The sequence below is a fragment of the Rhamphochromis longiceps genome, linkage group LG4, assembly GCF_057381845.1.
Source record: "Rhamphochromis longiceps isolate RC_006_pf linkage group LG4, R_longiceps_female_GT1.1, whole genome shotgun sequence".
Taxonomy (NCBI): domain Eukaryota; kingdom Metazoa; phylum Chordata; class Actinopteri; order Cichliformes; family Cichlidae; genus Rhamphochromis; species Rhamphochromis longiceps.
The window spans coordinates 29,206,908-29,268,422 of record NC_140560.1 but is presented as its reverse complement, the minus strand read 5'-3'; the positions used below and the strand labels follow the sequence as shown (position 1 = coordinate 29,268,422).

The following is a 61,515-nucleotide window of genomic DNA, read 5'->3' as shown; positions in this document are numbered from 1 at the left end:
TCATAACTAAGATTATTGGAATATAATATGAGGCTACCTGTCTGAAAAGTGAATCAGAAAGGGACATTTCAACAAGGCAATAATTAACCTTCAGTCCACCCTGGAATAACTCAAAAGGAAGAACTGTAAGGTGATTGAATGTCCTTAAAGCCCAGAGTTCAAAAAGGATTTGATAGAGGAACTGCTGTTTGAAAACCCTCCTGCCTAAGGTCATCTGGCAACTGAAGGAATTTTGCATAGAGGAGTGGTTAAAAAATTTCAACCAGCCAGTGCCAGATAGTAAGCAATTATGTAAAAACTCTTAAAAAAGGTCATTTCTGCTAAAGGGGGCAAAAAAGCACCTGCATCCCTCCACAGAAGAATATTTAATCTTCATATTTTAGTAGAATAGCTGATTGACCTGCATCTCATTCCAGACCTTTGGCTGCGGTGTTTTTGAAAGCGAAATGCAGTTCTTTTATTAAGCTTAAAAGCAGCCAAAGTTTTGCTTGGGTTTAATTTTTTTCAATTAATTTTCACAAAGGATGAAAGTAATTAAACGCATGATGTGAATCAAATGAAGTGATGAGAGCTATCTTGTCTCTTAATTCAGAATAAAGCGCTTAAAACTCACAGTTCAAATGCAATGCTTGCCTTTTTGTCCTCCGACTTCACAAGGGAACACAAAGGAGACTAAAAAATGAAGGTTAAATGGGAAAGAAGAGGGGTATTTTTTTCAAGCTCGACCAGTCTAAAGCTGTAGTGAGGAACAGTGTGCAGAAATAATGATGACTATGATTATGAGATGGCAAAATATCTGCAGACTCTGGCACAAGTGATGATGAAAAAGCTTTGCAAGGCACTGACTGAAACCCATTAAGCCAATGCCAGTAACTATGCTTAAAATGATTCACGGTTTTGCAGCATTTGATAAAGTTAGAGTGATGACATCTGCTGGCCATTTCTTCATCTTTCACTTGGGATTTTAGAAAAAGACCTAATCAAAAAGCTGAGTCAAAGTATAAAACATTGCTGTTATTCTCATATTTTTCTCCAATAGAAAAAGATTTTGGAGATTCTATTGAAAAAAGTGACATATTTAAATATAAATATACTTAAATACTGTAGAGAGTAGTAAAATATTATTTCTGTCTCTTTATGTGACACTGATTTCAACTTAATTTTACCATAAACTATTTCAATTAACACATATTTATTTTTCACAAAATTACTGATGTTAACATCAGTAATTTTGATACAAAAACATTTTTATCAACACATTCTTGTTTATTTTTATTTTCATGTTATTAACACTAAAGGGAGAAGAAAAATGTGTGAATCTTTAGCGCCCCCAATTGGTAATATCGCGTAATTACTTCGCTTAAAAAAAAAAAGAAAAAAAAGAAAAAAAAAGTTTTTTTTTATTTTGGAGGTGACCGGAAGATGTTTTAAATTAAGTATTGACCAATGACAGTACACACAAATATACACGTTCGTCTGCTGTGATGGTGCAAACCCTGTGGTGTACAGCACGTTTCCTTTAACGTGTATTACATTAGCATAGATAGTACTGTGACAGCATTATACACACATTATCTATGCTATATCAACAGTAAATGGAAACAGTTATGTATTATGAATCTATAATGTCGTTATTTTGTATAAGGACGCCCTCTGACGATCACCGCTGGCTCGTCAGCTTACAGGAACAATGACATAATACGACTTCCGGTTAAAAAAAACTTGTTACAAAGTTTTAAACAAAGTTATAGGAGAAGATTTGTCATGTCTACCAAGGCAGATGTGATTAAATGATACGTTTTTCCCCGCAAATAAAACTGGCTAAACATATATAGTTTTTATTATTAGATTTTTAACTTTTTTTACATATTGTAAACCACGTCTACTGGTACTGAAGCTGGGGAATAAAATCATAAAACTGTGATGGCGCAGTTCTGTCGTAAATATTACAGATGAGGGTTAAAGATAAAAATACCACCATGATTGGAAGAGTTAACCATTTTAATCTGTAAAAGTAATTACACACAAATGTTTGCTGCATAGACATTTAAGGATACGACGAACTATTTTACTTTGAACTGATTGGAAATGCCTTAATAATAAAAAGTTGAGAGAAGAGAGCAAGTTCGTATAACGGAGGTGACGCTCAAAGTAGATGTACATGATCCTCCCTGGCGCTTGGTGGCGCTTGTTACTTGTTACTTGTTGGTATTATCGAGTAATTTCAGTCGAGAAAAAGAAGCCACCACGGCTCTGTCTGTCTGATAGCTTTGAGGCGGTGAATGACTTTTTTGTGTGAAGTATATCGTCCAGGTATCATATCAGTATGACTTTTATTGAGCATATTAATTAAACGAATTACGGTTGATTTAAATTAAATGAAACCTAACGCCTGTTAGTTGTCAGTGTTAACGTTTAACGTCGTGCTAGTAGTCATACTAGCCATAGTTTTCGTTGTTAGCCTAGCATTTTTTGTCTTGTGTGTTGTAAACATGTAATTAATAACCTTTATAGTGCTAAGCGGCATTGAACGCATCCTTCTTGCTAGTCTTCTTATGCTTTGATTTACTAGCTGTAGAGATTTAGAGCGATTTAAACTGCTATTTATTACTGGTTTTTAACTTTTCTGTTGTTACTAACCTCATGTTTATTTATTGTTTTGTTTTACACAGGCTACACATATGACACATACATGTCTCCCGCTCTACTTTGATTGTAATTGTGCCTACCAGTAAATATGAATCGTCCAAAGCCTACAACTCTTAGGCGCCCCAGTGCAGCGAAACCATCAGGTCGGACTACTTGTGCAACCAAATCCAATCTTAGCTGTGTGTTCCATGTTGAATAGCACCTAGGCACGAGAAACTAAAATTGTAACATCTGCATTTTTGCAGGCCATCCCCCTACAGGAGATTTTATTGCTCTGGGCTCTAAGAGCCAGGGAGGAGAGCCAAAAGCCCCTGCTGTCCTCCTGAAGGCAACCTCTACAAATTTACCTGCTGACCGCAAGAGAGAGACTTCCTCCACTCTGCCATCCTCATCAGGGCTAGCCAACCTAACTAAGCGGCCCAAACTATCCACCACCCCTCCTGTCAGTGCCCTTGGACGTCTCGCTGATGTTGCTGCAGTGGACAAGAGGGCTATATCGCCCTCAATAAAGGAGCCATCAGTAGTACCTATTGAAGGTAACTTTGAAGCCTGTGCATTTCTGAAGTGTTGTAAAATTTGAGATAGGAATGTCAGAAAATCTTCAGGTGACAACTGACAAGGAAAGTAAAAAAATATGTTTCTCTGTGGCAGTTTCTCCAGCAGTGCTGTTGGACGAGATTGAAGCTGCTGAATCAGAAGGAAATGACGATCGCATTGAGGGATTGCTGTGTGGAGCAGTGAAACAGCTCAAGATGAACAGAGCCAAGCCCGACATCACACTCTACCTTAGCCTCATGTTTCTGGCCAAAATCAAGCCCAATGTTTTTGCAACTGAGGGAATTATTGAGGTAATTATTTTAACACAGTTATTCTTCAGTACATATACACAGATGAATAATGTATATCAGCATTGCAATATTTCGCCAAGTGAACCTCACTGATTTGACAAAATCTTTGTTACTTTCCATGTGTTACACTTGTGTCACTAGGCCTTGTGCAGCCTCCTGCGTAGGGATGCTTCTATCAACTTTAAAGCAAAAGGCAACAGCCTGGTCTCTGTTCTGGCATGCAATCTGCTGATGGCAGCATACGAGGAGGATGAGAACTGGCCAGAGATATTTGTCAAAGTGAGAACACCCACAAAATTCAAACACATTTCTGTCATGCATGAGCTCTTCTTATAATTTGTCCTTCTGACATATACTTTCAGGTTTACATTGAGGACTCTCTGGGTGAAAGAATCTGGGTGGACAGCTCTCACTGTAAGAATTTTGTTGACAACATTCAGACTGCTTTTGGAACAAAAATGCCCCCAAAGAGTATGCTGCTCCAGGCTGATACGGGCCGCTCTGCTGGAGATCTGAGTGCAGGTATGGTACATTCAGGTTTCTGTAAGTCAGGACTACTGATGTCAGAAACAAGTGCTGATTGGTCATGCTGCTTTTGATCTTTAGGTAGCAGCCCTCATCCATCAACCCCAGATGAGGATGACAGCCAGACTGAGTTGCTGATAGCTGAGGAGAAACTCAGCCCTGAGGATGAAGGGCAGGTTATGCCAAGGTATGAAAGCTACCAACATAAATGTGACGGCCATAGCGTACAGTCTGTGTGTTCAGATTTACAGCATATATAGGTAACGCGGTTAAATTTTCACAATTGAACAATGAAAAATGATTGAAACAATGCACTGAGCTCCTTGATCATTTTGTGTTTATTGTTCTTATTCACTGGAAACCTGTAGGTATGACGAACTTGCAGAGAGTGTGGAGGACTATGTGCTTGATGTCCTCAGGGATCAGTTGAACCGCAGGCAGCCGATGGACAATGTGTCCCGAAATCTGTTGCGTCTGCTCACAGCCACATGTGGCTACAAAGAGGCAAGACTCATGGCGGTGCAAAGGCTGGAGATGTGGCTCCAGAACCCAAAGGTGAAACCCTTGATACTGACAGCTGTGTTAAATAAATCCATAGTGTTATATAGTTGTACTAATAATATGTTGCAGGATTTGTGTAAATAAAAGGTGAAATGTGGCCTCTAAAGATACAGCTATTGCAATACATTAAAAGTAGGCGACTAAGCATTAGCTTACGTTTTTCTGTGGTTGCAGTTGACTCGCCCAGCTCAGGACCTCCTGATGTCTTTGTGCATGAACTGCAACACCCACGGAGCAGATGACATGGAGGTTATCTCCAACCTGATCAAGATCCGACTCAAACCCAAAGTTCTTCTTAATCATTACATGCTGTGTGTCAGGTCTGTAAAGTTGTTCTTATTGTCACACATCTATTTTGTCATCACAGTCAGTAATTCGCACTAACCGGAGCTTTGGGTATATCTTTGCAGGGAGCTACTAAATGCACACAGAGACAACCTGGGAACTATGGTGAAGCTCGTCATCTTTAATGAGCTGTCCAATGCCCGGAATCCCAACAACATGCAAGTCCTCCATACAGTGCTGCAGCACAGCCCAGAGCAAGCTCCAAAGGTAAAACTAGATCGTTTGGAAAAATTTCAACAGAAATGAAATTATTTTTTAATAAACTCTGCATTTAATTTTATCTTTGTCTCGGCAGTTCTTGGCAATGGTGTTCCAGGACCTGTTAACCAATAAAGATGATTACCTTCGTGCCTCAAGAGCTTTGCTCAGAGAAATCATCAAACAGACTAAGCATGAGATCAACTTTCAGTCCTTTTGCTTTGGTTTGATGCAGGAGAGAAAAGAGGCCAGCTATGTTGACATGGAGTTTAAAGTCAGTGGATATGAAAATTCAGCAGGCCTACTTTGTTGAAGCTGTTTCGTTCATGCATTTAAACTTGGTTATTTCTCCCATAGGAGCGATTTGTCATCCAGGTGACAGATTTACTCACTGTTTCTATGATGTTGGGCATCACCGCTCAGGTCAAGGAAGCAGGCATTGCATGGGACAAAGGAGAGAAGAAGAGTGCGTTCTGTCTATTTGTCCTTCTGCTGTATTTAAAGTAGCTCGACTTGGCTTGGGTTAAACATGTGTCTGGTTTGTTTCAGATCTTGAGGTCCTGAGGTCCTTTCAGAATCAGATTGCTGCCATCCAGAGAGATGCTGTGTGGTGGCTTCACACTGTTGTTCCTACCATCAGCAAACTTGGTGCAAAAGACTACGTTCACTGGTCAGTATCCGTAGCAGATGTGTCGATTGTCCACGTGGAAATATTTTTGCTGCTTTATAAATCATTTATCTGCTTCATGTCTGCAGCCTTCACAAAGTGCTTTTCACAGAGCAGCCTGAGACATATTACAAGTGGGACAACTGGCCTCCGGAGAGCGACAGAAAGTGAGCAACCCTGAAATAGTTGCACATAATTTGCTTTTTGTTATTTCTTAATTTTTTTTAGCTTCTGTAACTTTATGGACTTTTTCTTTTCATTCCTCAGTTTCTTCCTTCGCCTTTGTTCTGAAGTTCCTCTTTTGGAGGACACTCTGATGCGTATTCTGGTGATCGGGCTGTCACGTGATTTGCCTCTGGGCCCGGCAGACGCAATGGAGCTTGCTGATCACCTGGTTAAGAGAGCTGCCGGAGTTCAGTCAGATGGTTTGTGGAAGATCCATTTTGGTTGTAAATGTTTATGACTGCTGTTAAAGTTATTTATGATAAACTCTAGTCGAATGTTTGTAGATTTGTTAAACACTTGTGCCTCTCTTTAATGAGCTGCCATAAATATTTCAAGGGGCAACTTTTATGTTTTTTACGTCTGCTAAGTAATGTTAGGAACAAAGGAAAGACTATTTTCATTGTTATAGTTTTCTTGGCACGATGCGTGCTGCTGAGTTGTCTGCCTGTTTCTTGTTAAGCAGATCTCGAGGTCCTGAGAGTGGAGAGGATCCAGCTCATTGATGCTGTTCTGAATCTGTGTACATACCACCACCCAGAGAACATTCAACTGCCTGCTGGGTATGTCACTTATCCTTAATGGCTTTTAAGAACACATATAGGTCATACTGTTTACAGACTTAAGTAACAAATGACTACTCTTGTTTAAGGTACCAACCACCAAATTTGGCAATATCCACACTCTATTGGAAGGCATGGCTATTGTTGCTTGTTGTGGCTGCATTTAACCCTCAGAAGATAGGTACAGCAGTCATATTTACATACATCTTCATATAAGATAAATTGTTATAGGTATCTGTTGACAGATATGGTGTCTGATATCTTTTTTTCTTTTAGGTTTGGCTGCCTGGGATGGATATCCCACCCTAAAAATGCTTATGGAGATGGTTATGACAAAGTAAGTAAAGGTTATCAGTAACAGTTAAATTATTTAAATGTAATAATTCTGATTGGCTAACACTTTTGTCTCTGTGGTTTTATAGTAACTATACATACCCTCCTTGTACCATTGCGGATGAGGACACAAAAACAGAGATGATCAACAGAGAGTTACAGATCTCCCAGAGAGAGAAACAAGAGATTTTAGCCTTTGAGAGCCACTTGGCTGCAGCTTCAACCAAACAGACCATCACGGAGAGCAACAGCTTGCTCTTGTCTCAGCTTACCAGTCTGGACCCACAGTAAGATACCAAGACAGTTATTTGAGAGTGGACACCCATACTAGAATGAAACATTTTTGCTCATATATTAGGACATTTGAAATCCCCTATTTTACTGAAAAAAATTATATAAGCTTAATATCTTTGCATCACAATGTGAATGAAGTCATAACAAATAATCTTAGCTTTTATTTGCTGGTCAGAATCATAGCTGGTGTTTGTGTTTAGGGGACCTCCTCGTAGACCTCCCCCTCAGGTCCAGGAGCAGGTTAAAAGTCTCAACCAGTCTCTGCGTCTCGGTCACCTCCTTTGCCGCAGTCGCAACCCCGACTTTCTTCTCAACATCATCCAGAGACAGGTAATGACCATTTCAATAACTCTCCCAAACTCTGCATCCCCCCCCCATCTCCATAAAATAACCCGTTTTTTTCCCCCTTTTCAGTTTTTTTGTTGTAGTCCCGACAGTTCAGCCACAGTACTGAAAAAGAGCAGTAGTTTATGTTATTAATCAGTGAGTTTTGTCTGTTGCGACTGAAATTTTTTTCAAACTCATCTTCAGTAATTGCCAAACAATGACCAAATTCAAGGCATTACATGGAACATATCGTTTTAAAATGTCCAAAATGACCTGGTCATTGTTGTATTATATTGACTTCAGTACTTATCTAATGTTTCCAAGAACATGTAATATTAGATTATAATTATATTAGATATAAAAGATTAGATTATGCCTCAACAAACATATGATGTGCATATTAGCTATATTAGCTTGGCTTGGGGCTTAGGCTGTACCACCCTGAGTGTGCCCGATTCTCATCTGATCTCAAGAGCTAAGCAGGGTTTGACCTGGTTTGTATTTGAATGGGAAACCACATGAGTGCTGTAAGCTTTAGCATGGTTGAGTTGTTGTTAGTACCATTGCTTCTGGGTTCAAATCCTCTTGCTGTCTTTGGCCTTTCTGAGTAGAGTTTACATATTTATCCCTGTACCTGTGTGGATTCTCCCCAGAAGTGCATGTTCTTGTACTTTACTTGGTGTTTCTAAGTTGTTAGTGTGAGTGGTTGTCTCTCTCTTTGTGTAACCCCTGCAAACTGTTCTGGGTGTACCCTACCTCTCACATCCAGACTGATTGGTTGAATGGGACTGACTTGGAAGAAAATATAAATTGTGTTGCTGTTGTAATGTCAGTGTTAAAATGTATATTTTCAATCCCTTACAGGCTTCTTCTCAGTCCATGCCATGGTTGGCTGATTTGGTCCAGTCCAGTGAGGGATCCTTGGATGTGCTCCCAGTGCAATGCCTGTGTGAATTCCTTCTTCACGATGCTGCAGATGACAGCTTGCTCATAGACGATGATGAAGAAGGAGAAAGCAAAGAGCAGAAAGCCAAGAAGAGACAAGTATTTTAATTAGTTTAACATTATTTCTTAATTACACGGCTTCATCCCAAATTCATACCCTCCATACAAAATGTATACATGTGCTTGATAATAGAAATTTGCATCTGGGTACAAAATAAGACTTAATGACTAATCCTATGATTTCTAATCTTTATTCCTGTCAGAGACAACAAAAGCAGAGGCAATTACTTGGGCGCCTCCAGGATCTTTTGTTAGGTCCCAAGGCTGATGAGCAGACAACATGTGAAGTACTGGATTACTTCCTGCGCCGTCTCAGCTCTTCTCAAGTGGCATCAAGAGTCTTAGCCATGAAGGTACCGTCCTGAAAGGATAAAAAATGTTTCATGGTGTTGTGTTGTACGTAAATCATTATTTAAAATATACATTGCATATTTGTGTGCAGGGTTTGTCTTTGGTGCTGACTGAAGGAGGCCTGAAAGATGGGGAGGAGCGAGACCAGCCCATGGAAGAAGACTCTGCAGATGCTGAGCTCTTGCCAGGTTACCAGTGGCTGCTACAGGACCTCCCCAAGCTCCCTTTGTTTGACAGTGTCAGGGGCATGACATCCACTGCCCTGCAGCAGGTCAGTTTTTCTCAACAGTGAACTGGAAATAAGTGTAAAACTTTAATGAAGATTAATAAGAGTTTTGATGTCTGTTAACTTTCTAAAGGCCATTCACATGGAGACAGATCCACAGACGATCAGTGCCTATCTCATCTATCTATCCCAGCATGCACCAGTGGAGGAGCAGGCTTCTCATAATGACCTGGCTTTGGTAATCACAGCGAGTTGCTTGAGTTTCCACATGTCACTTTATTTTAAACCGTTCTTTTTGTCAATGAGCAGCGCTGACATGGGTCTGGTCTCCCTTTTGCTCTCTGCAGGACATTGCCCGGCTCATCGTCGAGCGTTCAACCATCATGAACAACCTCTTTTCCAAACACTCCAGCAGACCTGAGTCTGATGCTGTGCTCTATGCTTTCCTCTCCATCTTCTCTACGTATATTAAGAGGATGAGGAAGACCAAGGAGGGCGAGGATCTTTACAGCTGGGTGAGCACTGGCGATGAATGCTGCTCTCTTGATCTTCTCACTAGCCCACAGCAATTTAAACTTTTCCTCATTTTTAGTCATATAACTACTGTTACAATGTTGGATTCTCTATTAAAGATTTCAAATAATTGTCTAAAAGTAATCCCTGTGATCCAAAAGCTCAGGCTTTAGACTCCACCCTCCTTCTTTAAGGGAGGGTGGTCTTAAAGGGAGATAAAACTGCCCAATGCTGCGTTTAAGATAAATAAGGGTTATTTTAAACCTAGCAAAGCTAGTCTAGTTAAGTGATAAGAAAGTTAACAGAAATTTTTAAAATAGCTCCTCTTTTAAATAAATGTTAAGATTTTAGGCCTTGTAAACTAATAATTTTTCTGTTTTCATTGAACAGTTTTGAGTTAAAGAAAAAAAATTCTAGTACTGAATAGCCAAGTACAGAAAATATTGAACTTCCACCTGAGAGTCATTCTAAATCGAAGAGTAATTTCTGTTCTTAAACTGGGGACATACACCAGGGAAAGATGCATTTATTTTGTAACTTCATGCTTTATTTTGTGTTTTACAGTCAGAATCTCAAGACCAGGTGTTTCTACGCTGGACTACAGGGGAGACTGCTACAATGCACATTCTTGTAGTCCATGCTATTGTTATCTTGCTAACTCTGGGACCACCCAAAGGTAGCCCTGTTTGCTTTAAAGTACATTGTCAGCACTGCTAAAGGGCTGTAAGAACAAGTTTAGCACTGTGTATCATTACAGGAGAGAGTGATTTCCACATGCTTTTGGACATTTGGTTTCCTGACAAGAAACCTCTACCCACTGCCTTCCTGGTTGACACCTCAGAGGAAGCCCTGCTGCTTCCCGATTGGTTGAAATTGAGGATGATTCGTTCTGAGGTCTCACGACTGGTCGATGCAGGTACAACTTGTCATGTGGATAAAAATCTTTGTTTTTCATCAAATAATTCATTTTTTACTTTTTAATGAATGTGTGTGTACCCTTTTATCAGCTTTACAAGACCTCGAGGCTCAGCAGCTGCTGCTTTTTGTTCAATCTTTTGGGATTCCAGTCTCCAGTATGAGTAAACTTTTGCAGTACTTGGATCAGGCTGTGTCCCATGATCCACAGGCTTTAGAGCAAAACATCATGGACAAGCGTAAGATTTTCTTTTCTTCTGTGTTCTACCTGTTTTTTTGTTTTTGTTTTTTTACTTTTTGGGGGATTTTTTAAAATTGTTTAACATTGATCTTACTGTGTATATCCTCTGTCACAGACTACATGGCCCATTTGGTTGAAGTGCAGCATGAGCGAGGGGCCACTGGGGGGCATACTTTCCATTCTTTACTCAGTTCCTCTCTTCCTCCACACAGAGGTCAGTGTCTTTATCCTGTAAAACATTCAGTGTTGGGAAGGTTACTTTTAAAATGTATTCCATTACAGAATACATGCCCCAAAATGTATTCTGTAACCTATTCCGTTACGTTACTCAATGACAGTAACGTATTCTGAATACTTTGGATTACTTAATATATTGTGGCGAGTTCAGACAAGGAGGAGACGGAGGTATCGTTTGGTCTTGCTTCCCGTGAGCTAGCCAGGGAGCAAAGCCGTTTATTACATTTGCAGAAGAACACACTGCCACTAGCTAACTGCTCAGCGCGGCAACCACAACACACATAGGGCGCCCTCTGACCCCGAAAGGACACACCGTCGCAGCGAGAGGGCGTCACCATGGCAACATACACAAAACATAACTGTACAAGCAGAACCCCGAACAGCCCTGACCCGCTACAATATTATCATGCTTTTTACAACAACGTGAATGTACTATTGCTGTGTGATTTATTACTATTACTGAAGGTCCGCGACTCCGAACTGTAGTAAAGGGACCTCTGACTAATGCTGGGCTCACACTGTGTGATTTTTGGCCCATTTTGAGCCGATTTTTGAGTCGTGCGATCGTTTTGGCGATCGGCCCGATTTTGGCCTTCATCGTGCGTCGTGCATCGTGTAGTATACGTGGGGTAACGAGAAGCGATTGACACCTCACGACCAGCTCCCGATCATCAATCGCTTGGTCGTGAGGGTGTCACCGCAGTTTGCCACACTGCGCACGCGCAAACACAAATGTCAGCGAAAAAGACGGCGTAGCACGGCAGTGCAGCGTGTGATCTGGACACAAGCGATGGAGGCACAACCTGTAGAACCATCCGAGCCCTTTCGATGTGGCCTCACAAAATTACCACGATCACAACAACCGTGAAAATAGTTGGATCGACACTGCTGCTCAATCACAGCTGCCTGACCAATGTTTTTCATTAGCAATTTAGCAAAGTTGATGGTGGTGGTGTGTCTGTGTGAGTGAAAGATGGAGAGGGAGAGCGAGCGACAGAATTTCTGTTATAACCTTCATTTTTATGGACGCACAGTGTGAGCACTCAGGTCGCATCAGAGCATCGGGCCGTATAGTGTGAGACCCTGCATCGTGACCTATGAACTTCTAACCCCTGCGAGTCAATCGTACAGTTTGAGCAGGAGCTGAATCGCGCGACTGAAAAAATCGCACAGTGTAAGCCCAGCATAATACGGCGGGGTCCCTGTCGGCTGGTAGCCGAAAAATAGCTCTACTTTGTTGTGTGGGTCAACTTTTCTTGCGACAGACAGAGAGAGGCGTTGAAAGGCTGCTCCAACGGAACTTGTTGTTTTCGGAGGAAAACACGAACACAGTGTACAGTCGAGTCTTAATAGCTTACTTACAACTGGGCTCGTCAGGCACTCTTCTTGGCTGCAGTGGTTATTATTATATTTACATGCTTCCAGCTCCCGTTTTTGCTCGATGACTGCTCGTACCTTTCCACTCCCCTTTTTCTCCCTCCTCGCGCTCACAGACACATAACGTGTATGGCAGTCCATTCTCCCTGCAACACGGACTACACTGAACATGATGCTACATTCTTTAGAGCTATGCTTGTAGCATTCTGCCTGTTAGCTTAGCACAACAACAACAACAACGAAAAGGCGCTCTCTCACCCAGGAAACACACAGTCGCAGAGAGAGAGAGCGTCGCCCTGTAACCATGGCAACCGTAACGCTGCCGCCTGGAACAACAGATCGTAGCTGTCAAACAAAACCCAAACAGTCCTGACCCGCGACAAAATGAAACAGGAAAGTACCCCAGTGTATTCCATTTATTTCAACAAAGTAACTGTATTCTGAATACCACCTTTTTAAACGGTAACTGTAACGGAATACAGTTACTCATATTTTGTATTCTAAATACGTAACGGCGGTACATGTATTCCGTTACTCCCCAACACTGAAAACATTTAAGTAAACATTAAAATCACTGGATAGATTAAATGTTTATCCACATATTATGCTTTGATTTCTAACAGTACACGGCCCTGGGCTTTAATTTGAAGTAGATTGCAAAGTTACACCTCAGAATTTATTGCATTTTCAACATTATTTAATGTTCTTATTGCACTGTTCCCGGCAGATTCATCTGAAACAAGTAAGGCCAAAGTTACAGTGGAAACTCCTCACAGCTCTGTGAAGATGAGAGCAGCCACTCAGCTTCCTGTAGTCGGGCCTGACGATGATCTCACTGGCATGTTGCTTCAGGTAGGATGTACTGGCCATTTATTTCTCCACTCTTTCTGGCATTATTTAAACTATTAGCTCACTTAGTAGACAAGTTACAATTTCCTTTGGGCTGAATTTTATTATTTATTTGAGTTTTAAATCCAAATAAAAAGTAGTTTATTTCTTTTGAGACTGATGTTGGGTAACTTCTCCTACTTTTTTTTTTCTCTTAATCTTTATAGATTTTCCCCTTGAAAGTGGACCCCCGCTGGCATGGCCCTCCTCCCAGTCAGGTCTCCCTGGCCCTCCAACAGGCCTTAGCTAAAGAGTTAATGCGAGCTAAGCAGGGCCAGATTCAGCAGGGTGGTTTGGCATTTCGACTCCTGCAGGCCATTGCAGCCTTGCTCGCTTCTGCTCATGCAGGGCCAATAGTAATATCAATGCATCGGAGTCACTCTCTGTCCTGCCCTCTTATGCGCCAGCTTCATCTCTATCAGGTGGAACACACATACACAAGCAGAGTCAGTTCATATTTCTATGTATTTTTATAAAGCTTCTAAATACAGTATTCCCATCTTTTGCTTTCTGCATGTTCTTTGCAGCGTCTCGTTTCCCAGGACATTGCTTTCTCATCACTGTTTCTCAAAGTCATTGTTGAGATGTTAATCTGGTTAGACAACCCAACTGTAGAGGCAGGACCACTAAAGACTCTGCTCAGATCTTTTGCTGGACAGAACTCTCACAAGCACAGGCTCAGTGATGGTGAGTATGCCAGTAATTTCTTTGCAGATGCTGCTTTATTCATTTTCTATAAACTGCGAGTAATGTGTTTCTCTGCTTTGCAGTACGTACAGGTTTCCTTCACCTGGCTGAGGCGTTGGCATATCGCAGAGATACTGAAGTTCCACTGAGAGCCATCATAGCAATGCTGAAAACTGGAGAGAAATGTAATGCAGAACCTGAACTTGTTGGCAAAGGTAATAATGAAGTCACTGGATTGTTTAGGAGAGAGAGAGAGAGAGAGAGATAGATAGATAGATAGATAGATAGATAGATAGATAGAAACAGCAGCTTGAATTAGGAACTATCACTCCCATACTCCCATTTATTGTGTTTAAACAATATAAAGGTGGTCCAAAGCCTATGATAAATACACTACTTATTAATATTTTTCAGTGCTACAAGGGCTGATGGAGGTGAAGTCGCCATATTTGGAGGAGCTACTGTCTCTGCTGATGACTGTTGGTACACAGAATGGGACAGCGGGCTCTGTTGCTATGGTGATTTCTTTGCTCCTTCAGGAAAGTGAGGAGCGAGCTGTGAAAAAGGAAGTGGATTCTAATAAGTGAGCGCTACAATTCTATTTCCCTCACAAGTCATGCAAGAAACATTTATATTTGACAGGACTAGATGGCAAACATGCCTGCCTGGGACAAATAGCAGAACAGCGCCTGCTGCCTGTGGCCTTATACTTTAAACTCCATTTGGATTTTAACGTTGAATTAGCTTTTCAGCTTTGTGGTGGCTTTTCAGATGCACGTGCTATTGACATCAAAGACATCTGTAATCAGTTCTGCCACTGAGAAGTTGCTTACTGTGTTATATATTTTCTGATAGGAGTACAAGTAGAGGGAGTAATAGCACTATTGGATGCTCTCTGTAAATTGTCAGAAAAGGGATGTAGCTCTAAAAGCTTTGTTGTCATTATTGAGGCTAAAATGATAATTAAAGGTGACAAAGACAGGTTCCATGTAACAACTTCAAAATTGGTTTGTTGTTTCTAATTGACCAGTACAACTTTGTTAACACTAAATATTATTATTGATGTGCCTTAGCTCTCCTGTTAGTAGTTAACAGATGCTGAGTTACATTTGTATAAACTAATCCTTTGGTTTGATCTTTGGCAGTGGCTCAGAGGTGACAAAGTCAGGACTTAGCTCTGGGCTTCTGGTTGATTGGCTGGAGCGTCTTGACCCTGAGGTTACTTCAGTGTGTCCAGACCTTCAACAGAAGCTGCTGTTTGCCCTCAACAAGGTAAGATAAGGCTTGTGTGCAGATAGTGTTCTTGGCTTATCACACCAGAGAAGGTGTTTGCTTGGCATTAGCGATGCATCCTTTCTTACTGTTTATCTGTTTCAGGCACGAGGGACCCCAGCTTACAGACCTTATCTTTTGGCCTTGCTTACACATCAGTCAAACTGGTCCACTCTGCTGCAGTGTATCAGTGCTCTTCTCAGCAAGCGCAGAGACTACAAGTATGTAGTTTTATCACAACCTTTGTCTGCCACAGTCTTGAGGTTTTATTGAGGATTATCCTATGTGTAGAGAATTCAAAATTTCACTTTGCTGCTTTTATTAGACTGGACCCATCCTCTGCTCTGGATTTCTTGTGGGCGTGCAGCCACATTCCTCGTATCTGGCAAGGACGTGACCAGAAGATCCCTCAAGTAGGATCAAAAGCTTTCATAGTTACCACCTTTTTTTTCTTATTTCTTTTCTGCTGATGTTGGTGACTGGTGCTCTCCTTTTGGTCTTTTTAGAAGAAAACCGAAAAGTTTGTTCTCCGGCTCAGTTCAGAGGAGCTCATTAGCCTGATGGACCTGATATTGTCAGAATCAGAGCTTAACAGCCACGACACACTCCAGGATGACAAAAACAGTGTGGACCAGGCCCCCTGCTCCCTCATCCAATCCAGACTGCCCCTCCTTCACTCGTACTGTAATGGAAATTTAGAAGACATCAAGAAAGTATCAGAGTACCTCATCAACTGCTCAAAAAAATGGGAGGACAGGTAAGGTTTATATTATTTAAAAATTTGCTGTATTTATCGGCAACGCCTCCTCTGTTTCTTCATCTTTTTGGGGTTTTTTTTTTCAGATTGATTTTTTCTTTATCCATTCTTAGTTGGTAACACATATGTTTATTGCATTTAGTTGTGGATATTTTACCATAGTAGTCAATTAATCTTATTGTGACACATTGTATTGATCACACTAATTGGCCCCAATACTGAAAGTCATTTTTTCCTTCTTATGCTGTGCTGATAAACTTGGGGTAAATCGCACCAGATTTTCCTTCTCAGTGCAGATGAACTTTTCAGACTTCCTCTGTCAGCCACAATGCTGTGGACCAGGGAAAACTTGATAATTAGGTCTATTGGTGTGAAATTAAAACCAGCAGAAGTCGTCTGTACTGTGATCTCTTTAAAAGCTCAGTGTATTATAATGAAGGCAAGAGGATTAAGGCTGAAGCTCTAAACTTGCCTGTGTTGTGAATTCCTGCACTGACTTAGCTGTCAGAGATCAGGGTGCAACTCTTTGTGGAGGCAAACCCTCCTTTCATGAATATGTCTCTGGTTATTAAACCACTTTAATGAGGAAACTTTGGCCAAGGTCAAGGAAAATTAGCTTCAGAATTACAGTAATTTAAGTGCAGTTAAGCTGTTTGGTGAAATGGTTGCTAGTGAAAATATGGCGGGATAAAAACATGTTGAAAGTAGAGGGTTTCGGCCTTGTGTCGAGTAAATACTTGATTGTATGTTAAGCATTCTTCTTGCGAGAGCTTGCTGACAGATAAGCTGGTGTTTATTCCAATTACACAGAAACTATTGAACAGTGAGCCGATGTTTTACTCTTGGTCAAGGTCGCTCTGATTTGCTTAATGCATAGCTGTAATAAACTGCTCATTTAGTAGAAGTGCATCATTTGAGCCTGACAAGAGCCTTAGCAAGTAAGAGGATTTTATAAAACTGCATTGACTCGAAGGTGAATACCTCTGAATTGCATCAAGCTATTCATGTCAATAGCTTGTGTTAATATATGTTAATTGTTGTTGCCTACAGACATAAATAATAGGGAACTACTATATCGTGTTCCTTAAACTGGTGTCACGTCAGCTCGGTGTATAATCACTTGCAAAAAGATTAGTTTGGGTGAATTTGATAAAAGTTACATTATAAAGTCAGTGGGACTCTTGCTCGCTTGAGCAGAAAAGCTGTGACAAGTGTTCTGTGACTGCACAAAAAGTAAGCGTCCATTTACTGTCAAATAAAAAGGTCCAAGTGACACAACTCCATAACATGAGGGATTAAACTCTTGATTATTTTCTCGCTAAGTTTGGAGCTTTAGGATGGACAACTGAACTGTTCTAAGCCAATAATGCATTAATGGTGTCTTCCCCCCGCCTCCCAAAGAAACTTTTCATGGTGGAACCATAACATATAGCATACTTAGTGTTTTGTTTATTTTGGCTTTCAGTGCAATGAGTAAGAGGTGCCAGAACCTGCTGCTACAGATCTATCTGCACTTCCCTGAGGTCATCCAGCACGTTGCCCTGCCTGAAAGCACGTTCAGCAGCGGCGGGGCAGCAGATGGCAGCAGCTGCAAGGTAAAGATGTCTTCCCTCTGTTATAGAACTTCTTGCCTAATCTTGTGTAGGCTCCTCGTGTATTTTTTTGTATCCAACGACGTAAAGGTGGACTATAAGTATAAACAACATCAACATGCCAGGATCCAATAATGATCCAGCTTTGCAACAAGATGTTACTGTAGACTGAATGGTATAGTTCTTACTAAATACAAGTAATTGAGTGATTTGATTGTGTCTTTAAATGTAATTATTCTTATTTCCCTTTATTCAGTGCTACAATTAGTTATAGCAATATCATGATGTTGTGTATTAGAAACGGGTCACACATCGTAACTTGCAGCTTTGCTTAATGGTTAAACCATCTCTGATGTCCCCACTAAAAGTTCTCATAATGCTGAATTGTGTTTTTGTAAAATATTTTGTCTCTGTCTACCTAATAAATAATGTTTTCTGAATTCTTAAAATCACAATTTCACTACTACATACCACTTACTGCCAAATGTTATGTTTCTCAGCTTGATGTCCTGGTGCATCGCCTGGTCACACTGCTTGCTGATATAGGAGACTCAAAGTCTGCCGAGAGCCGCGTGTCTGATGCCAACCTCGCTTGCAGGAAGTTGGCTGTATCGCACCCTGTACTGTTACTCAGGTGAAAAAGAAAGACTAAACTATGATGCCGTTTTTTGTTGCATGAGCTTGTAAATTATCCACCACTATAGATGTGTGTGTTGTGTTTAAGCTGATTACTGATGCGCTTTTGTTTCTTTTGACCTTCCAGACACCTGCCCATGATTGCAGGCCTCCTACACGGTCGCATGCACCTAAACATGCAGGAGTTTCGCCAGCAAAACCACATGACATTCTTCAGCAATGTACTCGCTATTCTGGAGCTTCTGCAGCCACTTGTTTTCCACAGTGATCACCAGAGGGCGCTTCAAGACTGCCTTCTGTCTTTTATGAAGGTCCTTCAGGTGGGTAGCTCCACGTTTCCAAATCTTCTTTAGGGGATTTAGTATCGGGATCCTACCAAAAGGAGCTACAAATAAGATTTTAATAGTGTCTTTTTTATGTTTGTGCCTCTCTCTTGCCTTGTAGAATTTCCAGAGGACACGTTCGCCGTTGGTCTTCATTAACAAGTTTCTTCAGTTTACACAGAAGTACATTACACACGACGGAGCAGCAGCCATTCCTTATCTACAGAAGCACTCTGACATCTTACAGTAAGTGGCAGCAGTAACTTTAGAAAGCATTCCTGATGGGTAAACACCTTAAAAAAAAGTCTGCAGAAAGACTTGGCAAATTTTTCTGTTCTCGTTTCAGGAGTTTGTGTGCAGAAAATCCAGATTTGGTCCAGCTGAAATCTCTCCTAGCTGGACTCACTTTGCCTGTAAAAAGCTCTTCTGCAGAGGTATCTACAGAAGAGAGAGATGGTAAGAGTTGCTGTTGTCCACATTTGATCCTCATGTGTAATTACACTAAAGCTACAAGTGATCACCTTGTGCCTGCTGGCATACTGTATATCTGAATACATTGCTACGTTTTCAGTGATACACTTTGAGAGCATCTTTTGTAATTTCTCTATGCAAACTGTGGTTTCCACAAAAGCGTGAATTCTTTAATCTCATTTTTTTTCTCTTTACCAGACGACTTGGCTGCAGGTTCTCTGCCCTTAGTCAACATATCGGCCTCATTTTTACTGAGCGCTGCAGACATGACAATGTACTTGAAAAAGATGTCAAAGGGAGAGGCAGTCGAGGGTAACTTCTCTCCTCTATGTCCTACAACATACTGAGTAATGTAGTGTTTTAATACCTATAGTGAGTAATACACTCATTTTTTTCTCTCCCCCTTAACTGCTATAGATGTGTTGGAGGTGTTGACAGAGGTGGATGAGAAGTCAAGGAGGAGCCCAGAGATCATACAGTACTTCATTGTGAGTCACAGAAAATGGACACAAAAAAGGTCAAGTGCAGTGTCTCAGTGTGAAACACGTCAATCACCACCTTGTGTTTCTGTTGGTAGAATGATCTGCAGAGGCTCATGACTTCGCCTGAGGAGTTGTGTCGGAACATGGCCTTCAGTCTCGCCCTACGCTGCATTCAGAATAATCCATGGTAGGTTCAAAGCATTTCAGGACAAACCACTCAAAGGAAAACATGCTGATAGCAAAAGAAAATGTGTGGCAATAACTGAGAGGAGGAAAAAGGCCAATAGTCATGAAAAAATATGTTGATCTCTATCTGTCATTGTTCTTTAGTTCATATATTTATATAATTTCTGATTGCTTACATAAGAGTGTGTGTTTCTTGTGTTGTAGCCTGGCAACAGACTTCCTGCCAACTTTCATGTATTGCATGGGTAGTGGCAACTTTGACGTGGTGCAGACTGCTTTAAGGAATCTTCCGGAATATGTGCTTCTCTGTCAAGGTAAGAAGACACTTCTGTGAGTCCTGCGCTGGTATTCTGGTCAAACGAACCACATATTAAACATTTTGTAAATTGTGTATTTTTAAATATTTTAAGTGATTTAACCTCCTAGGACTTGGCGTCCACATATGTGGACATCGCATTTTGGGTTATTTAGACCAAAATACTCAATTTTACTCCACAAGGGCCTGATAACCATTTACGAGGACATCATACTGCTACTGTTCTATCAAAATTTTAAACGAATATCCTCATATGTGGCTCTCATTTTTTATAAAAACAAAAATAAGGTAAAAAAAAAAATAATAATAAGGTAATTCTTTGTTTTTACATTCATCGGGCCCCAATATGCCCAAATATCAAAGAGAAATTAAAAATGCATGCCGTGGAAGAGTTTGGGTCTTAGGTTAACAAAGGTCTTTGTCGCACATTTGTAGCTGAATGATGCCGTGTTCTCTTTTCCCCCCTCCCTCTCCAGAACATGCAGACATCTTGCTCTACAAGGCATTTTTGGTGGGTATCTACGGACAAATCGACACCAGTTCAATGATCTCAGAGTCCATGAAAGTCCTTCACATGGAAGCAACAACCTAACGATAAAGTGTTTGACTCCACGTCTGACTAAAAATGCTGTCAGTCATTCTTTGCGTTCCACACCTTGATATTATGTTTTTTCAATCCCTTAAGTTCAGTTCAGTAATTTCAGGATAATTTATTAACTTCAAGAAATGCATAAAAAATCCCATTGAATAAAATGAAAATAATATAATTAAAATGGTAAAATCAGCGTAATTGTAATAATGGAACAGGTATTACTGTGCTACATTTGAATAGATATGGATTATTTAACTTGGTTCGATTACTTCAACAATAAAGTTAAATGGAACATCAAAAGGTCATATTATTATATAGGAATATTAGTTGGAGACAGCAGAGCGGATAACGTTGAAGAAATTCTCAACAGAAGATAATGAAAAATAAATATAATATAGGAATTCATATTTCATAATTTGGGGTGTAATTTGGAGAGAAACTTTTGCATTTCTGAAGTTATTAAATTATTTACAGATGCACTATTTCAACGCTTCATGAAAAAAAAAAAAGGGTTTTTTGGCTTCACACTTTTAATAGTTTTGAAAATGAAGTCCTTCTTTGAATTTTTGAATTTCCAGAATTTGAAATTAAGAGTTTAACTTATTTTCTTGACTGTATTAGTTGGTTTCAAGAAGAGCTTTCATTTATTAACTAGTTATTAAAATGTTCGAAGAGCTTGTGAATCATTAAAACTAAGAAACGAAAAAGTGTAACTGTTTAAACAGTGCTGTGAATTCCTTTCAAACCTGCGCACCATTTGGAAGCAACCTTATTGTGAACTTAATAAAATAACTTTTGGAAAATGCCACTTTTTTATTTTTCATTCAACTCAACCTGACAGGATGTGAGGAGTGTAATATTTCAGTAGTTTGGAAGCTCAGTGGAGACACTTTGATGGAACTTAATATGGAAAGCAGTTTAAAGTTCAAAATGTAGCAACAGAAATTTCACAAGAACCCATTATTAGCTTTCAAAATAATATTTTAGCACCTCAAAAAAAAAGATTGAACTGAGGAAAAATTCATGCTGTAAGGATTCATTTCATTCCAATATTTCTTGGATCCTGATAAAACTGGAAACAGCTGTCACATGTACGCTTGCTCTTCACTGGGGTGTAACAGACAAATTAAAGGCGTGATGCACATGCTGTGATGGAAACCATTTTGCCATGAAAGTGTGAGTTGTTTTGCCCAGTGCCAGTGACTTCATCTGGAAACCTCTTGATGGAGTCAAAGGGATAAGTTAAACAATGTGCAGGCATGCCGGTAAACTAGCAAAGTGGACGTCCACATTTATGGTAAATTAACCATGGTGGTAATTGTTCAATCACACAGACCAAAGGCTTCTTTGAAGATGTGATGTGGGTAGGCCGTTTTACAACGTAGAGTGCTCCTGGTGTTTTGTTACATAGGAGGACGTGGAGATGCAGTCGCAGCACGGTTGAGGATCATCAGTGATGGTAAGACATGCCCACACTGGTGGGTCAGTGGAATCTGTCATTCAGAAATGTTCAGTCACCCATTGAGATATATGGGCCTGGCAGCTGGAAGCAGGTTTTCTTCAGATCAAAATAATGTGTTTTTTCTTATAAAAAAAAAAAAACAACAATAACAAAACTGTTGGACAAAGTGCTATAAAAACGTATTGGGGGACTGTCACAGGGTGACTTGTGACAACAATGATGTTCATAATTCAAATTTTAAACGTTTTGAAAATATATATCGTGCACCATACTTGCTGTGTGATATGTTAATTGCACCTGTAAGGTGTCCTGTAACTCGCCAAAAATTCTGTTTATGGTTATCAGTCAACAGACTACACAATTCCAAGCAGCTTGGGCTCTTGGTCCGGCGCCAGCATCCCATTGGCTGGACAGCAGTGAGGCGGAACAGAGATGAGTGACAGCGAACGAGGAAGTGGTGGGAGGGAGAGCGGGGGGCCAAGCCTATTGCTGAATAGCCTGATGGACCACTGACAAGTTAACAACCTCTGTCTTTATTCATCATACCAATCCAGATCCACTCAAAGGCAGCTGCAGAGAGCTAAATGTTTGCGTGATCACAGTTAACATTTTGCTTCATGGTAAAATAAAGAATCCTTTCAAAAAACCAAATCTACTGCAGAAAGTAATTATGCACTAAATGTATTTTGGCACCGGCTTTAACTGCTGATTTAAGGGTAAAGAGTTCAGAATAAAAGTAAATGTTATTCTTATTTAATGCCGTGAACGTCAACTCTGGCTCGTAGTCATGACCACTTGCAAAACAACAGTGGCTAGTTGGTGCTCCTTATCACATTTCAGATTTCTCCCTGGTTATTTGCAGCTCCAACACCGAGGCTTCTCATATGGTCTCCAGCCCCCAAAACACACACTCTTGTGTTAAGGCCGTGACCTTGGTGGGGGTGGGGGTGGACTAATCTACCAAACGGTTTAAGTTGTGGTTAAAACATTTCAGCTCCATCTCAACCTGCGGTACACTTTTCTTTTTTTAACAGCAGTCACTTGTGCATAACGAGTGCTTGGAGTTTTCATTTTTACAGAACATTTTGCTGTAATTGTTTGGTACTATACAATTTGAATGCTATAATTGGTTTGCTCAATGTAAGATCACTTTAATTTGAATACACAGTCTTAATATTTCTTCCAGCACCAACCATGCAAGTGTTGGAAAAATCACCGATTTTCCCCGTCCATGTCAAAGTGGACAGTAAATGAGCGGCAAGCAGGAATGCCGACCACTGGAGGCCTTTTGGTCTTTCTCTCAGCTGCAGGAGGGGCCCTGATGTGCCACTACCTGCCCATGCACATCTGTCTGCTCTCCGTCTTCCTCTCAATGGCACCCTCGTCTTAGATCATCTCCTTTTACTCCACGCTTGAGTTGCACTTGGCTTGCATGGAAAAAATGTGGACCGTCTCTCGCCTCTCTTCTCCCTGGCACTTTGATGTCTCAAGTGTGATTGCTTTTGGATTGTGGCCGCTTTCCCTTGAAGGTTTTGACATGAAAAGCAGGCTGGGCTCTCAGGTTTATCCCATGGCCAGTGATCCAGGACTAAAACAATCAACCAGTTCGCTGTGGGATACTGTTACCAGCGAGAGTGAGGCACCAACCATGGGGGCTTCCTCAGTCATCATACTTTTTCTCCCCTCTAAACTAAAATGTTTTAGGTGTGTTGATTGAATTATACAAATCCAAGCTCCCATTAATAGATTTTAGACTTAAGTTTGTGCTGACAGTTGACACTAAAATATATAGAAGCTAGAGAATACATTACAATACATTCCCAATGTGTTTGCAGAGGTGGACAACTGAAATGATCCAACATTTTTAATGAATTAAAAAGAAATGAGGCTAGTAATTGCAGTTAAAATTGACCCAATCAGATAAGTATGATAATGTGACACGTCATTAACAGCAGAGGCATAAGTGACAACCCTTAAGCTTCACTTATACTTTCATTAAATATTGAATCTGTGCTCATTGCTGTTCCAGCCTGCAAATTACACCAGATAGATAAATTCCCATGACAGTGGAGCTGACGATAATCATCCATCTTCGCATGACATTTGGCAGAACTCTTGTTTTATGAGCTAAAGTGCCACTGGAGTGGATCAGAAAAAATAATAATGCACAGTGTTCACGATCTCTATTAGAGCAGATGGTATCTTATGACAACGAGGGCAGAGCGTGACAGTTAATCCACTTCAGCCATGTCTGTCAAGGAAAAAAGTGGGTAAATAGCCTGAGTGATTTAATTTAAATTTCAGCTTAGTGAAAGTGTTTTTTTTGTGCAACAAATTTAAAGATATAAAAAGTTTCATCAGTAAAAAAGTCTTGTTAATAGCTTTAAATAGAGTTATCATGTCTTCAGTAGGTTATTTTATACATAGGTTTGTTTGGAGGTATTGAGATTATTATTTTCCCCCACTAATATTTATATACTTGAAAACTGAACCTACAGATAATTATCAGCTCCTGTGTCACGCAGCTCTTGTAATGTTGTTTTTGGCTGCGGCCAGAAGCTGTTTTAGGTTACAAAGTTAAAGAAAAAACAAATTGCAGACAGACTCACTCTGCAACTTCCTGATGTGCTTGCTATAGACACTTTAAGTATTTTCTTGGAGGAGTTGTAGGCGACCAAAACTGACTAATTCAAGAGCATTAATTATAGACAAAGATTTATCAGGAATCTGGATATTCAATTCAGACTTCCCTTATGCTTATTTTTAACTGGATCTACTGAAAAGCAGCTGTTTGATAAAATGTTTGCCATCTCAACCCGAAAGTGATAAAGTCATGGTAAAAAGGAGATGCACCTTCTGCCAGTTCTAAGGGTTTACATATCAGGACATAATGAAAGGTTATCTAGTTCTTAACAGGTCTTAAAATTAGATAAGTACAACTCCAGGTGAACAACAAAACAAGTCTTATTACAATGTGTCATTATGTATTTGGCAAACATTAGGTCAAACTGCAGAAGACGTATCTGAAAACTGGTTCCATTGGAAGGTAAGTAGCAGCCAGGTGCTGATAATCAATTGCAAGAGATTAATTGACCATTAGCAAGTGTGAGCACTTCTATAAAAGCAGGATTTTGCAGATATGGAACATTTAGGTGTATGTTAACACAATGCTAAGGGGGTGGTATATTAGCAATGATCTTAAAGAAGCACTTTAAGCAAATCAGCACAAACACCTCAATCCAGCTGTCAAGCACGGTGGTGGAGGGGTCATGAACACAACTCCTCTGTATACTAAAGTATTCTAGAGTGAAATTTGAGGCTGTCTGTCCAATAGATGACTTTTGTACCAAATTGGGTGGATTGAACTGCTTTGGTGGGAACTTAAAAGAGCTGTGAGTGCCCACGTATCTTTATGAACTCAAGCATCGCTGTAAATGAGAGTTGACAATGATGCAAGAGACCGATTCGGTCATACACGAAATAATTACTTAACGTTGTTGCTGCCAGAAGTGCTTTTGTAAACTGTTGACTCATGAGTTGTACTGTAGTTTTCACACACTGCTTCTGTATTTTGACTTTGTTAAATAGTGACATGGCATAATATGTCAAGCGTTGTTCGTCTGGGATTGTATTTACCTAATTTAAGACCTAGTAAGGTTTACATAATTTTATATTATGTCCTGATATGTGAAACTTTGAAGAGACAGCCGGTGGACTTTGTTTGTACCATGACTGTATATCCATGTTGTGTTCATAATTTATATACACTGCTGCCAGATGGCTATATAACAGTCACACTGGCTTTCAGGTGTAAACAAATTTCAAATCTGAATAATGATTTTTGTCTAATAGTACTTTTCTGCTTCTTTATTTCAGATAGAGTTGATGATTGGTTTTAAATTCAAGTGTGACTGAAGTGGAAGAAACAAAACACTTTACTTCACTTTGAGACCGAAAAACTGATTTTACTTTTTTTTTTTTTTTTTACTTTCACAATGAATAATTTCAAGCTCAAACATGCCAATTTCAAGCTAAAGACACGTGAAGAGCATCCCACTGGTGACTTACTAAAATCTCAGATAATGTGTAGTCCGTCCCTTCACTTGAAGGTCTGCTAATAATACAATGATTGCCACTTTAGCTGTGGATCTCCAGTGTTGTCATTCAAGAAGCTGGAACTCCAATACAGGCTGGCATTAGCCATTACTATTGTTGTCTTAATGCCTCCTTCAATTATCCACTATCAGGCTTTTTGAGCAACTACTGTCAGAACCTCCCCCGCTGGTTTTTCACCAATCTTGTCCCTGATTATCTGGATCAATGGGCATTAAAGGACCCCGGCACAGACAAACAGAAGTAGTTTGAGGGTGGGAAAAGGGGTCTACTTTCAGACAATCCAGAAATCCCTGTAACTATCTGTGTGCCAGGGACAAACAGAATGGCTATTCAGTCGTCAGTCCCGCCACACACAGTGTTTATTTAGCCACAGCTCAAACCAGACACTTCTAATCTATTTTCCTTTTCCCTGCAAACGCAAGAAATTATTTCTCTCAATCGCCGTCTGTCCTTTCCCATCCCTACATGCATACGCTTCCACATGAGTAGAAAGTAGTGCTAAGACCTGTTAATTGTTGAGTTGGCTCACTTAAAACGATAGATCATTCATACTGATTAATAGTGCAGTTAGAAGTGCTGTTTTCTTGGGTTGGGGTGATTTGATTGCTAAAGAGATGCTAAAATGCTTTATTAGCTGACATTTCCTTGTTGTTAGGTTTTTGTTATGGAATCATAATGTAGGGAAAACGAGCAATTTTTATCTGCAATTCAAGACAAGACACTCCACCTAAATACTGGCTTTCAGGTACAACTCAGGCTGTAAAGACATCCGAATTGCTCAACCCCTAATCCTGCCTCCTAATTTAGTGTTTGAACAGGTGCAGATGAAAGGGCCACACAGGTGATGGATTTGCAGTCCTCACAGCACGTATAGGAATGACCATCCTGTGACTCACCTTAGCTCAGACCAGCTGCCTCTTGCAGAGATCCCAGGCTGATCAAAGCCACCTCAGCCCGCCAGCTCTGTGGTGACAACACTGACAGCGGAGTGTTTTCACCACCGTTTGAGCTGACGAGCAGTTAGAAAGAGATGTTGTTAGGTGATGTGTAACTTTGGATTAATTGACACACCTGGGTTTAATTCTCACAGACAGTGCTGGAGATCATCTCATCAGAGAGCCATCACCACTAAGCTACAGCTGTCTTGCTTTAAAAAAAAAAGTGTTAATAATCTTCGTGCCTTGGCTGTTAATGTGTTGATGTGTTAGCTTTGATCTGAGATGGAAGAATCCCATCAGGGCTTGACTACTGACTACATACTTTACAGCTGTGGAAGTAAGATTATCATTACCAAACACATGATATGATAAAACTATTTTGCTGTAACTACAGAACATTTTTAGATTTTATGTCTCTCTAGTTCGCTTCTAACGTGGGTTTTTATAGGGGATAAGTGACAGAATACAAATACACAAAAATAGAAAATTGCCTTTTTAAAGATTTGCTATCAAGGACATATCCTTCTGATGCAATGTTTTTTAAAAGATATATTTGACAATTTGGTTCCTCTTTAAAACTTGTATTTTATCAGATGTGAGAAAAGTGGCATTTTTGATTCTGGTTTAGTGAACAAGTGACAGTGTTGTTATTATGAGGGAAACCTACCCTTGCATGTAGATACCCTTTGTTATGGACGCTTGGTTACTTCCTTAAGCAAGTAACCCTAACACAGTGAGTTAGCAGTTAGAGTACTTATGATTGCCATTTAAAGTGTGCTAGAATTTCAAACATCCACAGGAGACCATTCATTTAAAGAAGTGTTATAAAATTTATTCCAATTCATGCAGCTGTTGATGATGTGCTTTTAAAAGTTGTAAACCTTTAAGTTTATCATCTTAAATGTTAACTAACCTATATAGATAACATGCTAAAATGTACCTATGTACCATTTTTTTCAAACACTGGCTCTGTATGATATCAGCGAGAGTCGATATACCTACTATGGTCATTTTAGGCAGGGAAATCCCACCCACCTGTGGATGAAACCTGCAGTCTGCTAACAGAAAGCCAAATGGAAGATGGGCTATACAACAAAGCAGTATTGTGAACTATAAATGCAAGAAACATCAGTAGAGTGCAAGAATAAAGGTTTGAAAAATTACCTTAATAGGCTTCTTCTAGCATTTTTTTAAAACTCAGAAGAATACAAAGTACAGCAAACACAGGTGAGACAAGTTATTATTTTTGATCTTTAGTCATCTACAGGAAACTGAGATTATTACATTAGATTTTCAGGAGTTATAATGGGAGTCTGCCAAAATTGTAAATTAGTAAATTAGTTGTAAACAAACAAACAAAAAAAACACTGTCCGGGACCAAATTTTGCAAAAGAAGATGTCTAAGATATAGAGTATAGAATATGTATAGGATAAAGCAAAATGCACACAATAAAAATACTTTATGTTTTTATTGGGGTTTTTTTAGACATTTTAACTAACTTTGTTTATCTATTTGAATATTTAAATAGTTTATTTTATCATGTAAAAGTAATTTGTGCTGCACTTCTGCTACTGTGTAAGATGAGTGGTATGATGTACAGCTATCCTTGCTGTTGTTAAAAAAACATAACAGCATTCATTTACTAAGAACAATAAACTCAAACCAGCATGGAGGCATCTGATCCACCGTGGTGAGCCCTGAAAGGGAACAGCCAAAAAAAAGAAGAAGAAAATCAAAAACAATAACACTGAGACCTGCTATTCAGGTTCAGCTACCGTTGTATTTACTTCCATTCCACAAAACTGAACAACTGCTTTTATTATGTCTCCTGTACAGTAATTTGTTGCTATTATATCTGACAACCGTTGAACTAGTTGTCTGAAGCGTATGCGCCTAAGTGAACATAAACATCTCTGCTACTTACTGAGCTGCCATTCGTCTCACTCACTGAAATTTCAGGAGCCAAAGATGTTGCAACTTGTCCCTGAAAGGCAGAGAGAGCGAGAGAGAGTGAGAGGAGGTTTGGGGCATGTCTGAAAAAGACCGCAGGATGTATGTGGTTGGAGAAGAGATGACAAATACAGTAAATAGTGATGGGGTGATACTATTAATCCTGTGAGAAACAAATCATAGGTTTTTTGTTTTTTTAGGCCATAAACCTACATCTGTTTAGATGTCATGTGACTGGGAAAAGAGGGGAAGATGATTGGAGGGGAAGGGAAGAAAGCTAAGGTGAGCCCACCTCCACCGCTCAAGTCTTACCTTTCCTCTTCAGGCAACACCTTGTACCTGGGCTGAGCACCTCAGCAGCAAACAGCAGCTCTGACAACCAAGTGGATGCATCTGCTGGACAATCGTAGCTCTTTAATTTTCTCTTCTATTTGTACCCTGGACCTTGGAATGCATTTTACATTTCTACCAGCAAACCTCTAGAAGTCAACCAGACCCTTTTCAGTGGACTGACGTTAAATATTGGACTTGGACATGTTTGGCACAGGGCAGCTGGTATCCTCTCTCCTTCCTGCAGTTTTCCATTCACCTGCAGCTCATTTTTTTCCTGCCTTCCCAGCCAGACTGGGCTCTCAACCTCAGTTCCTGATCCCGGGGCCTTTTATCAGCTACGAATCCCTGAGGAATTATCTGCAGCCAGAGCTATGCAAGGAAGCTTTGCTAATGGCCACACAGGCGGTCAGGATTGGGCCACTCACAGAGAGCATAGGTGAGTTCAAGCCACAGCTGCTGTAGCCAAAATGGGACTGATTGTATCATATTGGACTTGTTCAGATAGAGCGTAGCCAAACTGGCACAGTATGACCAGTCTCAAAGACAGTCTGTGAGCACCATCTGATTGCAGTGTAAATGTTTACAAAAGACTGACTAACAGCTCGTAACTAACAATCAATTATCAAGCAGTGTTAAATTGGGCCTAATGATTGCTGTGCTAATTATCCAATCTAGAGCCATTAGTTCCTTGTCACCCATTGGCGATTGTGTAATTGGTGCTTGTGGTGTGCTTTCCAGATGAACAGAGGCCAGTGAAGCAGCGTCGTGCACGGGCCAACTACAGCAGCTGGCAGCTGGAGGAGCTGGAGAAGGCGTTCGAGACCACCCACTACCCGGACATCTTCATGAGGGAAGCCCTGGCCCTCAGACTGGACCTTATTGAGGCCAGAGTCCAGGTGATTGGCACGACGAACTCCTGCTGGAGTTGTTAACTTTGTACTCATTTAGCTGATATTAATTTTTACGCACAGTGTGCAAATTTGCCTTTAGCCCTACTGTTTATTTTCCATCATAGGCATGTTTGACAATACTTACAATAATTCACAGTGAAATCATCTTGCACACCAAATAAAGGAAAATGCCTGGAGAAAAAATAGTATTTTATTCTATATGAATACAATAACTTGACTAGATTAATCTGTAATTTTTTGCTATCCATATGGTCAAGATTCCTTTCTGTCCCAACAGAAATGTAATCACAGTTTCAGCTGATACCAGTATGAAAGTAATTCTTGACTACAGATACATCAGAGCCTGTTTAGTGCAGTTACATTTCAACTATTGTTTTTTAACTATATAATCTCCATGTTATTTACATTCATATATTATATCTCTTTCATTTATTCCAAGGTTTGGTTTCAAAACCGCCGTGCAAAAATGAGACGGCAACTGAAACTCCAGGGCCAGTGTCCAGGGCCTTATGTGAAAAGGGACAACGATGAAACATCTCCAAAAGCGAGCAAGAGTTTAAAACACGCAGAGAGATCGGACGGTGAGCACTGGGAGAAACAACAGGAAGCTGAAGGTTATCCATGGACAACCCAGAAGTTGGGGAAGTGGGAGAGGCCGGAGGGGCCGAGCTCAGAGGAGCTCCGCTCCTGCAGCATTGCTAAGCTGCGGGCCAAAGCCAGAGAGCACGAGGCTGAGATCCAAGGCAATGTAAGCATGTCAGGAGGCACCAAACAGTCACAAACACAGGAAACTGATGCCACGCACAATGACTGATCATTTTCAATCTTCCTGTTTATACATGAGTTGGAACTTTTGGGGGAAGTGGAACTTAAATATTTAGCCGTCATTAGCTGAATATATGTATGTCTATATATTCTGTAAGATTTTATATTGAAAAATAAAATTTACATAATGTCAAAGTTTAAGGTTTTGGCTTTACTGTGCATTCCAACTGACTTTTAACTTTCTTTATGTTTTCTTGAGTATATATATATATATATGTATATGTATATATATGTATGTATATATATGTATATGTATATATGTATATATGTATATATGTATATGTGTATATATATATATATATGTGTGTATATATATATATATATATATATATATATATATATATATATATATATATATATATATATATATATATATATGTATATATGTGTGTATATATATATATGTATATATATATATATATATATATGTGTGTGTGTGTGTATATATATGCAAATGATCATGTCTTTTTATATGCTGAATACAGTTTTAGATACACCTCAGATATGTGCAGTGGCATCCACTCCCAATGAATGGTAGATGCTTCATGGTGGGGCCTCAACATGTAACAATGACAAATGATAAATGTGGACGTCTTATTGTGTCAGCCTATCAGGGCAAAACTGAAATGGGATACACTCAATCTGTAAATGATTTCAGCATGACAACCATCCCTGACCTCTTGGGTTACCTCCACACACAGGCAGGATGTCTACATGCAGCCACACGTCCTCACAGGAAACAACGCAAATAGCTAAAAAATGAAATCATGAAGACTAACTGCAGTATTTACGCTCATTTATTAGACATTTAATACTAACTAATACAACATTTCTGTTACAAAATCTACATTTATTCATTTCTGATGTCGGGTCAAAACTTTACCTCATGTTTAATATTGAGGTTAAAGGAGATAGAAGTGGTCTACAATACATTTAAAAAAAAGATATTTCTCATATTTGCATAGTAGCACTTGTGAGAGGGGTGGTTTGGTTCTCTTTGGAACCTTCAGGTGTTTTTGGATCAACAAACCCTGTTGTTTATACTAATTCCTCTGTACTATAATTACAGCCTATTTATTTAGTATTAGGAAATTGTGCTCTGATGTGCTGAATCACACACAGAAGTGCGGAAAGATATATGGTTGATGATATGTGCTCTGTGCCTCTTGAATTGTTCCTGCTTCACCTAAACTTCTAGATTTTAAAGATACTAATTATGTTATGTGTGCCTTGTTTATAGAGTTGACCACAGGTTGAAAGCGGTATGATAACAGTGTGACACTGCCCCCTTCTGGGCTTCAATACGTCTTTAGACAGGACAAGGCGACAAATATTGTTTGTCTTTTTTTTTTGTTTTTGTTTTTTTACATGTACCGACTGAATGCGGTTTTTTATTTGTATTTTATTGTAACGTATTGAAACTTTTTTTTTAAATTGTTGTCTGCAATAGTTTTAGACTTTGCTTTCATATTCTGAGTCACCCTGTGTCAATTAATAAGCAATTCATGTCTTACAGTAATTGTGACATGTATCGATGATGAGGTCAGTGTGGGTTGCTCCCAGTTCAAAGACTCAATTTCAGCTCTGGTCTCACACTAATTACATTCTCTGTGTCAGAGGTTTGAATACTCATGGATGAGGTCTGGGTCAAATTTGATTAGGGACTACTTTTCAAAACGGACCAGGGAAGCACACAGACTTATTTTGTTCCCAGTTAAGGTGAAATCACTCTGCAAGCTGTCTTTGCAAATCAAATGTCTAAGTATTCAGTTTACTACATAGAAAAATTGCCCAGAAATTAACATGTAACTTTTCCCTAAGATTTAATGGGACATGGCGACATGGGTTAATTGGGTCAGAATCTTTAGATGAGGCTTGCTGGCCTCAATTAGTCCCCAATTAGGCCGCACACAAAGAACAATAAGGTTAAAGAATGCATGTAGAAGAGCATTAACTATCCTTATGTACACTGTCTGAGGTAGCAATACTGGGGTTTTATACTCTAGATATCCCAGAGCACACTTGTTCTTCAAAGCTTAGCTCGAAGGATATTTTTATTTAGCATTAAAATAATATATTATGGCCATAAAACTTCTGTCCTCAAAAAGTTGCAGCTGTCGTTTAGTTATGTCTCTTATGTCTGTTTAACTATAACTGTCATGTCATTATGTTCAATTAATATCTTTTATTTAATTTGATCTTTTTAATTGCATCTTTAAAGATATAACTGAAAACTCAATTTCGTAACTGGCTCACGTGCATATAAGTCCAACACCGTGTTTTACCAGCAAAATAAAATCAAGAAGCGCTTATTCCACGATCATCGTTTTGGCTGTCATACCAGGGTCAATAAATGCAATAAAGACTATTAGAGAAGATGGTTCAAATGTGCCATAATTGTGGGGAAAAAAGAAGGTCAGGTGAGACAAGCACGAGGATCTAAAAACACTAAATAACAACATGTGCTGTCTGATAACAGATTACACTAACCTACCTACTAACTGGATTTAACCTTCATTTGGTTTTCTAAACATCATTTAACTCAATAATCACACCCCAGGGAAAATAAATAAATAATAGGTCAGCATGATCCACTTCCTGGGATTAAAACGTGCATGAATTATGAACATCAGACTTAGCCAACTATTTCCTTAGCCGAATGAGCTTTTCTTCAACTGTCGTGAATGACGAATCGGCAGTGGCGTCAATTAGTGAAATGAGCCGAGAAACACACACCAGCAGCAGCAAGCAGCACTTCGCAGAGTCTGTGAGTCAGACAAGCAGGTGAAAGAAGGAAACAGGACGCAGCTGCAGTTCGCAGATCACGGTCAAAGCCAGCACAGAGACACGCTGTTTTATATCTGTCTTTCCTCTCACTCCGTCACACCTCCTGCCTGTTGCACACTTTGTCTGCAGTAGTGGTTCTGTCGCGCTACAAGCATGGCTGCCATCAAGGCTTTGGAGCAGTGGTGTAAAATGCAATGTGAGGGCTACAGAGATGTGGCCATCACCAACATGACCACTTCATTCAGGAACGGGTTGGCTTTTTGTGCGCTAATACACAAGTACAGACCGGACCTGATGTAAGTATTGAAAACTTTTTCTTTTCTCCCAAAACTTTACTTTACTTTGGTTTGGTCAAGTTCTTTAATAATTGTAATACATATAGACAGCCTGCCTCCTCCAATAATTTACCCTTATTTTGTTTTTAATATGTTAGTTGTATAAGTACTAACTTAAGTGATCCCTATTCTTATTTCTGTGTTTTATTAATACATTGTCATTTGTCCAGTTTCACAGTGCTGTTTTTTTCTTCTTCTTCTTTTAAACATATATTTTTTTCTACATGCTGTAAAAGAGCTATTCTGGGTAGTTGAGGTAACTTCTCTGTGTTCATTGTATTCCTGTTTTCCCAGAGACTATGACTCACTCAGAAAGGAGGATGTGTTTGAGAACAACAGACTGGTAAGATGTCAAGATGTTCAGCCTTCGTCCTACTGAGAGGAGCAGACTTCATACACAAACTGCAAAATCTGATGTAGCAGAAAACATCCACTTCATTAACCCCAGACATGACGGGCCACGCAGCAACACGCTGTTTGTTCTTGCCTTGGCATCTATGCAGCAGATTGGACAAATATTTAGCTGTTTCAATTTTCACAGCACAGCAGATTAAGCAAAAGCCATATCTCTCTACTAATTTTAGACTCCTGTCAAACTCAACCTTTCTCAATCTTTGCTCTTGCTCTGTCTGTTTGAACTCATCTATTCGGTTAACCCCTGCGTGACATGAGCAGCACAGCTGGGACCTCTCCATTATTTAGTTTTCTAACCTCTTGTCGGCTTCCTCTGAGGGTTACAGGCCCTGCAGTAAGTGTGCTACAGTACGCGCTCCGTACGACTTCCTTGTTGTTTTCGATCATCTTGGCTGTGTCAGCAGCAAACCTGACCTCAGGGGAGAGGCTCTCAAGTCTATTCATTTTGAATGAGGCTTTACTGTTGTCTGCCACTCGGTCCTTATGGTGACTGTTCTCTTGAAGACACTGCTGATGCATACATCTTGAATGGTATATGAGAACAAAACGATTTGTGGGCAAAGAGCTGTGTGTTTGGTCAAGGTTAAGTTTGATACACTGCTGAAGATGCTCCCTCTACTGAAACATGAGAGAGCACCTGGTAATTCACACCCTTTCTATATTTCATGAATGGTGTCACGCTTCTTACAGGTAGGGCTGGATGATAAATTGGATTTTAATTTCAGGTACAATCTAGTATGAAATTGCTTCTTAGAATTCATTTTCACCATAAAGCTCTAATTTTGTTTTGTGTTAGAAATAAAGCACACCCCTTTACCTGACAGTGGTGTGATTTTACACTCTAAAAGCCTAAGCTATTTAGTTCAGCTCAAGCCACGTGGACAGAAAGCAAGCCTTTTGTTCAACAAGACCTATCGAGAGAAGTAATTGAAGGAAGGATTCTGTAGGAGAACATGGTCATTGGAAACCGTTTTTTTTTTTTTTTTTTTTTTTTTTTTTTTTTTTTTTTTATCCCAGCTGCCTTTATTTCCAGGGTCTTTAACATGGTCTGCAATGGAGGAGTTGGCCTATGCTCCTCCTCCTGTTGCCAGCAGCGGAGGTCTTCTGATGTTTATGAGTTCCCTGGGCCTCTTGTTGCCCTTATCTGAACCCACAGACGTCTCACAGTGGAGGCCAGCAGAGCAACCGGTTGCTTCATAGTCAAAAACATCCACTATTCTGTACCTATGGGCCCAACTCCTGATTGAACACCCATTTTCCCTATCTCCGATACTCTGTTATTTATTTTTATATTACTGGAGGTTTAGGAAAATCCACCATGTACAGGGATAGGGGGTGGTGGTGGGGTTAAAGGTGAGTAAATTCTATATATTTTAATTTAATAAATAACCATGTTAGACTTTTTTTTTTCCTCCCCATGAGCTGAAATTTGTGGTTTTGTCCACTTAAACTCCTCAGTATCCCCTTCTTTTTATATATGCCCACTTGCTATTCCGTAAGGCTTTTCTTTAAATTTAATGAGCATATCCAGGCTGATCCTAAACAATGCACTGATATCCTGCTCTTCCCATCCTCTTTCTTATCCCTACAAGCTCACAGGAAGTGTGCCATTCATTATAGAGCCCTTTCCAAACCTCCTAGGGTTGTGCCACAGAATACCGCCAGTCTATTTAAAGTAAATTGTATTGTGTGACATATTTACACATGCTGTAACTGTAGGAGGTAGCCCAGCCAATGCCATGCTTTTACATGGAAAAAGTGCTTTGGATATGCCTACTTTGTTTGGCATATTTAGTTGGAGTTGGGGGCTGTTGGTTAAACTTTGATTTATTTTTTTCTCTTAAGGCTTTTCAGATCGCAGAGGAGAAGCTGGGGATCCCAGCTTTGTTAGATGCAGAGGACATGGTGGCTTTAAGGATCCCAGACAGGCTGAGCATTCTTACCTACGTCTCCCAGTACTACAACTACTTCAAAGGACGGCCTCCCAGTGAGAATATGTCTGCTTTAAAAATCCCTAGCAACTGCATTTGAGTAGTTCATCCTCTTTAATTCTGAGCTTTTTCCTTATATATTTCTTTTTTATGTACAGGCTGAGGTATTTTTTTCCCCCAACTCTTTGACATTAATGATGTTTTACTGTCTTCAGTGGGAGGTGTAAAAAGGCCAGCAGAGGGCTCCAAGGAGGAGCCATCGGAGAAAAAAAACCTCCCAGTGGTTGCCAAAAGCTTTGTATCTAAAACTGCCACTGAGAGTTGTTTACCTTCCACTCACACAGCTCAGACCTCACCCAAATTGGCAAGAGCTTCTACTCAGGTCAGTAGTCATGTCAAACGGCACGTCATCAGTCAGCTAAAATTAAGGCTGTGTGTTAAAACGTCTTTCTTTTACACACCTTTGCTTTTTAAAGGAATAATATTTAGGATTAAACATAGCATTTATTTTCAGTGGGTCACCAAAGGAATCCTAGGGGAAATGGGATACCTTTCTGGATAAATGTTTTCTCACTTTTGATTCTTTTTCACAGAAGGTAGTTTTGGCTGAAAACCCCAACAAAAACGGGACTCTCAATAGCAAATGTGTTTCATGCAAGGGCCATGTTCATCTTGTTCAGAGGCACTTTGTGGAAGGCAAGCTCTATCACAGAAGCTGTTTCAAGTAAGAATTTAATCTATATTCATAGATGCTTTTTCCCCCTGCACAGGGGCTTATTCCATTAATAATTTAATATTAATAAACTTCCACCACCAGGTGTGGCGAGTGCGCCAGCGTACTCCATGTAGGCGGTTACAAACCTGGGACGGATCCAGACACTTTTATCTGTAACTCCCACCAGAACACTTCCAAGACTTCCTCCTCTGAGGCTCTGATCAAAAATGGTCTCACCAGTTCAGCTGCGCGACCACTAAATGATGCCAGCCTAAAACGGCCTTCACCACACCCCCCTTCGGTGTTGTCAGCCCCACTGAATAATGTTTTGAAACCAGTTGCTCCTACTCCAACCTCCCAGTCCTGGACGGCCTCAGCCCAGAAGACACAGGCTGCCCGGCAGAAGTTTTTCCAGACTGTGCCACAAGTTACTGAAATCTCCAAAGTCAACAACAGGAAGCCAACAGAGCAATCAAGTGTTCAAGTAAGGCCAAAGGTCCCGACTGATGATGATGATGATGATCGAAAGAGCCAGTCGAGGGTAATGGTTGGAAAAAAACTAGCAGAGCAAAACTACAACAATAATAACAAACGCCCATTTACAATCCGATCGGCGGATGAGAGATGGTGAGCATTGCATTAATATACAATCTTTAGCCATGAATGCACTGTCCTTCTGAAGGAAACTTTCCCACAGTCTTTTTTTTTTAAAGCTGATGGTGAGGGCTTTCTCTGTCCCCAGGTTTGGTGATGAGCCAAGTTTAGCTGACAGCTCTGCTTTGAAAAAGGATAAATGCAGCCAAGCCTCAGCAGGAAACTACGCAGGACAGCCCTCCACCACTCAGGCAAACAATAAGGAATTGCCATGTCTAAAGGCCATCAATAAAGACAACACAGGGCCAACAACTGTACACAAAACCACCAAAGGCAAGCTCCACTAAATTCATTTTACTTGTGTCTGATCCATTATTTGACATCCAGCCAGCATCCACCCACCCCCACCATTCAGTCTGTCTCTCACATTCCTAGAAAACAAAGCCCTTTTGTCATTTTTGCCCTATTTATAAAACCAGTGCATCTCGCATGCTGATAGCTGACATTTTAATTCCTGTCTCACACTAATGAACTTTCATAGTTGAACTGTCATTCTCCTGGGATGGATGTGCATGCACGGGTGTCACATTCTGACTGTCGGTGGGTTTGTAGACAGAAATACAATTACTGGTGGGTCTATTGAGAATGGTTTTTCAGTCACTTTTACTTTTAGCATTGATGGAAGTTTTCCAGACATGGAAATGAAGTCTGTTTCTTACTAATATTAACCATATGTTGACTGGACATTACGCCAAGGTCAGTGATTAAAGCATCATTTTGTTCTTGTGTGCAGACGAGAATGTGGAGCGCAATCATTTTATTGGAGTGCTGTGAATACCGGTACCTAGATAATGAAACCAGTAACTGTGCGCTTGACAGCTGTTTAGACGAGTGTGACACACGAGTCGAGGGAAGTTTTTTTTTTTTTTTTTTTTTTTTTTTTTTTTTGTTTTGTTTATTGTGTACAATAACTTGGAAGTGCCGCGAGTGTGCACGTCACTGACAAAGCAGATGTCTCATAAGCTGCAATGCGCCATCTTCTCTCGTTCTAAAAGTTTTAAAACGGTAGTTACACAAGATTATAAGGTGAAGTGTAATGACGGATTTACCATTGTGCTTTTTATTCGCCAAGGTTAATGCAGAGTTAGACGTTTGTGATCATTGCGATTCGTGTTATTGTTGTCAGCAAGATTATGAAAAAGACTGCCAAGTGAGATGCTGGGAAACTTGGTGGCGATGTCGATCACAGGCACAAGAACCACCTCTGAAATTTTGAAACGCTTTCTTTGAGTTGAGGAAAGTATCATTGATCTTTGTGGAGGAATGCCCTTCTGCTTCAGCAAGAAAAAATGAATCGTTGGAATCAACATCATTTTAATCACGGTTGTTTCAGCTGTTTATCAAGCAAGTCCTTTCTTAAATGCAGTGATATGCCGTTATAGTTTTCCCATCTAAGTATTCATGGTCTTTGGAGACTAGCAATAATGATCTTATTTTTCATTTTTGATTTTACTTTCTGTCGTTTCTCTGCAGATCCAGTATACCATGAGTGGCAAAGAAAACCTGTTAAAACCGAACTCGGGCTAAAGTAAGTATTTGCAGTTACTCGGCTGAAAGTTGAAAAGCTGCACAAGTGGACCAGAATGTCTTGAAAGACTTGCCTTGAAATACATCTGACCTATCAGATTATTTACTCTCCAGAACGCAGAATCATCTTCGTCCATCTCTTTTATTGCTGACTGGCTCAAAGTGGAGCCGCTAGTTCTATCCCCCATCTTAACAAGTCCCGAGGAGTGCAAGGCCTGAACTCCTGCTTTCCTACTCCTTAACACTAGATTTTCTCATTTCTAACCCCTGCTGATGATTCCTCAACTGCTTTCATCACCTTTTTAACATTTCAAAATTTAAGGTGAGGTTGTTACTCGTCTGACCTATTAGTACATTTCACCTGTGTCAGATTAATGCCTCTGTATTAAAATAATAAGTTCATTTCTTTGTTTATATCTTACAGAGATGCTGAACCTGAAGCTTTTACTGAAAATCATAAAGCTGAATTCATGTCCACACCTCCATCTAATGTCTCAATTAGTCCAACAAGGCTTCCTCTGGCTCAAACACCTGCAGCACCAGGAGTTAGCTTTGCTCTGTTTGATCCTGCGTGCTTTAGGGAAGTCAGTCCCCAGAAACCTCAGCCTGCCTCTGAAATCCTAGGTGAGAGGCTTCTTTGCATTATAATGAGAGACATTTGTCTGCTGATATATTAAATGAATTGAGTGTTTGATGTCAAAGTGAACCAGAACTAGCTTGCAAGGAACCTCTCTGTAAAGGTTTTGGTGACTCAAGCTGTTTTGTCTTGGCCATTTTCATGTTTAAATAACAAAGTTCAGTCATGTGTTAATGGAATCAATTAATACACACTGAGAGCAGCAATACCCAAGTAAAGCAAATGTATGTGTATTTTATTTTATTTATTTGGCTAACTTATTCAAGCTCTTGAAGAATCTAAAGCGACATAATGAAACTATGAAGTTGGTGGAAAATTTGCACTTTCATCTATTAAGATGGTAAAATAGATGTACTTTGAATTTGGGGGTAGGGTGATTGGGTTCTAACCAAAAATATTATCTATAATCTAGACTGTATGAGAAGTCGAGAGCATCAACACAAAGAATGAAATACATTCTTGGTGGTTTGTGTAAATTTTATGCCAGTTTTAGTTGGCTTATTTTAATGAAAACTATAAATGTGAACCTCATGGTTTTGCTTGAGGAAATGCTAAATGACTCACTCTAGCCAATGGGACCCATCCTGTGTATGTTCTGAACGTCCACAAAATTATACACACCCTATTGTATTAGTTCCCATATTAAACAAACAAAATGAAAACAAAATTTTGTGAACTCTGCACTTCTGCAGTGTTTAAGGCCTCTTCTCTTTATTTTAGATTTTAAATTTGGGAGTTGCTTGCCTGTGAAATCCTCACCCAGACTGCCAGCTGTGAAATCTATTAGCTCTTCAACTACTTTTCCAGCCAATCATGGAAATCCATCAGGTTGTTTCCCATCTTTTTAATAGCTATCAAAGCCAAATATACATGATTTCAGATTTCTTGTTGATTTCATATGAAAAGTGTATAAATACATTTAAAAAAAATTTATTTTACTGAAAACAGGTTAAGTCATATGTGACAATACTTTTCTAAAAAGCTGCCATGAAAGAACTATCTAATCCTATTTTATCTACCTCTTAGCTGCTAAAAAGGGAAAGTATTTGTCACCCACCAACGCCTCCAGGACTGAAATGAGGTCACCCTCTGTAAGTTCCCTCCATTAAGTCTCTTAAGAGATTAATTAACAGCTCTACAAATATGCTTTCATTACATTCCCAGCAAAAAATGGATGACCTTCTTTACATTAAAGTGGCCAAAGTCAGAATTTTCAAATTACGATAATCTTTACTTGACAGTGACTCTTAAATTCTCTGTTTTGCACCAGGTAAGGTCTTATCATATCCCAATGGAGCAGATTGAAAGGCAGCTGAATGATATTGAGACAAACTTGGCTCATTTGGAGAAGGAGGGTGTGGAGCTGGAACAGAAGCTTCGAAGCTGTGAGGAAGGTACGTTTTATGTCTTCCACTTCTCCTTTTTACTTGTAAAAACATACAAATATTAAACAATGCAATCAATAGTCCACTTTCAGACATGGTTCATGAGACATTTAGTAGCTGGCTTTTCACTCTTAACTCTGCAGCGTAGTTCCATATTATTTCTGAACAAGTGAGAGCAGTAGTGTGGTAATAAGCTGGATATGATAAGTTAAAGATATGGAAATGGCAAGTTACCACATCTTGATTACAAATGAATATCATGTGATATCTTACATTACTAATTACTTTAGTAATATTACACTGAAATTTTATAAGGGGCCAAAATCTAGGGGCAATACAATGAAAACATAGATGCCTTTGAGGCAAACCCAATTAATCATACAGTATATTGGTAATGATATCATAACTTGTTAGGAATACATATACGTTGCATCTGTGCATTTACATTTTTCATACAGTGATTTTTTTTTTTTTTTTTTTTAAGTGGTAGTAACCTCATAATCACAAGGTTATTTTGGGTGATGCTTTACCATATCAGGATAGTATTATCATACTATGATGATGGGATTATGGGATCTAGAATTTCCCCTTATTCACAAGGTCACAATGCAAATATTATCTTTTTTTCCTTCAATAATAATAATAATTATTATTTGTAAATATTATGTTTAATGTTGTGGCATATTGTCTATTGTAGTTTCTTATTTCTATGGTAATATAAAAACCAGGAATCAGGGTTTCAAAATACTGATTTGTATCTAATTCCATGTTAATAACCTCTTAAAGCAAAAGCTACTACATCTTTCCATACAATCATCACATTGCTTGAAGTATGATTATCTGGAAACGTGAAGGATTTTCTGTGTAATAACAAGAAGTTTGAGCTGCAAGATGTTTATACTAAATTTTATTGCGGCATCTCCTTTTTTATTTTATTTTATCCTATCCCATCTGTAACATCTATATCGCTGCATATGACCAATTGTGACATCTGTATATGTGGATCGGACTAAGCTAGGTAATATTTAATACCTGGCCATTTCTGAACAAGAGGGGGGTTGGTAGACCCTTCACCGCTATGTTGGTTTGAATGAGGTAATATTCTAAAGCAAAATGTGTCTTGCAATAACCTTAAACTAAAATTTGACATCATATTTTTGTTTGAACTGCTGAATCACTCTGCTGCATTGGTGAGTTGTATCTTGGGTGCTTCACACATGTGCTCACCATCAGCTGAAGGTGTGTGTGTGTGTGAGTGAGAGAGTGTGAGAGAGTGTGAGAGTGTGTGAGGTGCATGCCATTTCTATTAGTGTTTCTGCAGTCAAATGAGGTGAGAGGCACAGCTAGCCCACAGGGATGTTGCGTCTCCTTTGAGGTAGTAGGAGTAGGGGGCCTTATTGCTTTGCTCAAGGTCAACATGACTTGGATATAGTAATAAATTTTTATATATATATTTATATGTGTGTATTCTGGTCGATTGCTTTTTTTTTTTTCTTTCTACATGCCACCCAGGAAGCCTGAGCATGTCAGTTGGCCAGAATTTAACATCATTTCCACACTACCTAGGAGATCATCTACTTCTCAACTGGAATTTGTTGGCATAAAAACTAAACCCTGGCACTCAGGTTCAGTTCAGAATCAAATCATGTTTGTTCTGGTAATGACAGGATGTGTGGGGCTCTGTCCTCTGTCTCTGCAGCTCGCTCTCTGTTGTAAATGTGACTTGACTGATTGGTCGCTAATTAGGATTAGCAAAATATTCAGCCTAAAATCAATTGATCCACCTACTCGGGTATGACTCGGTGAAGCAGCAAATTTAAGCACTGTTTCAGTGCATGTCGGAGTACTGTGGTGGACCAATACTGAAAAGTATACACCGTATCCTGAAAACCTTAAATATTGAATCATCTTTGATGGTAAATTGCATTGTTCCCTGCATCATGTATCCATAATTCATCCATTCTCACATTTTCTTTAAAATCTGGGTAATAATATAACTTCTCAGGGCTGAAAATGAAATTTTAAAATGCTTCTTTGTATATGTGTGGCCACCAGTTTAACCCCACATAATGAAAGCTTTGGAAAAATATAAGCAGTATTGTTGTGAATGATTTAATTAGTAATTCATTAATTTTTTTTTTTTTTACTGGATTGGTTTTTGAGTAAATTGCAAAAAGATGTTTGTCAACAAAACATTGTATTATATTCTAAAGTCGATGCCACAGGAATGATGACTGACAAACTATAAAGTGTCTATAGACAGGTTTTTTGTAACATCATGTTCTGTGACATACATTTTGATATTATTAAAAAAAAATAGATTCGGGTTTGGCAGGCTAAGCTCCATTTTAAGATTGTTGGCTGTGACATAGTGTCTTAATAAAGGTGACAGCGTGGTTCCAGGATGTGAGTCACTTCTTCTCTTAATAAAAATTGAGAACCACCTACCTGCATATGAGCCAAAATATCCTAACCCCCCCCCTTAATTTCTACTTAATGTTTTTCTTGCAAACAGTGAGGTTGAGTCTGCTCAAGTGGGGTATTTATTTATTTATTTATTTATTTATTTATTTATTTTAATTTTTATCTTTTTTAAGTTTGCTCTTGGAGTATATCAGTTAACATCAGAACAGCACAAAATATTTGGCTTACGTGAAATGATAAATGTTATGAGCTTGTTAAATAAACATCTAGTCAGTGATTATAATTGCTTGATTTACTACAATATATACACATCAGTGATTATAAAACTTTTTATTTTATCTTTTGAATAAATTCAGCTGAGTGCTACTAACTTGTTTTGCAGATGGAGAAGGTGACATCTTGATGGACCCACTGATGGTCGACTGGTTTAACCTCATTCGAAAAAAACAAATGTTCATTAGGAAAGAATCAGAGCTCATTTACATGTGAGTATTATTGAAGGATCGATGTAGATTGAGAATATTAAATGACCCTTTCTCCATTATTCAGGGAATTATTACTCATTTGGATAATATTTGTTTACACTAGAAAAGGCTTTTGAACAATATTCTTACTTTGACTTGAAAGTTGGATTTCTCTTTATATAATAATAATAATAATGGATACTTTATTGATCCCCATGGGGAAATTACTTGTTTTTCTCTGCATTTGACCCATTTACTCAGTGAAGCAGTGGGCAGCCCACTAAGCAGGCGCCCGGGGAGCAGTGTGTAGGGACGGTACCTTGCTCAGGGGTACCTCAGGGTAGCCGTTAAGTGGATTCGAACCGCCGACCTTCCGATCATGGGGCGACCACTTTACCTACTGAGCTATCCCTGCCCCAATTTGATTATATTAATTCCAAACCTTGTTTATTTTACCTGATACTTTCTTTAAAGATTTTTCCCTCATTGCTTGTACTTTTACTTGCATTTAACATTAGGACAAAAATCAAACTTAACTGAGAAACTCAAAATTTTTAGGATTGTTTAGAAGTTTTAGATATAATGTGAGTTTTGAATTAGTATTTGATGTTAAAACTCAGAGCCAGGACTCAAGAGCTGGAGCAGCAGCAGCCAGGTGTTGAGGGGGAACTTCGCAGGCTGCTCGAGAAGCCAGGTAAGCGCTCGGTCTCTTTGCCTGTCAGCATCTGTCTTACTTCTTTTTCCGACATGCGGTTGTTAACATTGTCACAGATCATTTAAAGTCCAGAGAGGAACAACGGCAGGAGAAGAAACTAATGCAGAAATTGATGGAGATCGTGGATGGCAGAAACGCAATTGTGGATGGTCTCGACGAGGACAGGCTGAGGTAACATTATCAATCTTCTAATTAATTCTTAAGTACAATGCAGTTAATCTTAAAGATTGATGTGGTAAAAAGATATGACAGTGCTTAGTTTGATTTTTGGCTAATTTCAGGGAAGTGGAGGAAGATCAGCAGTTGAATAAAATGATGCAAAACCTTGGTAAGCAACATATAAAATGTCTTTTTTTTTCTGTTTCAATTTGATTTGAGTTGTTAATATACTGGTTTTGTTGAGAACAGGAGTGAAGAAAGCCAAAAATGAAAGGAAATCCTCAATCTCAAAACTGTTCAGGCGAAGAAGTAAAAGACGCTTTGAATGATCCTAAAGGGGATTATTTGATTTATTTATTTTTTATTTTTTACTAAATTGTCATTATTTCTATTGTATTAATATTCCTTTTAAAAATTTAACTTTTTTTATGTATAATTTGTGCTCATGGGAAAGATAACAGAAGAGATCTCAAATTAGGAAGGATGTACCAAGCCATATTTTGTCTATACACCATTTGAAGAAAAAAAAGAAAAAAAAAATTGGTGCAAATGTTTTTGTTTAGAAAATCACTTTCAATTCTTTGTTTGTTGCTACTCCACTGTTGTTCCACTGTTAAGGTTGTTCGTATAGAAAATTCTCATTTTTCTGTTAATATAATTTCAGTCTCACTAAAGTAAAATGAATATCACATTTGGGGATATACTAATTTGTATAGATATAGATATTTTCTTGGAATAAAGTAACCATTTTAAAATCGCACATGGTTTAAAATAAAAGCAGCGTCGAATCAACTGTCATAATGTCAAAATGATGAGGGAACACTGGCTCTTCCACATGTGAATAGGAGTGAGAAGGATAAATGTGTAATCCTTTGCCAGTCTTGAGTCAAAATGAAATTATTTCAGTATTTATTTAATAATGGATTTTAACAAATTTCCTGTAAGGATATTAGAGGGAGCCTTGACAATTAAGTTTGAATGGCTGTGGAGTGTAAAATGGGGAGCCACACATGTTGAACTGTTGGGCTGTAGTTCCTCTCTCAGACTGTACTGTAGGTGGCAGCCTGGGTATGCTGTATCACACGGCAAGAACTTGGAAATCCTATTTGCCACAGTACAGACAGTTAATTTCTTTGCTAATTTTATAAATGCTGCAAAAATGTTCAGCTGTGCTGATGCAATAATGTTATGTGAAAGAGGATTAGGAAGAGCAGTAGCTTATGGCTGGCAAAGGCTTATAAACTATAGGATGTATTGAGCTCTTTATCTTCAAACCTGGTTTAATTAAACATTACTCTTTACTAATATCTGCATCAGAATTGCTCCATACCTGAGCTATTAAAATGTTGAAATGACGTGCGAGGGCACTCATCTGTGAAAATGGCATTTGCTGTGTTTGTAAGGAATGCTCTGTAATGTTGCATTTTAGAAGTGTTATTGAAAGGTGTGTGTATGCGTTCTCCTATTTATAGTATTTTAAAACTTGAAATCTGTTGTCCAATAAATCCTTTGAAGATTAGAACGAACGAGAGGTTGAATTATTTACTCAATAACCGCCTCCTTCCATTTTAAATAGATCCCCAAACTTTTCATCTCTTCCCTCCCCATGTTACAAGCTTCACCAATGACTGTTGATACAATGACACTACCAAGATCAGACATTGCTTTCAGTAAGAAGCCAACAGCACTGGAACTCCTTTGCATTAAAGCTGCGGAGCGATCACGGAGCAGCATCGATGTATGCCTTCATTAAAGCTTTTTAAAGACGGCATCAAGATAATTCACTGGTGTCAATATATCGCAGCTTCTTATAAACTACATATCGCTCATTTTGAGATGCATGAAATTGTGATCATGAACTTGGAACACAATCTTTCTAGCTGAGCACAGTTGAGGATGATATTGGTACAAAATGCCACGCGTGATGTGGGTGACAGTCGAGACTGAATGTGTGATATTAGAGTTAATTAAAGCTTTGCGCCCCATCTACTGCAAATGCTTGCACTTCTGCAATTAAGAATCAAAGGCGAGGGCTTAGTGTCAGGGGGGTGTCTAATACATGGTTTTAACAGGAATGGGACCTGATTTGCCGAGCTCCTAGCGACAAGCATTAACAACAGCCTCAAATTAGAGAGACATTAATATTCATAAGTAAAACAATTCATCCTGTGAATGTGTGATGAAATGGAATCCTCTGAGGTGAGCTCTTGTGTCCAGGCTGCCATCGTTCATTAAAATATGCCATTACCCATGAAGTGCTTAATCTTTATGAAAGGGTGGTGAAATCAGTTTGAACTGCTCGAACAGAAAGGTGGAAATCGTAATATTGTTCAGAACCTTACATTATGTTAATCTTGTGCATTTCGTGACGACGCGATGTCAAACAGTATAGGTTTCTGTGTGTCTCATGAAAATGTACAAAGCATTTTTTTTTTTTTCTTTTACTGAAATTAGTCTGTTATTCTATTAATAGGGCGTGAGTTCTTTGTGATGTTCTAGGTTGGCTGTTAGTCTGCCTCTTCCAACACCATCTAAATTCTGTGTGTGTGCGTATGTGTGTTTCGTCTTATTCCAGTCACTGCCAGAGTCTCTGCCACTAGCCTGTAATTATGATCCTCGAGGTAATTTTATCAGGCTCATTAGCTCTGATGAGTAAACGAGAAGCGTGCCTCTAATTTATTGGCCATCCAGGCTGGAGACTTAATTCTCATCAGAGAGATCATAATATTTGTATAGAGAGTGAGACTGATACAGTATACATATACACACTTGGTTGCAAAGCTCCTAGAACAACACCGAGGCCAAGACTTTGTGACTTAAAATCAGTAATTACACTACTAAGACAAGCCCGTTTGGATAACTGGGCACATGCTTTAAAAATTACAAAAGATGTGTCTGTGATGAGCAGGGCACAAAACATAGTCGTCTTTTTTTTTTTCTTTTCTTTTTTTGGGGGGGCATTCAGGCATGATTTCAAATGAAAGCCATTGTTTGCATTCTAGGGAGTCTTGAGAGTTTATCTTTCTGCACAAAATTAGATTCTCACACCTCTGCAAACAAAATTGCATTGTTTTGTTCCCTGTTCAATAGAGATTATCCATTTTCTGTGTCAGAGAATGTGTTAAGGGAGCGGTGTAAATATGCTCACCATTTTCAGTGTGTAGAAATTTGCATTGAGGGGAAATTATGCATGCTGGCTAGTGGAAATGAAATGTATAAAGTGCATGACTGGTAGACTTGACAAGTGCAGCTTTCATCCATCTCAAATGAATAATTTTCACTTCCCTTAAACATCCTTAATCCAACCATGTTATCAGCGGGCATGCAGGATTCTGCCAGACTTTCTCCTTAACGGCACAGCAACTTTCAACTTGCCTGAGATTTTGCACTGCAGTTGCTTACCACATGGTCTTAGGGACTCACTCTTATCCTTGCCTGCTGGTTTTGTGGATCAGTAAAATTCCTTCAAAACACAATATATACATAACGCAAGTCTTAATAGATAGCAGAATGTCTCACTCTACCCTCCTCTGTGCAGCCTCAGAGGTCGACTTAATGCACTGTATTTTACCTCTGATTCACATTGGCAGAGAACTCAGAGGATGGTGTCTAAAAAACCTATTTGCTCCGTGGCCCTTTGTCCTCTATTTCAAATTTCAGTGACAGACCCCTCCATGATCCTATAATGTGGTTTGGAAACTCATATGGCCGTAAAGGGATAGAGAAGGATATTCATGGTAAATTACTCATTTATAGCCCAGCATTCAGCATTCCGACTTGTTATTTAGGGACATTTCCTTGTCTTCTTTACTGAAATCCATACTGGTAATGATACTGTACAGCGAAATACATCCCCCACCCCTCACATCCCGGTCCTTTTAATTTATGCATTGTGGCATGTTTTTAAAATGCTAACAAACAATGAAATGTGTAATTGGTGTTTATGCTACTAATCCGCCTGATAGCCTCTAATATGAAGGGTTACCTGGCTATTTTCAATATCCACTTTCTCAGAAGCCTCAGTCTGCGATAAGAATATTAACCTCATCAATTTCAGGTAACTTTCAACGCTTTAACGTCTTGTCTTAAAGACCTACGTGTTAGCAGGAGTCTCAGCCTTGGCATTTAGTGACATTTTAAGCCTTTTAACAGAATCCAGACAGGGATTTGCCGTTTCCACCAAAGGAAAATAATTTATATCCTCCTTTCTGAGAAACTGTGGGTAGAGGGATTAAATACACCAGAGAGATTTGTATGTGGTGCAAGTAAAACAATATTGTGACTCAGTTAATATATTTCCTTCCATCTACTGTCATGCTTTGAGGAAGTCGGGAGTTGTTACTCATCGGGCTGAATGATGCTCGATGCTTTTCTTGTTTCATTTTCTCCCTTTCGAGGTTTTAAGTGTGTAGGTCATAGCGATGACAGCAGCGTGTACCTGAACTCTTCTTATGACTATGCAATGAGACAATGCGTGTTAGGAGATAAGTGTTGGAGGCAATGAAAAGTCTGACCGAGACCAATTATTTTGCATTCCTCACAGTCAAACTCACTTAAAACCTTTGGAACAACCAAATGCTTTTGCTCCACCCGGACTTATATTTAAAACATAATGATGTCATGTGCACAAGAACAGAAAAAAACCACCACATTTGTGAATGACAGTTTGGAACACAAAAGGTCTTTTCTGTGAGTTGGATGGGTTTTGGTGTGTGTGTGTGTGTGTGTGTGTGTGTGTGTGTGTGTGTGTGTGACGGCCGCTGTGTAGTGGAGACATGCAGGGCTCTGTTCTCTCTGTGGGCTGGCAGCTTTGATGCACTGCCTCTCTTATCTCATGCCTGGCAAGGTTAATGAAGTGGTGGCACTTTTGGAGGAAGTAGAAATGGGATGAGTAGCAAAGACCAGAGGAAGCTTGGAGATGAAACGTCCTGCTCTTAGCGGCTGTAAGTGGCAATTTTGGTGAATTACATAGACAATGAGAAAAGGGGTTGTCATCCTCTTAAACACAACAGTCATCTGAATCGGGGAATGGTTGATTGCATCTCTTTCAGCCTGGTTCATATGAAATTACATTAGCATTTAGGCATCACTTGCAGCTTGATCTGTCAAACATCTCTTTATAAGGCCATATTAGTGTTACTACGCAGCACTCAGCCAACATTTAAATCACTTCCTTTTTTTGCTTGAATTATAGTCACGTAGACTAATACACAAACATAATGTAGCACCTTAAATCGACTTGAATGCTCCATGCTAAAGAGAAGTTGCCTTGCGCTTTTTGAGCGTCGGATCATTTTTCATTCGAATCAAAGGAGTTTGTATAGCTTTGAGCCTGGTTTAGTCTGTTCTAGTCCTTTGAATGACTTCTAAAAAGCTGCAGCACCTTTGTCAGTGGCAACAAGTCCCACTTAAGTGAAAGAGTTGGCTTATTTCATTTTGAGTCTTGGATTGTGGTGCTGGTTACAGCTTAAACAAAGGGCAGAAATGCCACCGCTTCTATAAATATAATAACAGCTGATGTGCTGCTAATGCCCTGTATTTTTATTTATTTTTTTACTTTATTTTAATATTCCAATTCCCTTTGCATCTATAAGAGCTAATAGGTAAACAGTCCTGAATGGTAGAAATGAAGCAGGTCTACATGCCAATGAATTAGCATATAGATGAGTTCATCTCATACAAATAGTGCTCTTTTGCCCAGAACTCCCTGTGCTGAGCAAAGATCATGTATGTAAAGTATGCATGCCGGAAATGTAAATTAATCCATTTCAATCATCATTCAATCTAATAACATTTCCCCCCCATCCTTTTCCTCATTTGTCCCACATTGCCCAAATGTCCAGTATCATTAAGAGGGCAGTCAAACCATTACCCCAAAGTAGCTTAATTGTTTAAAAGAAAAGGAAAAAATAAGAAGCAAATAAGCATTATGATCAGAGCAAAGTTTTACCTCAGTGTTCTGCTGAAATCACACAATGCAATGATTTTCTAAAGCAGAGGTTCCATAAAAGAAATGCCATTGACCGGATGTTTTGTATTTGATCCTCATTATTGTAATTCCATAAACAAACACCGCCTCTGTGAAACATTACTATTTGTTACATAGCTCTTGTTAATATGCTAAAAGAAGCTTATAGAATTGGGTCAGCTAATTAAGCAATTAGCTTATTCCAGATCCGTGGTCAGGCTGTTACTAATCTATGGCATTGTGAGCCCAGATCTGCCAAAACTGAGAAGCGCTCGCGACTGTGTCCCCCATCCTGACTGACAAAGAATCATGTTTGAAGCCATCGTTCCCCTCTGCAGAAATGCAGAAGACTCTTCAGTGTTCGCTAATGCTCACGTTTCTCATGCAAATCCCTGGAACTGAATGGGTTTGTTTATTGTCTAGTTCGGATATTGAGACATTTATGTAGTGTTGTTGAAGTGTATGCTCCCTGCATTTGTAGCTGTGTTAACACACATGAAATCCCAGACAGATTAGAGTTTGATAGCATTAAAACCATGATGAATGCTGGTGGCTTTTAGCAGAACCCACCACGTAGCTTCTTACCAGGATCCTGTGAAGGGCTAGAAGTTAGGCAGCTTGACAGTAGAGTGGTAAATATATCACTGGTATAATTTAATGAAACTTTCTTTCTGTGAGCCAATTTATTATCCTGAAACTTTTCTGTCTTGAAGAAATTGCTGCTACTGCTGGTCATGTCATCTTCATACACTGATTAACAGTATTTTAAACATGAAAGAGTTGTATTTATGTGTGGGACTTTTTCAGTTATCAATGTGTTATTTATGTCTCTATTTACAGTTTGAAGAAAGGTACGCACAGTAGGCCCACTTGTAGTTGGATTAATATTGCTATTTATGCACAACACCTGACCTGTCCAGGATATACCCTACCTCTTACCCCATGACAGCTGGCGTAGGCTCCAGCCCCTCGGCAATCCTAAATTGGATAAGTGGAAGAAAATGGATGGATGTATGAAACCCTAACTGTTAGGTAATTAGATAGGTAATTAGGTTTCACTAGATATTGATGCATTACTTTCATGTGCACATTGTGACAAAGAAGTTTTGATCAGTTTTCTATGTTTATCCAATCACATCTGGCAAAGCTTTATTCCAGTAGATGATAATATGACCTTAACAAATGCGTCATCTTTGCTGTAGTTGCAGAGAGGAAAAACTTGCACATGAAAAACTTTATTATATATTTATGCATCATTTTTGGCTTGTGCAATAACTAAATTTTTGTAAGGTGCTGTTTTACAAGGTCTAAACAGCCAGCAGAGGAAGGGGCAACATTAGTTTCATTTGGAATTGTGCTGATTGAGCTGATTTACTTTTTGCAAAGTAGATTTATCTCATCAGTTTCATTAAAAACTGCCTGCTGTGAGTAAAAATATTAAAAACACTAAAAGGTGTTTTTTTTTTTTGTTTTTTTTTTTTCCCCCGTTTGTTTGTTTTACTGGCGACCAGTTCTGTTACACAGAGTACATGTAAGCAATTTTAATCTATTATCTATTACAGCAGTGATTGAGCTTGAGATATTTTTTTGATTAACAGTTTTATTTCTATTTCAAACAACAATAAACAGAGACTTACAGAGACATTACAATATCATAAACTATAAATACACTTCCACGCACCCAAGCACCCACCCAACATTAGTCATCACTCATAATTAATTATAAGCACATTTCATCATTAAATCCAGGTTTATCCAAAAAATAAAAAGACAACAACCAAGATGGATTCTGCAACTTTTTAAAAATAATTTTTCAGCCTTCTAAATTGTTTGTATGAGCCAATTTTTAATATATTTACTTTCTCTCGACAATTCTGTATCATCACCCAGAACAGACTTGGATTGAATGGATTTGAATATATAAAATATTGCAAATATTCAGATACACTGGAAAAAACAAACAAACAAAAATACAGCATAATATCACGTTTTGTTTTTTAATATTTTTTTTCAGATGTTTTCTGTATTTTTTTCCTGTATGTTTCATTTATTTTATTTTTACCAAAACATTTCTATAAACTTTCATAAAATAAAGATCATGTACAGGGAGTGCAGAATTATTAGGCAAATGAGTATTTTGTCCACATCATCCTCTTCATGCATGTTGTCTTACTCCAAGCTGTATAGGCTCAAAAGCCTACTACCAATTAAGCATATTTGGTGATGTGCATCTCTGTAATGAGAAGGGGTGTGGTCTAATGACATCAACACCCTATATCAGGTATGCATAATTATTAGGCAACGTCCTTTCCTTTGGCAAAATGGGTCAAAAGAAGGACTTGACAGGCTCAGAAAAGTCAAAAATAGTGAGATATCTTGCAGAGGGATGCAGCAGTCTCAACATTGCAAAGATTCTGAAGCGTGATCATCGAACAATCAAGCGTTTCATTCAAAATAGTCAACAGGGTCGCAAGAAGCGTGTGGAAAAACCAAGGCACAAAATAACTGCCCATGAACTGAGAAAAGTCAAGCGTGCAGCTGCCAAGATGCCACTTGCCACCAGTTTGGCCATATTTCAGAGCTGCAACATCACTGGAGTGCCCAAAAGCACAAGGTGTGCAATACTCAGAGACATGGCCAAGGTAAGAAAGGCTGAAAGACCACCACCACTGAACAAGACACACAAGCTGAAACGTCAAGACTGGGCCAAGAAATATCTCAAGACTGGTTTTTCTAAGGTTTTATGGACTGATGAAATGAGAGTGAGTCTTGATGGGCCAGATGGATGGGCCCGTGGCTGGATTGGTAAAGGGCAGAGAGCTCCAGTCCGACTCAGACGCCAGCAAGGTGGAGGTGGAGTACTGGTTTGGGCTGGTATCATCAAAGATGAGCTTGTGGGGCCTTTTCGGGTTGAGGATGGAGTCAAGCTCAACTCCCAGTCCTACTGCCAGTTTCTGGAAGACACCTTCTTCAAGCAGTGGTACAGGAAGAAGTCTGCATCCTTCAAGAAAAACATGCTTTTCATGCAGGACAATGCTCCATCACACGCGTCCAAGTACTCCACAGCGTGGCTGGCAAGAAAGGGTATAAAAGAAGAGAAAAAAAAATGACATGGCCTCCTTGTTCACCTGATCTGAACCCCATTGAGAACCTGTGGTCCATCATCAAATGTGAGATTTACAAGGAGGGAAAACAGTACACCTCTCTGAACAGTGTCTGGGAGGCTGTGGTTGCTGCTGCACGCAATGTTGATGGTGAACAGATCAAAACACTGACAGAATCCATGGATGGCAGGCTTTTGAGTGTCCTTGCAAAGAAAGGTGGCTATATTGGTCGCTGATTTGTTTTTGTTTTGTTTTTGAATGTCAGAAATGTATATTTGTGAATGTGGAGATGTTATATTGGTTTCACTGGTAAAAATAAATGATTGAAATGGGTATATATTTGTTTTTTGTTAAGTTGCCTAATAATTATGCACAGTAATAGTCACCTGCACACACAGATATTCCCCTAAAATAGCTAAAACTAAAAACAAACTAAAAACTACTTCCAAAAACATTCAGCTTTGATATTAATGAGTTTTTTGGGTTCATTGAGAACATGGTTGTTGTTCAATAATAAAATTATTCCTCAAAAATACAACTTGCCTAATAATTCTGCACTCCCTATACTAGCGGAAAATCACCAGGACATTTTTTTTAAAGCCCCGAACTTTATTACATGACCATAAAACATGGAGTAAATGACCCTCCACACCGGCAGTTTGGTATATCCTTTAACCCAAGTCTAAAAGCAATGCACAATCTTAAACTGAAGATCTGAGAATTTCAGCTTCAGGTTAGACATCTAACAAACAAAACATCAGTCTAGCGATGAAATATGTCATCAGTGCTGCTGAATGAATGATGATTTTGTCATTTAGAATAGTTAAAGGCGTGTGCTGCTCTATAACTCTAGTGTATTTTTAAGCCATAGTTTGCTAATAATATTTTGATGAGAGAAATCTGAGGGAGAAGTGTACCTAATTAAAGGAAAAGGCTTGAAATGCATTGTTAACGGGTCATAGAGACACCACTTATGGTCATGATGATGATATGCAAGGTGTGGAAATGCATTTCCAATCTCCCTGCCTTGAGCTCATCAGTTTCCATTCAGAAGTGTGTGCACTTGTTCATTAAGCTTATGCATATCATCAACTGGTGCACTCATTCTATCAGGCAGATATGGCAGGGATAAAACGATGTGAAGGATGGAAATTCAAACAACCGTTCTCATTTGCAAAGGTCATTAAAGCCTGGCATACATTAGAAAATCTGCTAATTATGAAATGGCTTAACTCCACATTCAGTGGGATTATGTCTGCTCATTTAGAATATGTTGATCCCCTCCCTTACTCGCCACAAGACAGTTGATGTGAGGGACTTGTGGCACAGAACTAATGTTCCCAGTGCTTGTCGGTCATCTTAACTGACTGTAAGAAGTCCATAAAAGTGGCCGTCATGTACTGAATGAGTCTTCATCAACACTACAAGGCAGACACGAGTTTTAGAGCTGCTCGGAATATTTGTTGCGCTGATTATATTTGACTCTGTCGCCGATCATCATTATTTAACATTAGACACATCATGTAAATTGTTGTTTTTTTTTTTAAAATAAGCAAATAATTAAACTTTTACTTATTTTACCTGCAACGTTAACAAACTGCAGAGCTTATCTTTGTTGTCACTGATCATCTGCATTCAGATTAATATTGTAAACAGTTATAAATTTCTTTATCGTACAAAAAACTTTGTGTGTATGATATGAGCCCCCGTTTATGTGTGACTTTTAAAAAATTCAGTGAAACCCAATTACCTGCATTTTCTAAAATGATGTTGCAGCAGAATTTTGATTAATACAAAGTTCCAAATATGATCAAAAGCAGCATTTTGCTCTGAAAACAGCATTTTAAAAGCACTGTACTGTAATTGCCCCAGTTTAGGTCATTATTATATCACTGAATTAACTGGTGCAGATAAAATGCGCTCGGTGTTTCCATGATACTCTTAATGAATTCAGATTTATTAAAAAATGCTTTTAACAGACAACCTCTGGAAACTATGTTTTAGGAATTACGATGACACGTGTAAATTTGCCAGACTCAAAATAATTAACAAGTTTTGTTAAAGGCTAATCTGTATTTATTTAACATATAAATGAAGGTGTTTTCAGCAGCTCGGATCTTTTTGTAAATGTTCAAAGAGTAATCATATGTTGTGGTATACTTCTTAATATGCCGGCAACCTTCATGGCTGTATCATTTAGTTTATTTCAATTATGTTTTAATGAGCTGGATTGACACCACTACTGGTACAAATAGTTGTGCTTTCAAAGAAACACTTTTTGAGGATGGAGTTCAAAGTGATCAACCCGGTGTCCATCTTTTGTCGTCTTCTTTTGATATAATTTTCTCTCTAACTTATAATTCATGGGAGCTGATTCAAATTGTACTACCGACGGTGTGATTCACAGTTAACCTAATGACTTACCTCAAATAAGGCTTGTTATAGTCCTGTAATAGTTTGAAGATCTCAGAGAATATACTTTGGAGGATTGAATCACGTACACGGATTGGATGCACACATTGTCACAGACTGGACCTTCCAAAATAGCCTCCACATTGTAGACCTTGTTGGATCAAATCACTCTGAATTTGGTCTGTTTAATAGTCCAATTGCCAATTAAGACAGGCGGCAGTGCTTAGATCTATAAAAGGTTAATAAGCCTCAGCTGCAGTGTGTTTCTCTTGGGTAAATGTCACTTAGACATAGGCCACCATGGGTCAAGATATCCCTCCAGATCTAAATTTAATCACATAGCCTTGCCTGGCCCCGTCCTCACCCTCATTAGTCCTTGGCTTGTGCAGGAGTCTGATCTGCCCTGTTTTCGCCCTGGCACTGCTTCCAGCCCCAGCTTTGACCCAAACGTGCGACCAGTATCCACGCAGGCACAAACTCAAAGCTGAGATTCCAAAGCACAACTAGTTGGAAGATCCACAGAATAGTACGACGTGTGTGTGAGATGAAGTGTCTTGCACCAGGGGATGCTATGAAATTTGCCCATACCAGCATTACATGTGATCTGTTAGCTTAGCTGTCACCTGATGCAGGCCTGTGCCACCTGTCGGTCTGCCCCAGATAATGGCAAAATGACCAGACTGATTCAAGCAGCCATCTCATCTTAATTATCTCCTCAGAGTTTAATTAACTAGCTCATCTATTGGCCAAAAGGAAAGAGGGGGGAAAAAAAAAAAGCTGCCTTGAATCACATGAAATCACAGCCATGGAGACGGCATGGATCATCATAAAATTATTGTTTTGTTTAAAGCTGTTCAAACGCACGAGGTGCTTCATGACAAATAAATCCTGAGAGGCTGTGTATGATTAGAATGGATACATTTCCATATTGTTTGTGGGAGTACCGCAGGGAAAGTGCTGTCATACGCCCTGTACGAGTGTTATGAATGTGTCCCCTTATTTTTCCACTGTATGCTGAAAAGATGTCATGGTGTAAGGAGTCCATATGGAACAGAATGCAAAATCATTTAGTTCTGAATGTTAATACGAATTACGTACAAAATGGGTAATAATTCTTTTGCCCTACAGAAATGATTAACATAATTCTGATAAATAGGCAGATGGCAGAATGTGTGAATTGAGGTAGATTTATCTTAATTAATATCTTGAACCTACTTGGAGAAAGGTAAATGGCTCCACCGGGGCCAGAGATGTTCCTCTGTCTTGTGTGTGTATCTTTCTCATGGCCTGACATGTAGTAGTGGCCCGAGGATATTAAGTTGCTCTCCAGGTATGCATCAAACCCAGGCAGCCTGCTGATAATGAACATATACCCAGGCAAGCAAGCAAAGATACACACATATACACATGCACGCAAATGGATATACCCATAATCACATCGCCCACGTTTATTCTACACACACACACACACAGATGCTAAAATACATTTTAACATGTTTTTTTTCCTGCAATGAGCTATATGTGGCTAAAATTTATCATAATTTTCCTGCTAATACTGCGAGCTCGAATTCTTTGCTTTATTGCTGGTGTCAAATAAAGTGTGAATTTCTTTTACTCATCACAAATTAAGGCAATTAAAATGTTAATTATTACAAGTAGAAAAGGGACAAAGGAATTCAGATAAATTGATGTATTGACGTTTAATTAATTCATTTGGGTTCCTACTGTGTTGGATAATTATGCTTAAGTGTTTAATTACATATTTTGATGGGATCCTCAATTACTCTGGCTTAATAAAATATCATTAGCCTGTCTCCCAGGTTGTAAGCTGTGGAGACGTACAGTATTAGTCGGTGTATTTAAATAAAATATTAAATTACAGGCTGGTTGGAATATGTGGCAAGTCTCCAACTCTCAATCTCCACTAAATCTCTGCTAACCTGGAAGCCACTCTTCACATCAAAGTTCAACACAGCTGTAAACAAACAATGTTAAATTTACATATTAATTAGAGACAGGCTATCAGCACAGGTGATGAATTCAAATGTGTGGCCCTTCGCTGCGTTTTTGCAGGGATCCACTGTCACAGTGCCACCTTGCGGGAGGCTCAGTCCTAAGCCCAGCAGAACAATAAGAAATTACCTCAACTTAAAGGCCAAAGAAGCCCTCCTCATCAGAGACATGATAGGTTTTATTACTGTGCGAGTGTACATTATTCAATATCCTTCCACTGACTGTGTCGTACAAATCAATTTGCAGTGTCACAACATCAACTGCAAAATATGCAAAGCACAGATAAGTACCTAGTTGTCACCCATCCAGTGTTGCTCAGTCAACTTCCTCTGTCAGAATTGCACATAGGGAGCGATTGCTGCCATCTGGGTGCTGTATGAAATTATCTTGTTTAAATCCTCTAAAGGTTATTGCAGTTACGCAAGTGATCCGTCACTTTCCCAGCTCTGTGTTACAGAGCAATGGAAGCACTGAACACATTTCCACTTTGTATTATGTAGGCTCTACCACTTCAACATTTTTTTTTCTAAATGTGTTTTACATCTTGTGAGGAACAAGGATCTTTGGGAATGGCTCAGAGGCAAGATCCTATAATTAGAACACAGTTCAGTTGGTTAGCAGGTAATTTACCTTTAGGGTGGAAGTCTAATTATTGTCTTTGAAAAGCTAATTTAGCGTCAAACACTTCAGGTGTCTTTTCCCCTCTCTTTAGCAAAGGGAAAGGTATCCTGGAGCACTGTGGGGTCGGAGCCATCTCTTGTGCATGGTGCTATTACTGCTTTATGTTTTCACGGCTGATTCCTGGAAGAAATTAGTTGCTGTTAAAGCAGTGCAAAGCAGCTTCTTCTTTTGTTTCCTTCAGCAGGTGTGTGGGCTTTTTATGAAAGGAAAGCACCACTCCTTGACCCGTTGATAAACGCTCTTTGCAGCAGACCTGATTCCTGGCAGATGGTGTTTGTGAGTGACACTGGTTCCCAGTAGAAGCAGGCCCAGGGAAATGATCACAGTTGAGTCTCGGTAGAGCATACCGGTCTGGTTACCTGACGGCATATGGTCTGCTGTGGCCTACACCTGCTGAAAGATGGCGTTTACACCACAGTCCCCGGACTCCACCTCTGAGAAGGCTGTTAATCACAGCTCACCACTCATTCAGGCAGTTTTAAAAACAGAAAATAACTGAGTAGCAGAGGGGATTTCTCACTTGGACTTGGCTTTGTTCTTTCTTGTTAGTTGCAAATGAGATATATTTATTGCAAGAGACGATGCAAACCCCCCCAATTTATTATGTAGTTTGCTTATATTTAACATCAGTGTTGAAAATGCAGTGAATAATACACAAAATTATTTTCTTCTCCTTTATCTTGGAAGGTTAAGATGACTGAAGCATCCTGTGTATCCTTTGTTTTGTTACTATATCCATTTCTTCCCCCTTTTATTTCCATGCACCCCCTAACTGGGAGCTCCTTGAGTCCAGTTCTGCTGGAAGGTTTTCCTTTGCACTGTTGCCAAGTGCTTGATCATATTGTGATCTCTCCACATTTTTTATCTATAGAAGGACCTTGAAGAAACTGTTGTTGAGAATTAGCAGTATATCAATACAATTCACTACAAAATTTGTAGTTTCAGTGCTAATTATACTAGTTAGTAGTATAAAGTGGTGAATACAGATATGTTTTCAACAGTATAAACCATTTGCCCTCTTTGAGCACCTAAAACAAATGCTTTAACATCCACAGCTTGGGCATTTCAATGTCAGGGATTAATTAGCGTTCCAAATGCCTCTTTGTTTAGATTATTTTTGAATGATAAATGCACCTAATTTATCCATTTAGATGTGTAAACATTGCATCTAAAGCCATAGCCACTTTTCCCTCTGGCTCTAAGACTGTTTATTCCACACTGTGGTGAATTCCAGCCACACCAGCAGGGACTGAAGGACAACAGTGTCCATAGCCACAGGGATCAGTAACAGGTCTGCTGCTGAAATATGTGCAAAGTGTCAATAGTCTGGAGCCCCTCTGTCCAACTGGAAGCTATTGAGCTGCTAAAATAGAACTGGTGATTAGGATGCAGTCACCCCAGTCAGTGCCAATTCAGATGTCTTAGCAACCCTGGGCACGGCAGTTTGATCTGCCTTGCTGTCATTGATTCACAAGGCTTCCAGCTGGAGCAAAGATTCCCATTGAAGCGTGAGATAGAAACCTCTCCATCTTGGCACATCTTGGCTGGCTCAATCCCCTGCAGGCCATTAGGGATAGAATATGTTGTTTTCTATTTTTTTTTTCCTCCAGAAGAAAAATACAGTCTGTCTTCATGCTATAACAGCCATTACTTAATTGTGCCGGATTTTCCGAGCAGAGTGTTGCTTTAATTAAGCAGCTAATTGCAATGTAGCTCTTGATTAGCTTTGGGGGATGGGAATGTTCAGACAGGCTGATATGTTGTGCACACTTCAGAATCATTTACAGAAATTGAAGCTAATTTCGCTCTCTGTCTATTGCTGCATTAATTTAATTTGGGTTGCTTTTAGCTCATTAACACTTCTAATTAATACGTTGACATCACTATTAAGATGTCTCTTTGAAACTGGTGTCTCCTGATAATCAGGATGGAAGAGGCTGATGGATGGAGTGGGAAGCTGACTGGGGGAAATGGAGAAAACTCTTTCAGACTGAAAGGGAGCGAGACACCATCCGTATTTATAAACCCCTAATACTGTATCATAGTGGACACTAA

The 61,515-nt window shown here is 39.3% G+C and overlaps 3 protein-coding genes across 5 annotated transcripts; all 3 read left to right on the top strand.

The window, feature by feature from the left end:
* Window positions 1-2,213: 2,213 nt before the first annotated feature.
* Window positions 2,214-21,424, top strand: ints1 (integrator complex subunit 1). Of its 3 annotated transcripts, none has more exons than XM_085404380.1 (48): window positions 2,214-2,313; window positions 2,673-2,792; window positions 2,910-3,185; window positions 3,301-3,497; window positions 3,639-3,776; window positions 3,860-4,019; window positions 4,104-4,209; window positions 4,391-4,577; window positions 4,758-4,903; window positions 4,994-5,135; window positions 5,224-5,400; window positions 5,484-5,592; window positions 5,676-5,796; window positions 5,883-5,960; window positions 6,061-6,218; window positions 6,479-6,578; window positions 6,668-6,759; window positions 6,855-6,915; window positions 7,001-7,198; window positions 7,406-7,535; window positions 8,397-8,576; window positions 8,741-8,890; window positions 8,980-9,159; window positions 9,248-9,352; window positions 9,462-9,629; window positions 10,192-10,303; window positions 10,385-10,543; window positions 10,635-10,781; window positions 10,899-10,997; window positions 13,125-13,249; window positions 13,453-13,707; window positions 13,813-13,972; window positions 14,056-14,187; window positions 14,387-14,555; window positions 15,118-15,244; window positions 15,350-15,465; window positions 15,570-15,657; window positions 15,751-16,001; window positions 17,467-17,596; window positions 18,094-18,227; window positions 18,357-18,549; window positions 18,674-18,798; window positions 18,899-19,008; window positions 19,222-19,335; window positions 19,441-19,511; window positions 19,601-19,692; window positions 19,896-20,005; window positions 20,484-21,424. In XM_085404380.1, the coding sequence occupies exons 2-48, from the start codon at window positions 2,738-2,740 to the stop codon at window positions 20,597-20,599; spliced, it is 6,549 nt and encodes a 2,182-aa protein (XP_085260506.1). In that variant the 5' UTR covers window positions 2,214-2,313; window positions 2,673-2,737; the 3' UTR covers window positions 20,600-21,424. The 3 variants fall into 3 exon arrangements, with proteins under 3 accessions (XP_085260506.1, XP_085260505.1, XP_085260504.1); XM_085404379.1 differs by having other exon boundaries at window positions 2,895-3,185; window positions 6,482-6,578; XM_085404378.1 differs by having other exon boundaries at window positions 2,895-3,185.
* A 7,742-nt stretch (window positions 21,425-29,166) lies between these two features.
* Window positions 29,167-31,217, top strand: LOC146671945 (visual system homeobox 2). Its single transcript, XM_085405254.1, has 3 exons — window positions 29,167-29,835; window positions 30,138-30,295; window positions 30,750-31,217. Exons 1-3 carry the CDS (start codon window positions 29,601-29,603, stop codon window positions 31,122-31,124), a joined length of 768 nt encoding a protein of 255 aa, XP_085261380.1. The 5' UTR covers window positions 29,167-29,600; the 3' UTR covers window positions 31,125-31,217.
* Window positions 31,218-33,854: 2,637 nt separating this feature from the next.
* Window positions 33,855-46,205, top strand: micall2a (mical-like 2a). The gene is made up of 17 exons (XM_085404377.1): window positions 33,855-34,218; window positions 34,552-34,600; window positions 36,517-36,658; window positions 36,818-36,984; window positions 37,196-37,326; window positions 37,420-37,944; window positions 38,060-38,244; window positions 39,445-39,499; window positions 39,923-40,122; window positions 40,856-40,963; window positions 41,162-41,226; window positions 41,406-41,529; window positions 44,327-44,429; window positions 45,029-45,102; window positions 45,180-45,294; window positions 45,405-45,451; window positions 45,532-46,205. The coding sequence occupies exons 1-17, from the start codon at window positions 34,076-34,078 to the stop codon at window positions 45,609-45,611; spliced, it is 2,313 nt and encodes a 770-aa protein (XP_085260503.1). The 5' UTR covers window positions 33,855-34,075; the 3' UTR covers window positions 45,612-46,205.
* Window positions 46,206-61,515: the final 15,310 nt, after the last annotated feature.

Bases quoted from the DNA above. Each gene is read 5' to 3' on its own strand.
- ints1 (XM_085404378.1), top strand. From the start codon at position 2,738: ATGAATCGTCCAAAGCCTACAACTCTTAGGCGCCCCAGTGCAGCGAAA. The intron at 9,353-9,461 runs GTAATCACAGCG...TGCTCTCTGCAG, and splicing joins CTCATAATGACCTGGCTTTG to GACATTGCCCGGCTCATCGT. The intron at 18,550-18,673 runs GTGGGTAGCTCC...CTTGCCTTGTAG, and splicing joins CTTTTATGAAGGTCCTTCAG to AATTTCCAGAGGACACGTTC.
- LOC146671945 (XM_085405254.1), top strand. From the start codon at position 29,601: ATGTTTGGCACAGGGCAGCTGGTATCCTCTCTCCTTCCTGCAGTTTTC. The intron at 29,836-30,137 runs GTGAGTTCAAGC...TGTGCTTTCCAG, and splicing joins GCCACTCACAGAGAGCATAG to ATGAACAGAGGCCAGTGAAG. The intron at 30,296-30,749 runs GTGATTGGCACG...ATTTATTCCAAG, and splicing joins TTATTGAGGCCAGAGTCCAG to GTTTGGTTTCAAAACCGCCG.
- micall2a (XM_085404377.1), top strand. From the start codon at position 34,076: ATGGCTGCCATCAAGGCTTTGGAGCAGTGGTGTAAAATGCAATGTGAG. The intron at 34,601-36,516 runs GTAAGATGTCAA...TTTTCTCTTAAG, and splicing joins TGTTTGAGAACAACAGACTG to GCTTTTCAGATCGCAGAGGA. The intron at 45,103-45,179 runs GTAAGCGCTCGG...ACATTGTCACAG, and splicing joins CAGGCTGCTCGAGAAGCCAG to ATCATTTAAAGTCCAGAGAG.